Source organism: Diadema setosum, chromosome 18 (assembly GCF_964275005.1).
Source record: "Diadema setosum chromosome 18, eeDiaSeto1, whole genome shotgun sequence".
NCBI lineage: Eukaryota > Metazoa > Echinodermata > Echinoidea > Diadematoida > Diadematidae > Diadema > Diadema setosum.
The window spans coordinates 36,370,600-36,442,688 of NC_092702.1; the positions used below are offsets into that span (position 1 = coordinate 36,370,600).

Consider the following 72,089-nt stretch of genomic DNA (forward strand, 5'->3'; position numbering starts at 1 on the left):
CGCTCACACATCACAGTGGCATAGCTGAGCAGCGCCATGCCCATGCCTACTCTCGGGGTGGTACGGCGGCGCGGGGCACCCGCGCGAACGGCACAGAGGGAGCAGCCAGCCACTCCGTAAACGTCGCTACGGATACGGGCGGTGGTTGAAATTGGAGGAAAAGGCGTTATCTGCTGCACTTCCCAATTTTCTCGCGTGAGTACTAAATTCTATGCAGTAGTCAGTTGCCATTTTCCTATCCATTGTCTTGAACTTTGAGCTGAGAGCTACATAGAGGGAGCAACTTGTTTCAACTCAACTGTGTTTTTTGCTGCAACGTTGCGTGAATTGGGCTGAGCTGGTGTGCTACCGCCAGCCAATGCCAAGGTGAAAGGGCAAGGTTTCTGCTAAAGGCTGGGCATATAGGGGTTGCCTGACTCTTTTTTTTTTCTGATTTTTTTTTTGTCTTTTATTTTTGTCTTATTTTTTTTTCCAGGATGACTCAATAATATGTATTCCAACCTCATGCAGTTTGTAGTTGTCATTTTGCTGTTTTTCTGTCTATCCCCCAGCATCAACGTTATTATTATTATTAATGATTGATAATGAATAAAAAAAAAAACACACACACATAAAATAACAATTTGGATGCATGCTGTATTGTTGGCAATTATCACGTGACTCAGATGACACTATTAGCTATGTTGGGACACTGCTCCTTAATTTACGAATATGTAACATTTGTGAAATAATACGAGTTTTAATATGTGAAAATGTCACCTTTTTGTGTCTGAAATGATTTACTAGTACTATGGTGAAGTCTGTTTTCAAAGTGATATTTATTCAATGTACTATGATTGCTAACAGAAATACTGTTGTTACTGCTAATGATTGACAAATTGCCCTACACGTACATCGATATAAATGTTTATGTAAATATGATTTATAGAGATAATTATTGACATCGATGTAGGGCAATTTGTCAATCACTTGCATTAAAAAACATCTATGTAGCAACCTAACTTATCACTTTATCATTGAATTGTCATATAGATTGCACCTTGCTGCTAACAATGAATACTATTGGCCCTGAAATTAATTTTACATTAGTACATGTATGTTCTTTCTTTCTTTTACACCCAAGTACCAGGTATTACTTCTGTGGCAGGATAGACCAGTAAACTCTGTGGTATTGAATTGCATGCAGACTTGTGCAGGATGGATACTGCTAGTAGTAGTAGGGCCTGGTAGGGGAAAATATGACCAGGTAAGCTCTGAGATTGTACTCTAGTACTAGTTTTGGAACTACATTGCATTAAAGATCAAAAGTGGGATTTTTTTTTTTTTTTTTTGGTAACACCTAGAACTTTCGACAAAGCTTAACATTTGCTAATTAAATATTTCACATTTTTTCTTACCTGCGCCTAAGATTGTATTATGATGGCCTGTAGGCCCACGGTAAGACAGCAAACTTGAATTTGTTGAGCTTCTTGGCTATTTCATTCTTTTCAATCTCAGATCATTATATTTTGTTCAGTTTGTAATTGTATAGGTTCATAGGTTGACACACATTCTCATTGACCAGTATGCTGTTTCTTTTTATCGCCCTCATTCCTTTCCCATTCATGTGTTCATCCCTTTCACACCACACCTACTCTTTTCTTTTACATTGGGATGTTCGACAGTGACATAGAAAAAGAAGAAATAAGTTCTCACCTCAGCTTGTTGACACCTTCATCCAGTTTATTTTCATTTGTAGTCATAGTGAGTTGGATTTTTACATTTTAGTTGGTCTAGAGCTTCCATTCCTGTTACTCTCAATTTCAATTTCAATTTACATGTATTTTCATATTTCTCATGAAAATAGTACAGAAAAAATAAAAATGTACAGCAGTCTGTCTCAGCGTGAAGTCAAAGGTGAGTTTAGAATTGGGCTATGGTACTAGAAATATGATGGGGCCTATACATACCAGCAAGTTTGTTCAGCTGCAACTTATACATGGAGAATAAGCTCATCAGGAGTCACATTCCAGCAGGGCTCCTACTTAGAACCAGACTGTGTGACCATGGTAACCGGCAAGCTGCCACGTACAAGAATTCTGAAATCGGGTACAATAATGAAGGACTTGTGGAATGTAACAGGCAGGCTGATCAATACCTGCATTCCTGGTTAGGATCCCTCCGGAGTAGAAGAATAGACAAGGAAAAAAAGCAACAAGTTTACTACCAGGTACCCGGTATTATTTCAAGTCAAATGAGAATGTTCTGTTATTCAAGAAAAAAAAAATAGAGAGGAAATAATAAAGTAATAGATGTTAAAATGACAAAACAAAACAAAACATACTTTACATGCTCACATTAATATTATTCAACATTTGCTGTGATCTTGCAGTCTTGGAAAGAGCAGTACCGGTACATTGTAATCAAGGGCAGGCAGGGCAACAATCGAAAGGATGCAATGGCCACAAAACAACAGATTCTTTTGTGAAGGAAGATGAGAGCTTATATGCATGACCTTACCAATGCCTACCAGTGCATGTTGTAATGTTTCTTTTGTGACCCTGCATGACTGCAAATTATGTAACACTTTGAGTACCGTGCTTGAGAAGGAAGACCATTTGAGAAGCTATTCATCTTTGCTGCTTGAAAAAAAAAAAAAAAAAAATGTGCATGAATTCAACAGTATGAGTGCAGGACAAGCAAGGATTTGAGAATTTTATAATCAGCCTTGTTTTGAACAAATAAATAAAAATGTAAAGGATTAACACATATAACAGGGCTAAGGCATGGAAAAGATTAAGAAATGAAGTCCAAGTTTGGTTCAATAGATCATCACAGTATACATAACATAGCTAGAGGGAGAGAGAGATATACACTGTATATACAGTACATATATAAAAAGAAAATTACAAAAAAGAAAAAGAACTTGACGGTTGGCCATTATCGTGCAGGTACAGGTGGCAGAGGATTTTTCTCTTGAATTAGGGTAAGGATTCCCATGGCAAAAATGGCAATGTCATCGAAACAAAAACAATTCCTTTTTATTTTTGAAAGTACACACAAAAGGTAGGCCCTACAATCATAACTAAGGCCAATCTAGCTAGCACTACATTTCATTACCGGTTTCATGATATCAACCATTCAACCAAACCATCCATATCTACAGGCCAAATAACTGACCACTGGATATCAAACAATTTATTAATTTCCACGGTAATGCCCATAAACAGACTCACCCCTTTGACTTTTGCTTGCTTGTTTTTATTAAGAAAAAAGGTAACATTTATTGGACAGAAATAACTTTTGAGTAGAACGCAGATCTATACATAAAATCAGCAACAACAACAGCAACAACAAAACATTTAAGAGTTAAAATCAAATGCATATAATGACCTTCATGTAGTTCACATCGAATGATCTGCTACATAATTTGATTTCTTCTCTATTGGGGATACGGGTACGGAGTGGCCGGCTGCTCCCTCTGCCGCTCGCGCCCCACGCGCAGCGCCCCGCCGCCGCGCCTCCCCGAGTGGGCATGGCGCTGCCAGCTCAGCTCTGCCACTGTGTGTGTGAGCGAGCTGCAGTGGCGAGACCGGTGCGGTGCGGACACGGCAAAGATGAAATCATGCAAACAAATATCCATCATTTCACCAAACATGTGCAAAATTAAATTCCCTCGAAGATGAAATTAGTTGAAGGAACCCTGAATACACCTTCATACATGATAAAATTGACAGTTTTACGGAGATTTACTGACAAAACAACAGCCAAAGCTTAGCTGGGCCGAGTTAGCCCACCGCGCGAAATGAACGTGAACCTATGGGGATCGCGAACCGCGATAAAAACGTCTGAAATTTCATTTTTACGTCGTTGTATCCCCCAAAAGTTGGCAGATATTCTCTAGGCCCTACAGAAACCACTGAGCACAATTCCATAAAAATTACGGTTAGAAAATACGTCATAAAGACGAAATAAACTCAAACACAAACGAGCGCTCACGATCACTATCGATACCAACGGGTGGGACAACTCGGCCCACCCTCGACGGGTGGGACGAGATGTCCCGTGGGCCGAGTTAGCCCGACCCCGGAATTACGCATGCGCTTTGGTGTGAGCAAGGCGCGCGCGCGCTTTTGAGTTCCCCGGCAAGGTACAATCTGGGACAAAAGCATCACGAACATCATCATGCTTGGACAAGCGAAGATATCAGCCTTTTTCAGCCCAGTACAGGCGAAGAGACCACTTTCGAACATTTGTAATGTGAAGGTATGGGTTATTTCTCTTAGAAATACCTCAGTATTCGATTAACCTTGTGAATTAGACAGACCAGCTCGTCATTGCTTGTCATTGCTGTATTTAGTCCCACACATGATATATTATGTTTGTATTCTGTGGAAGTCAATTTCTATCGTGCAAATCACGATAAAGCCAAACAACCGATTCTGAGTGCAGGTCGTTATTAATATTAGAACCTCTAAAATCTCACAATAGCAAGACATGTTTCATGCAGTATAATGATAATTTACCCCCCTAAAAGTAAAACCCAGGATTGCCCCTTGCTGCATGCCGTAGAATTGTAATTGCCCTAACGTTAGGCCTACTCTCAATTTCGGAACATTTTCTAACGGTTACATGTAGGTTCTACCTACAAAGTCATAACTAACGTTACATGTATGTATGAACCATGCATTGCTGACATGAAAGGCAAGGAAATTATTTGATTGTGGAAGAATCATGGTGGATGTAGAAAAAAATGAAGTAGAAATACTTGTACAGTTATTAAGAATCTGGTTATTTATGATAATTATTTGAATCAAACAATTGTAGCATTTGTATTCCTAAATATATGGATGTCACATCCGGAGACCTGAAAAAAAAAAAATCAATATAAAGAAGCTTGAACCTCTACCCTCCAGTAGCACAGGGAATCAAAATACAGTGTAGAGAGCAGTATCTACTGCAATTTTACTAAGTTGCGAGTAGAGGCCTGACGACCTCCACCATCCAGAATAGCAGAAAGGCTTTCAGATGTAGATGATCGTTTGAATAGTAATTTTCATCAACTACCGGTAGGCCCTGCCCCATTTTTTTTTTTTTTTTTTGATGTACTTTATGAATGTTTCAAATATATATTTTCAAATATATGTATTACGTTGGCTCCTGTAACATGATGTATGTATATTATGTACCGGTATATGACTATCCCTATGCTGTGATACAATAGGTATATATAGGCCTATATATACATACACACATATATACTGGTATACCGTATAGATTCTAATTCATGTATAGGGGTCTATTATATACACACACTAGGTGAACAAAATGTATAACTTTGAAATACAGACACCATCTCCCAAGAAGATCAAAGATGACAGCAACGCCAGTCCCAGCAGTTGCAACCTAAGTCCTGAGCAGAAGGAAAGAATGCTGAAAAAACGGGAGGAAGCGATCATGAAACTGAAGGCCAAGGAAAATCTGCCTTCCATAAAGAATGCTCCAGAAGGATTCAGTCATTCTTGGGCTAAGGCGCTCTCTGCCGAGTTCTCCAAACCTTATTTTATCAAGGTAAGACAAGAACTGCATGCAATAATCATATCTTTTTATTTGTTTAATTTCAAGTCAAAGTTGATTTTAATAAAAGTGATCAAAGATAAGTTTATATTAATTCACTACCCGTGATTCACACATTTTCTCAATGTGGCTAGACCATACTTTGCTCTCAGTGACACAAAGCTATGGGATGGCAGATTTCAAAACAAAAAATCTGAAAGCTATGGTTCTTGAGGAAGTGCGGTATTATCATTGTTCTGGTTCTTTATTTCTTCTATTTGTCTTTTTTTTCCTTCTATGCTTTTAGCTACAAGAATTTGTTGCATCTGAGCGAAGGGGTCACACTATCTACCCTCCAGCTAACCAGGTCTTCACATGGACACAAATGTGTCCCATCAAAGATGTAAGTGTGTCTTAGGGGTTTGATGAAAATCAAAATTTGTGAATCAAATGAAGGCTATGATACCAATCAGCAAGCATCCACTGATGGGCTGTCCAGGGATTGTTGGTGTGTGATAATACAGTGGACTCCCATTAAAACGAAGTCCTTGGGACCACACCAGCAGTTTCCTTTTGTTATATCTAAATTTTGTTATAACCGAACAAATAAACAATAAATATACATGGAGTGGATAATGTTCCGGCCAGAATTTTTACTTCGTTGTAACTGGACTTTTGTTATAACCGTGTTTGTTATAACAGGAGTACACTGTACACTAGTCTTTTTTTTTTTTCCACTGGATGACAAGAATTTCAGTTGAATATTATTTCAATAATGATCCCACTTTAAGTTTTGTGTTATTTTTGTATTTGAGTATTTTATTATTATTATATATATATATTTTTTTTTACTTGTATATGTTTTGTCACCTTAATAAAGGGGTAATGCATAATTCATACATTGTAGATGCATAGGACAGTGTATAATATTGTCCTGTGGAATCTCCTTTTGTCTATCAATGCACAAACTTGTGAAATATTGAAGTATATTACCTCATGATTTAAATTAGGATAAATGGCTGAAACTATCTCTGACTCATGATGTTATTTTCAATTTACATGGTCAAGGAAAACTCCACTATATTTTCAAGATGACTTTGTTATAAAGAGTTGTGTTAAGTTAAGCAGGAAATAGCCTGTACACTTTGATAGAAATTGAATGAGTTATAGTGTAAAAGTTTGACATGTTTTTAGAAAACAATTAAATTGTTAATGGCCATTTCATGTATACTGTAGATTTGTATGAAGATTTTAGAATGTTTTTGTTGATACTGTAGTAATGAAGCTTTCATTGTGCTTTTTGATATCTTTAGCCTTTACATCAAAGGTGACCAAAAGTCAACATAGATACAGAGTGGAAAAAAAATCAAAGTTTGTCATATATGCCAGACATTGCCAGTATTATTTATATGTTTGTGAATTTGATGTCTACATGTCTACTCAATACTTTGTCTTTCATGCAACCAGGTGAAAGTTGTGATCCTTGGTCAAGATCCATATCATGGACCTGGCCAAGCCCATGGTAAGATTTATTTGCTTTCCTTTGTTTCATTAGTTTTCTAGTCTCATCCCCCCCCCCTTATTTTTTTGTTCTCTACTTACAGCAATTAAACACTTTTTATGAGAAGCTACAGGGAAAGGATGTGAGAATCATACACACACCAGAGTTCCACTCTCAAGCAGAGATGTATTTCACTATCAATTTAATTGGGTACAGATTGTTTTGTAAGCTTGTTTATTTTTGTACACATCTTGATTGATATTGGGAGCATATATTAGAAATGCAAACCAATGTCCCACAACTGTGAGAAGATTTTAAATGCCAAAACAGTCAACAGTTTACTTTACTGGCTGTGTTCAGCCCATACAAAGTGAAAAAAAAAAATGTGACTTGATTTCTTGATACACATTGAGAATTTCCCACCAGGTACACATCTTGTGTGCATTGTGTTCACACAAGCAAATAGGACAAATCAAAAACTGACGACACACTGGGCTAAGAGGTAACACTACCTGGTTTGCGTCAGCAACATGCCGTACTGTCTATCATGCATGGCATAACCAATCTTTGGCCATAATTGCTGTAAGTTTGCACTCACAGTGAGGGAAGATTCCATGAATGGCTTATCAGTCAGACTGTACCACTCCTAGAAGCAAGTGGGATGTACTTGTTACATGTCAGTTGGTTGATTCAATGTGGATAGAATGTATCTGTTGGTGGGGGGGGGGGGTATATATGCACCATTTATCTGACACAAAAATGTGCTAATTTTGTTTCCACTGAGGTATTGATATCAACTGTAATTGTTTCAGATGCAGTAATGTAATGTCCATCACTCAAACATGGAGATATCAGAATTTGCTTTTAGGGAGGCGTTTCATGATGCATTTTGTCAGATATTTCTTCAGACAAACTGTTAAAAGCTACTGAAATCTTTGCAGCTGATTGGCTGAGAGCACATTTGTCTGTTGTTGGACAAAATGCTGCATGAAATGCTCCAGACGATGCCATACAGTGTAGCAACTGTGTTTCCAGATTCACCTCTAAATTAGTGACATCAAAGTAATCTTATCCCAAGAAAGGGATCCAAAAAAAAAAAAAAAATCCAGATCACTTATGTTGTGTCCTCTTTGTTTTGACTCTGCAGGACTATGCTTCAGTGTGCGCACAGGAATCAGGCCTCCCCCAAGGTACCATCAACAAGTGATATTGATATTGATTCTCTGTTTCTTTGAAGTTACATATGTGTCCAGTAATCTTTTGCTGTAAAAAGTATCAATCAAGTGTGAGGAAACAAGAGCCCAAAATACAGGCTAGATACTCACCTAAGAGTCACAATGGTGACCTGATGCAACTTTCCTGTGTTGCAACTATATTGTGATAAAAAAGAAAAAAAATGTGGCTACTCCTTATCACTGGCAGATCCAGAAGGGGTGCACCGGGCGTGTGCCTCTTTATTTTTTGTGTAAAGAAAAGAGATAAAAAGAAAAAAATGGGGATGGGGAGCGGGTGCGCCCCCCTTTAATTTTGTAAAGGTGCCTCCCCTTTACAGAATTCCTGGATCTGCCCCTGCTTATGGACCTGTTAGCATCCTTTGATCTGCAAAGATATGTACACGTAAACATGAAATATACTGTATGATTGACCTGTGCTAGTGTTCAAGAAGAATGTTGAAACCAAAGGATATCAATGTGGTTTGTGTCCTAAAGAGTCCAACTGTGCTTTGTTTTCTGTGGTATCTCTGCAGTCTGGAGAACATGTTCAAGTGCCTGGAAAAGGACATACCAGGCTTTAAGCACCCAGGACATGGCAACCTCACAGGCTGGGCTAAGCAAGGTGAGGTACTGGTACCATACACTGTACAGGCATTGTTTGAAGTGAAATGTATCAAATACAGTCTGAAAGGAAAGAGCAAGAGGAACTCTTCCTTTTTTTTTACACCATGTACATACTGGTAACCATTTTGAAATAGAGTGCACAGCTTTCTGGCACATGTGTCATACATTTCTAGCAGTAGGGAGAGTGCAGCAGTATAGTTATTCATTGAATCTAGCAGGTAACAATTAGTGGCAGAGCATTGTAAAACAAATGTTTGTGTATCAGTGCACAGACATTATACAGTGCACACTTATAACAAACAGTTGAAATGAGACTCACATTACAAGGAAGTAAAAATTCAAGTCCCAACATTATTATCTATATATCTTTATATACTTTATTGTTTGGATACAATAAAATCATGATATAATGAAAGAAAACTACTGGTCCTGAAGACTTCATTATAATGGGAATTGCTTGCAATAATCTTTGCAAGTTCATGGAAGTGTACAACCACTTTTTGTAAAATTCCCCTCACATTCAAGAGTGCTGGGTACTGTACCATTGTTACTAATCATTTGCCATTTCATGATTTTGAATTCTAGCTGAGAGATCAGTGGCATGTGCTATTTTACACGTGGAACTTTTGATACATTTCTTTCTAACTGCTATAAGGGAATATGAAGTAATACACGAATGCATTTTTGCCTTCACATGGCTATGTTTAGCATTGCTGCAATCCAAAAAGAATGATCAGAATAAATCTTGCCTCAAGTTTGTAGGATTTCAGACATTGCTGTTGTACTTGCAGTAGCCTACAGATTATTTTTGCCAGCTGTGAAACAAATTGTGACTATGGACTCGTTTACATGACACACAAAGAACGAGATGTCAGTTGAGAATGAGAAGAGCGTTTAGTTGTCTAGAACACTATGGGTTTTGTGGCATCTTAACGTCCTTCTCATTCACACCCAATAAAGAGTGAAAGAGATAAATGAGAGTTTTTCTCCATCTTATTATCTTCTTCTGCAGGAGTTCTTTTACTCAATGCAGTCTTGACTGTTCGTGCCAGTAATGCCAACTCGCACAAGGACCGTGGCTGGGAGACGTTCACAACAGCAGTCATTTCTTGGCTCAATGCCAACCTCTCTGGAGTAGTCTTCCTGCTGTGGGGCTCATATGCGCAGAAGAAGTGCAGTTTCATCAACTCGGTAAGTTATGTAGGAAAGGCCCGGAGACTTAATATGTCATTTCCATACCAGGTAATCATATCTACTCAACCAGGAACACAAACTTTCTCCTTTAAAGGTGCATGGTCCCGGTGTTTTAGTCAAATGCGTACGCGGGCGCACGGCGCAAATTTCCTGTAGAGACCTACGCTATCGACTCCTCTTTAGCGCTTATGCTTTGGCCCACTTCACCGAATCTGGAGAAGTCCGATTTACTGTAGTCGGTGGTCGGATCACAGTTCGGCTCATGATTCGGCTGAGGAGATGACAGCTTTAGCAAACTTCTTTTGTGGTGTCATAATAACAAGCACATATGCACGCACCCTCGCATTACTACAGACTGTGCGTTGCGCACAGAAGACAACGAAGGCAATGTTACTTAGCAACACCTACGCACTTTACTCTTGATGACAGCTCAACTTCGGTAATCTTCGTATCAATGCTAATGGTGATCGGCAGTATCATCAACAGCGCCCTCTACACTACCGGGACTATGCACCTTTAAGAGAATGGGACTCTCTGCTAAAATTGAATTGTTACGTACTTACACTAAATGACTATGGATATCCTATGAGTAAGTACGTAACAATTCATATCAGCTTCTGTGTTTTCAGCATATAAAACAAACTTATGAAAATATATGTATTTCTTTTTTCATGGGGAGTAAATATTATGCATGTTGGGGGAAATCCACTTGAACAAACACAGACAATGCAAACTCCAGGTTTGACAAAAAACTTCCAGACAAACAAGCATGAAAAGTTGTGGCCATGTTGTCATATAAGTGATATACTCGGTGTCCTTCTGTCACTATGTCCATAATATTTATGAAGACTGCTGTTTTCTATTTCATTTTTCATGCAATGACAGTGAAATTATTGTTTGATGTGGATTCATTGAGTGTACATACATGTATGCTGGAAATTCACTAGCCTATATTCACATATCATGTGTTTGAAGTCGAAACTATTATCTAAACTTAAAGGTACTAGCCCACATTTGCAAACCCACAAAAATCAAAACTGCATAAAACAGGTCCAATATGACTTCAAGTACAAGTTATAACAGTAACATACCTCACCTGTTGCTCTTTGTCTATACCATTCGATAAAAGAGAAAAAAATCATCGTTTTAAAATCAATTTTCAAACCGGGTCAACCCGACCCAAAATCAAATTACGAACGCGGGCTAGCTACGCACATTAACTTACACATGTATCGCATGCATGTAGTACGTGCGTGGACCGGAGCTAGCGAGCGTTTTTATACGCATGCATACGGTGCATTTTCATTTATTTTTATGAAAGTAATGGACTAATTGGAACGAAATTTTGCACAGGTGTTACTGCAATCATACCCAAACTCCATGCTAACTATGAGACCAATTGCTGCAGGTTTACAAATGTGGGCTAATACCTTTAATGGACTATTATAGCATGAAATAGGCATACATTGTACAGTAGTTATGGATGTGAGTATCAATGCGCAGTTATAACTGAACATCAGTAGATGTATGTAATCTCTCATGCGCCTTATGCTGAAGAAATATGCATAAACCATGGACTAAATTCAAACCACCTTTGTGAATACAGGCTATTGTGTCTCAGGTTGGTGATATGCAGTGTACAGTCTTACTGACTTGACTTTCAAAGGTCTCTGAATATGAGGGTGTGTCTGTGTGCAGTCATGTTTGTGTGAATGTATGTGTCTGTGTGTGTGTGTTCTTCTTGTATCTGTGTGTAAGTGTGAAGAGTGGCCGTCATATTCACTGTTGGTCTTATATATACATGTACTGGCCTAGTAAGGGATCATCTTGTGTTTTGTTCCACAGAAAAAGCACCACGTTCTGAAAGCAGTCCACCCCTCTCCTCTGTCGGCTCATAGAGGTTTCTTCGACTGTCAGCACTTCTCCAAGACCAACGAACTCCTGAAGAAATCTGGGAAGAAGCCCATCGATTGGACAAGACTCAGTGACAAAGACTGAACATAAGACCAGGTCCAGTCAAGTCCTGTCTCAGCAACCAACATGAATCTCTCTCCTTAAGATGACCCAAAAGTGAAGAAGATGACAACAAACTTAGCATGATATCCTTACAACTATAACTAACTATAATTATGTTTCTTTTCAGTACTAGCTCAGACTGGGCAACATGACTCCATCAAGCCTGTTTTACAGAGAAATAGAGAGTGAGAGAGTGAGAGAGAGATGGAGAGAAGATATCCCAAGATGCTAGACCAGTTATACGTCATCTGGGCTTCATTCAGGAGAAAAATGTGTCTGTTTGTCACATTTTAATCTTAGTGCCTTACAGCTGTATTAGACTGATATCATTCAGATGTCAGTCTCCAGAAAAAGAAAAAAGTGCCAAAGTAAAATGTTAACTGCAGTAGATTATTGATGTTACTAGTTTTATACTGTCAATATGATAAAGAGTGTCATGTGAGTGTATGGGTATTACATTTAAGATTCACTATATGGCAGAAATACAAAGCAAAACTGAAAGTTTGCTCATTTTGAGAAATATTTAAGTACAATATGTACAAGCTGCAGTCTTCACAATCAAAGCAACTGTGAAGTCTTTAGTTTTCTTTGGAGAAAGCATTCTGGAATTTTCCAGTTTGAATGCTAGAGTCATGGGGGCAAAATACTCCATAACGGCAATTTAAGTGCTCTGTCATTAATCTTACACAATCTCATACAATCTGTATATATCCTGGTTATTCTGCCAATAATCCTTGCCCAAGTACACATATCACATTCTAGGTAGGAAATGAACATCAATTGTTAAGATATACAAGAAAGTGAAGTTAGGATGTGTTAAGTACTTTATTAGCTTCCAGCCCATAAAGCTACGGTAGGCTTTTTGCAGTTTGTTCATTGTGTGTTTTGTTTTTGTTTTGTTGAATAAAGGACATTGTAAGATGTAGCGATGATTCTGTTCGGTAATCATCTCCTTGCTGTAATAAAAAAGTGAGTGCAGCAAAAGAGCAACACATTGGGAGCAGGTTGCCAAGGATGTAAACCAGCAACAGTATTCTTAGAAACTCATTCCTGAAATGTGTTACAACGAACCATGTAGGCATATAGTTGTAACAACAGTATCCATCTGTCTACTGCATTAAGTTTTCTTTGTGTTGAAAAAAAAAAATGTTAGTGTTTTGAACACCTTTAGAAAGTTTTCCTGTTGTAATAGATGCCATCATTGGTCAAGTGCAAAAACTAAGTTCACATCTGTTCAGTCCCTGTGTCTTCCCTTGTGTAAATACAGTACTGTGTTTGTAAATCCTATCTGTTTATCCCATTAAGTTTTCAACAGATGTTGATGAAAGCATGTATTAGGATGAAATATAGTAGGAAGAAATGCTCTTACTGCTGGTAAATCTAAAATTACCAAGAGAAAGAGTGAATGTTGTATATATGTATGATCAATTGTCTGCTATGTTTATGTTTATGTTTAAAACAGTGCTCACTTGTTTTTACCAGCTTACAAGGAATGAAGTAGAAATGTAAATGTACAGATGGGCTATGAAGCGCTTTCATTCTTAAGAAGTAACCAAAACTTTGTACAAATAATGCTTGTATGTAAAGCATCACACAAAAATTGCACTTTGAAGTTTCTGCACCAACCTAGTAGGAAAGAGAGCTAACATAGTTAATGATAGGCAGTACATCATGTCAAAGTACAAGTACATTTTGAGTTAGCAAGCATTTGACTGTGGCTTGTAAAAAGCTTCTGTTGTGTCAGAGTCTATATGCCTGTCCAGACATTGCTTAATCTTTCAACAGAATAAACCCCAACCAAATGCAGCCTGTTCAGTTTCAATATTACATTTGAATGTAATTTGAAACATTATGTTCCTTTTATTCTTTGTAGTCATCAAACCCATAGCTCAGTTTTTCTCTGCCAATGTCTTTGGGTTTATTACCGGTAATTTTAGAGCACCTGAACAACTGCATGAGTTGAATGTATCTGGGTAAAAGAAAACTTTAGCCTACACAATATCTGCAGTCAGTGATTTGACTTTCAAGTAATACAGTTCGTATTTTGACTCAAGAATTTACTAGTATTTCAACCCTAGCAGATACTTGACATAATGTGACTTCCATTCATGCAGTGCTGTCTGCATTTTCTCGCACATGTACGAGAAAAAAGTTTCTACTTACCTATGAAGTGACTATCACTGTGTGTAGTAGCAGGAGCACAAGTTGTCTTCCATGCTTTGTGGATACATTATGGTCCATTACGTGCTTGCAAGCACATAGCAAATTGTATTACAGTACCTACACATGTAAATAGTTTCTCAAGCAGTAGTAATAATGTGTATACACTGCAAGACACATTCTCACAGTATTCAAGAATTTTGGCATCTGATACTTTTGTTGGCGGCAGTATTTCAATTCGTTTGCTTGATACTTATGTCGCCCTAATTTTTATTAGGCAGGGACCTAACTATACACACCCCTGCTGCTGTACAGAAGTCATCTGCATGACATCTAATCAGGTTAGCAGGGAGCTGACACATGAATCACACTGGTGTCTATGTGTTGTACACTTTGATACTCAGTATGTCATCATTGGACAGGGCAGTAGGATCTCATGCAAGTGCATGTCACATTTGTATCTTATGAAACAAGGGTACGTAATGTGAAAATGTTTCTGTACAGAACATGATCTTCCATTCATTTTAAGTCTGGTATATTTTCTATTGTCTGTACTTTCGCAGCTTTTTTATTAAAAGGATTTTGTACGTTTACATAATTCATGCTCGCAAATGTTCTTTCTTTCTATTGACATCACTGCATTAGATCTTGATGAGTTCAACCAATGACAAGGGGAAAGGAACTCCCTTCAAGGTCATAAATTCTATGAAGCAGAGACAACTACATTGTATTCATTGGATGTCTTGAAAGGAAATAAAGTACATAATGTACAGTCAACCTCGCCTAGGTCCAATCTACAGTGTATATGGACTGAAGAAATAGCTTTGATTTGGAGAAAATGTGACTTATCAGGGATTGAAATCAAGAGCATATAGAGAGAAAAGGCCATGAAAAGACCTTCGACTCAAGGCGATAACTCGACTTATGTGAGGTCCACTTAAGCAAGGTTGACTGTAGATTCATGATACATTGTACTGTACAAAGAAGCCTAGTTGCACAATACATTGTACCATGCTTGTCATGGCCATTATATTTTCCTTGGTATAAGCAGACCCTTATATCAGACAATACAATACACACACATATGCACAAGATGTGTCAATCATAAAGGTTTGAGACACTCATACCCCGTTTATACTGCTAGCGGGTTTCAGAGCCTCCTCGAGGAGGTTCGAAAGCCCACTCTGAAAAAGCAGCCTCTTGTCTGTTTATACTGCTCGCCAAAAGCAGACCCTAGCAGGCCCAACCTTCTCCTCCCCTCTGATTTATGACGTGGGCTTTTGAGTGACAGTGTGCAAGTTGAAAGACTTTCTGCAGCGGGGATTGGTCGAGATGGCTGGGTTGTTTATGTAAGCAGCTGATGACCTTCAGCAATTATCTCCGGGTCGGCCAAAAAGCGGGTTCTCAAACCCCCTTTGCGTTTATACTGCAGTCGAACCCCCTCGAGCCTGCTCTAGGGCCATTCTCTGATAAAGCGTGCAATTACCGTTGTAGAAATGACAAAAAATCAACATCAGAGATTTCATTTATTTTTCATCATTTCAGAAACTTCAATCCCTTAGGAATACAAAACAATCAATGGGTGATTTTTGAGAGCCCATACTTTTCCTAGAAACATTTCCAAACGTAGAGTCCTTTTTTTTGCATAATCACTATTATTAAAACCAAATATCAGATACGTTACCAGAGGTAGCATCACAAAACTGTTGATTGTCTACTTATTTCTTGCTTTAAAATGGCAATGATAATGTAAAACTACAAGCTTAAACATCTACAAGCATCGTTGAAACATTTTGGAGTCAGCTTTGATCTAATCTGTAATAAGAATGATCGTAATCTATAAAATGAAGGCTTAATAAAAATCAAGAACATGTACATATTTTGGCTTGAAATATGTTTCCCTAATCTTTGAACTTTTTACCTGCACTTGAATTACAACAATAATCTCATTGATTATGTATGCAACTTTATGAACAAGTATTATACCTCTCATAAATAGCAAATGCCAGGTAACATCTCTGTCAGATTAAATACATTTCGGATCGAAAGCAGAACGGTGTGTGGTAACGTATCTGATGCATCAGACGTTCCGTTAGTATACAATTTTAAACCCAACACCAATCATGCCAATATATTCATTTTAACTTGTAAGAACATCACAATATGATTATTTTCGTTAAAACACAGCACTTTTAAACGTAAAAAAAATGTTCTCGTCATCGATAGAAGATTAGATCATTCTTCAATAAAACTTTGAGATGTACGTAAAATACGAGTCAAGCAGGCACAATTCCACAATGCTTCTTTTCTGATATAATTCCGAAATTTTGTTATTATGATACACGGAAGACGGTTCTGAAACCTCCCCCCATAGGAGGTTTCAGAACCCGACCCGATCGGATCGCCTTTTCTGAATTCTGTCTGTTTATACTGAGCTGAAAGCCTGCTCGAAACGGCTACAGGGGGTTTCAGAACCCGCTTTTTCCTTAGTATAAACGGGGTACTAGTGTCGTACTGAAACATACAATCACTATCAAAATCCTAAATAAGACACACACACACACTGGAATTGAAAAAGAAAAAAAAACAAAGAAAAAAAAAATGCTCCAGGCTCCAAGCCATTCCCATCTGTGCTGTATGTACACACTGTCTTACTGTATAAGCTGTTATTTTTGTGTACAGATATTTTTGTGATTGAGGTGGTCACAAAAATTTTTTTTAGAGATGTTTTCATGTATCTGAAATGCACCATAACCCTGGCACATAGCAACATTTTCATGTGCTGTCAAATTTGCAGTCCAACAGTGATTCCTGAAATTTGTGAAAATTAAATCCTCATGAAATTACAGCTTATACACAGTATGTAGACACATAACACTCTCACACAACACACCACTTTATTGACAATGGCCCTTTTCTCCCATCACTGCATAATGATACAGAAATCATCACAAGAATAAGCCAGTTCGTAATTAGCTCATGTGCACGTTGGTACAAATTACCTTTCTTTTTTTCTCAGCTGGTTATGCACTTCACTCATATTCAAAGCAACATAATGCTATATCAGTAAGTTTGCCCGGCGTAACAATTTATGGAATTCATGTTAAACAAAAAATGATCTCGCATAGTGAGATCAGGTGACCAGAATGATCCGTCAAAACAACCCTGGGGGAAGCATCCATTTCTTTGTTTCGTGTTGTATGCATTAAAGCATGTTTTTATTCATATTGCCAAATACCAGGTTTGCTGTCAGGTGGATGTACTGGCAAGTATAATTTACAAGGATTGCATGAATAATCATTACATGACAGATGCTTATCTTCATGAATTTAACAACCATCATGCGTCATGGTACGAATGACCTTTTTCTGCTCATGCGCAAGGTAGAACTACGAACTGGCCTATTGAAGTCCTCTGCACTGAATGAAGTGCTTCCATGTTCAACTCTCACAAAAGTCAAAGTTATTTTGACTCACAATTTTCATTACTTTTAAAATAATGATCCATAACTAACAGGAACTATGTGTACAATTGTATATCAATGTCTGTCAAGGTATGTTTTTCTATTTCAGGTTGGTGTTTATGAGGATTTTGTCCATAAACTGTTTAAACTCTCTGTTGAGTTTGATTGATTTGACATAGCATGGAAAAGCAATGCAAGTGTACTACAAAACAACCGATGCAAATGAAGTCGCATTGTTCTGTGTGTGAATTGTGTGTCATCGAGGATTACTGCTGTCATGCCAGCCAATATCTAGTTTAAACAGCACGACCATATATATACAACTACTGTAGCACATCCTAATAACCCGATCACCACAGCCATTGAACTATGCCGCTTTTGTTGAGCCCACCGGAGGTGCGGGGAGATTAAGGGATCACCTGTGGCATCTGTCCGTCCGTCATCCGTCCATCCGTAATGCTACAAAAACTGGAATAACTCTCTGCTGAGGACTTTAATTTCAATCAAACTTGGAGGGAAGAGTAGTTACTGTAAAACGAGAAATGTTCGCGTGCACTTTAATTTCGCGAATTTCACGAGCGCCAAGATTCGCAAAATTCTTGTCTACACTATTGCATTGAACGCCAGTGGCAATTCGTGAAAATTTCATGCCCCGAAAAAGGCCGTTGGCTCCAATTCACGAAAATTTCGTGCCGCGAATATATCATGTTTTACAGTATACACAACCTACCAAATGTGGAGGTAACCTCAAGGTCAAAGGTCACAGGCAGGGGTCAATGAACTTAAGGGCCCAATGTTCAGTTTTTACGGCACATTTCTATTATGACTCGTAACTTTTGTTTATGTCCATTTGTGACCAAACTTGGATGGAAGATGTCCTTGGGGAGTTCAAGGTCACCACAAGGTCAAAGGTCACAGACAGGGGTCAACAACCTTTCAGGGCTCAATGTTAAGTTTTTACAGCGCGTTTCGATTATGGCTCATAACTTTTGATCCATATGTCCGTTTGTGACCAAACTTGGCTGGTAAATGTCCCTTGGGGAGTTGAAGGTCACCACAAGGTCAAAAGTCATAGGTGGGGTCTATGAACTTCGGGGATTTAGAAAAACATTAATTTCTTCTACGTGAATGGGCGAGACACATTTTGGCACTTGCCTTGTCTTCATACCAAATGCATGTACACCCTAGTTGTAATGTTATGTTCATTTACACAGTGGCACACAACCACACAGAAACTACCTCAGCTTTCAATCGGTACTGCTGTAACTCACTCACCACTGTCACTTCCAACACTGTCAAACATACAAACATAAGACAAATCTAAAACAGCAGCTAAATGCATGCAAAGAATAATGCAAAACACAAATAGATATGTTCAATAATTTTTGAATCTCATATATTTCATTAATTTAAAGCCTCCTCACAAGGAGCACCAAACAGCAACCACCTCCAACACGGATTCTTCTGAAGAATTCCAACAAAAAGTTTAGATGTTGGGATAAAAAGTATTTTGTCCTTTCCTCCTTTCTGTAATCATAATTCAATTTATTCCCACATGAGTTCAGTGAGCCAAACTCGTCACTGAGTATATTTTTTTAACTGAAAAGGCAAAAGTCACGGATGTGTAGCTGCAAGCACATAAAAACACACTAATACATGTACGTACTACTGCTCCACAGACACATGAGCTGTGTAAAGTTGCAGTGCAAAAGCAAAACCCTTTATCAAGTTTGAATAACATTAAGCTTTTGAACATGCAGTTTCCTGAACAATGACAGTTTTGTCCACACTCACTGTTGCAGCAAAATCAAATTCACCAAGCATGCATAAAAACCTGATTATTAAATTCTTTCCAACTTGTGTGGTCCTAAACTGAATTCATCAGTCCTGCACAATGTGGTAAATTTTTTGTTTAGACACTGAAATCAAGAAAATTGCAATGATATGCTTGTATGGAAACCATAAATGGTCCTCAAGTAGACACACAGCAAATATTTGGCAGATAAACTTGTTGGTAGACAATGCATGGTACTTTTGCATTTTGCACATTGAAATGTGATTCTTAGCGGCATTTCTTTTTGAAGCAATAGTGATCAATAGTTTTTTTAGTCCATCAGCATTTTTATACTTGCTATTTCACCAGTGAACATCTACACACTGTATTACTTTCTACGCTGATGTGAAAAGCAAAAGAGATATGGGTGACATGTTTTTTTTTTTGTGTGTGTATGTTAATTAAATCAGAAGACCTAGGTCCTGTGTATCACAAGACGGAGGTGTAAAAAGAGGGCATAAATATGATCGTTCAGCTTTCCTTCCCTTCTTCCAGGATTGAAGCTCAACAAAAGAGCTTGATAAAGCTCTGTTAAGAGAACAATGAATATTTATACATCCATATTCACCAATGTCACATATTTGAATATTACCAGCAGTAACCTCTAGGCTTCAGATCAAGCAATGACCATGTAGAATACAAGTACATTGCCTGGGTGCAAGAGACTGCAGTGAGGTTCCCACAAAATGACACTTTCAGTGCATTTTGTTACCCACATGCAGAAGCCCAGCTATATGATCACGGTCACTGCTGTTTGTTAATATTTTTTGACCCACACCCTCCTTGCCTACCGGTCAGTGAAAGTGGAGCCCCCCAAGCCCAGCAGCCGATGCATGCGATGATAGAACAGAGGCAGCCTGGCTGGTTTCCAATAGCAACCGAGCTTCTCTCAGCCAGTCTTCTGCCACACTGCGTGGCATCCCGGTGAGCTGGTTGGCGTACCTCAGCGCCTGCTCCAGATTGCTGTTCTCCAAGTGGTAGGAGGTGTAGGCCACTAGCTTGAATGTGTCCAGCGTTGCCGGGTCAACCGTCTCCTCGGGGTTGGGTGGCAGGGGGTCGTTGAGGACCAGCATGGACTGGAAGTAAGATAGAAAGTAAGAGAACATGTTCCCTCCGACGGCATCCATCATGGCAACACGGCGGCAGACACGTTGGGTGTGGTCCCATCTTTGTCGAAGTGAGTCTTCTGTGAACACTCCCCTGTATAATCAAAGAAATGAGCAGTGTGCATTTAGTGTGATGCAACCATAAAGTTGTAGATCTCCTACTGTCTTGGACATCACTAGTTTGTCATGCAGTTCTTGGAGAGCTAACAGAACAACAGGAAAGCAAGTTAAACCTCTCCTGAAATGGTGGCGAGAAATGAACCTAGATTTTACTTCCAAATACATGGATTATACTTCATGCATGCACCATTTCCCAGAGACATTTCTCAAAAGATGGAGATTCTTGAAATGCAAAATAACAAAAATTACCAGTCACTTATCAGTCATGTAAGCCTCTTTTTGGCAATTTCTGTAGATACAATGTCCATTTTAATCTCCTTTTGTTTGGACTGAAGGTATTACATATCCAGAACAATGTATTTATTATGCCACTTCTAATGAAATACAATAAAGGAATTCTACATCTACTGTTAAAGTGGATATTTTCGCACTCGGCCGCGTAAGATGAATTTCGCATGTTCTTAACCCGTTAAGGACAGGCTGATTTTGGAACAATATACATTTCCCACAGACACTTGCCCGAGTATACTCTGGACTCATCTTCAATGGGTTAATTGTGCAGAATCAAGACATTACATAGTAATTAGGGGTACATATTATAGCAAGCGTACATATTCACATGTGAAATATATGAAATATGTGAAAATTTCCACACTGAAAATTTCCAGTTTTACAGCAAAATTCCAGACTAGTATCATGCTTTCACTTCAAAAACAGAGGTGTTGGACAAATGTAAGTGTGAAAAGAAAATTTTTCACAAAATATCAGTTGTGAACCACATCACCTCCTCCTGTAAACAGGTCTACATAAAAACTGCAAACATGAGTGATGGTTGATTTCAAACGAAGAGCATCATCAAGTTGGTGACTGAGCACAGACTGCTCGCCACCTATTTCAGAGAATGACTACGTTGAACAATATACTTTGCTCTGTGAAGACTTGCTTATCATTTCTTTCACCTCTAAATACATGACAAACTTTTGTTTTACACTTGGATAAAAGAGCAAACTCTTGGATAGAAGTTTCACCACACATGCCCTTACCTACAGCCCAGCCTATATTGCCCTAGATAGGGTAATAGCAGTCAGATATTGCCCAGAAGGTATCTGTACACACGTCACAATTACCCTGCTCCAGTACTCACCTTGTGAGGGCCTCCTCCGGTATTGTCTGGATGACAGAGTTAACAAATTTGTTGTTAGGTGAGGCTTCTTCGATTGCACCGATCTCACTAGCCAGAGGTTTCAGCCTTCCCTCCCAAGATTCTCCTTCAGTATCACCTGTATCAAATATCAAAATAATGCTTCATTACCATCCTTAACACCTTGTATCCTTGTGATATTGGAGCTTTTAAAGAAAACAAAAATGACAACATATGAGATCATTCTATTTAAAAATTAAATAAACATTTGTTCAAAATGTACGGTCTCATATCATAACAACCTTCTGTTTGAATTTCACAAGCTGGGCACATTTGAAACTTAACTTTGTGGTTTCATGAAGTATTTTACTATGGTGTTTTGAAATGACCTACTGTGTCTAAATGCCTAATCTCTTGCACACTTCATGGCATCTCAACTTCAACTCCATTTTTTTTTTCTCCAAAACTGTGTTGATCTGGTGGGTGGCTGTGCGAACCCTTCTGTAGTAGGTTATGGTATGATATGGCACAAATTTTATTTACGTGCACACCTTAGAATGGGGAGAAACTAGTCATGATGAAAACAGAAAGTCCATGATCAGCATTTCTATGACATGACTTTGTGGCTGCGGCCCCATTGGAGGAGCATAGACAACATAGTAGGTAATGTCAATCTTGCAAGGTACAGTTATACAATGTAGGTGGACACTCTGTTTGGCCTGTGCTGATATAAACTGAGTGACCACTCCTTATTAGATTGCAATGCTATTGACATCCTCTTGAGTTTGAACTCTTCTAATAGTATGAGGAAATACATACAAAGGTTACCATTCGGAATGATTTGAATATGATATTGTCTTTATAAATCACAATGAATATAATGTTATCAAAGTCAGTAACACTTTAAAGAGATGCCACCTCCTCTTGTTCCCCAAAAGCAGGTTGCTCCCCGTATAACTCAGAATGTATGCTCAAAGGTAAGGCTACCTGTTACAAGAGTGCGCTTGAGGGTTTCACAAGCCAACCAGAGCTCCTGGGCCTTGCGGTTCTGCATCTCAAGTCCTGCTCTTCCTGTGTAGAGAATGGAAGGAAAAAGATGAATGTAGACCGTAACTCTATTTCTTCCAATGACAAGTATACTTCAATAATGACAAGAATCCTGCTTCCTGATTGACTGTTGCTGCACAAAGTTGCCATTCTAGCAAGTATTTCTATCATAACATCTTTTATGAAAGGATACCCTGAATGTTCACATTCAGATTTCAGATACAATACTGTAAAACAAAGAATGTTTGCATGCATTTTAATTTTAGCGAATTTCGCGAGCACCGACATTCGCGAAATTAAAATGCATGCGAAAGTTCTTGCCTATATAATATGCATTGGATGCCAGTTGCAATTCCCAAAAATTTCATGCTGTGAGAAAGGCCATCAACTCCAATTCGCGAAATTTTAATGCCATGAATATATAGTGTTTTAGAGTATTTAGTGTCCTAGCTGAAGTAGTGAACGACATGCAGCTAACAACCTGCGAATGTGATTAACTGTTATGTGATGGATACTCCTATGACCCGATACATTTTAATCAATGTTATCAATGATAAAACTAGAAACGCACTCTGAGAGCGCAGACCTCCGCCAAGCAGCTACTTTCCACCGTGATCTTGCTCTTCCATAGAGATCAGTGATTTCCACCCACTGAAAAATCGCCCGATTTCCCAATTTAGAAGCCTTTGTTACGTCATAAACCCTCAGCTGTCACCCCAGCAGAAACTAGAGCACGCACTTTAGTGCGCACATGCAAACCTCAAATACGCGCAGCCTGAACTCCCACGTTCATTGACCCTACCTCTCAAAATATCAAAAATCCTTCATAAATTCACCAAAAATTCTCGGATCACTACCAAAATTTAATCATCTGTTACTTGTATCATTCTAAACCTTTCCTGTAAGTTTCATCTAAATCCGTTCAACTACTTTTTGATTATTTTGCACACGGACAAACTACCTAACTAACAAACAAACAAACAAACAAACAAACCAAAGGTAACGGAAATATAACCTCCTCCCTTGGCGGAGGTAAAAATGTAGCAATCACATTTGGGTATACAATACTATGAGATTGCAATACACAATGGCCACCTTTAGTCTAGACATTACTGTCTAACTAGTGAAATCGTAACTCAGCGAAAACTTTAAGTAGATTAATTCACACTGCCACAGCAACAGCCTACTGAGAAGTAGTTGTTACATTAAACATTCCACATGACAACTCATAATGCAGGTTATGCTGTAAATTTGATAGCATTTGAGAATGTCTGCAAAAGATGTCAAGGATCTAAATAAGGAAGTAATGATGGCTGGATGATGCAAGGAATGTACAAGGTGAAAACTCACCATCAATGGCAGCCTCCACCCCTCTCAGCTTGGCCATGGCTCCAGTCAGCTGCTGGTGGTAGTTATCTCGCTCTTGGTCTCTCACTGCGGACTCCTGAACCTGAAGCAGCTTGTCAAAATCCACCTGTTGCTGCTGCAACACGTCTGAGAGATGATCGCTGTGGGCTGCTGCCTGCCGCCTTAGCTGGAGCCGCAGTTCCTGCTCTGCCTGACTCAAAAGGTCCTCCTCCTGTAAGAATGGCACCGAGGACAGATGATAGGGGAAGGATTGTGAGGGAATGAGGGTGAAGGAATAAGGGTGGAGGAAGGAGATACGGGATAAAAAGATGGGGGATGGGGAAAGGAAGGTGAGGTAAGAAGGATGGGGTACAAGGGTGGGAAGAATGATTGATCAAGTAAAAGAGGGGTGGGGAAGAGAGAATGGGGAAAGGGCAATTTCATATCATATTGCCATCCATTTGAAATGACACATTTACACATTGTTTCAAAGTAAAATGTGTCTACCAAACTCAAACCCCATCACCATCTATAGCTTTTTCACTACACATATCAAATCTGTACATTGAGTGCTCTGAAGGTCAAGTGATATATTTGAGTGGTGCAAGTGGACCTCCCATACCACACAATGCACAAAATAAGCCAGTGCATTGAAGAAGAGTTCCTTCTGGAAAGGATAAAAGCAATTACACACGAGTCAGAAATTGTGTTTTCACGTATGACCCAGCTTCTCTTTGCTTTCAGGCTGGAGGCAAGTAATCTAAAAGAACTGCATATATCTATCTTATCAATATCAACCTTACCCCCTTTCAACGTACAGACACCATATGTACCTTCTTCCTGTAGAGCACAGCTAGGTCAGCAGCCTGTCTCTCCAGCTCCACTTGGATTTTGGATTTGACTACCTCCTGGTCAGCCTCATGGGCCTTGGCCACAGCCTCGGCCAGCCGCTGCTGCTCCATGGTCTGCTGCTCAGCCAGCGCCCTCTGGAGCTGGTAGACACGGCGGTGGGCGTGGGCGATGAGAGAATTCAGCTCCTCCTCTGTAAGCTTTTTGCCTTTGAGTGACATCCAAAACAATTCATTCACAGTCACAATCTCAACAAAGTATCTCTTACTAATATCATGAACAGGATTTCAAAGCATCTCCTAGGTGATACTCTACAGAATAGTAACATTTGCATAGGTAGTACAGTAATAGTTCATAGAACAAGGCCATTTATGTCTCTGTCGTATATCAAAAGCATACCACAGAATTTATCCCTCACATTAAATGACAAACTGTATGCCCTGTAGATATGGTAGAATTTGTATTTCCAGCCTGCTACAGTTAGTATTGACCATACAAGACTGTCATACCAAAAAACATCGCTTTCTCTACTGTTAGATAAACATTCATTCATGGACTCCATGACTTCTTATTTGCCTTATGCATAGAATGCCGGTAATACTACCATCAAATTTTTGAAGAATGCACATTCAATGCATCACTCTCTTCAAGATATGTTAAGGACATCATGTTACTTCCCAAGATATGAAGGATACTATCTCACACATCCTCTGAAAGACAAAAGCTGACTACTTTGAGGAATTGAAAACCCTTTTTCTCTGCATGTACATCACTGAAAAATAAATCCATATAGTCACAACAAAGTCAAAAGGAAGATATTTTGATATCTCAGTTGTATTCCACCAATGAAGACTATTAAAAAGAAACAGAAGATTCATAAAAACTAGTCTGGTTTTCTTCAAACTTCAACTTTTTTCTTGTTTTGATCCATCTATTTCCTTCAAACAACTTTCCCTTGGGGGAAGATTTAATTTTTATTCATTGATATGTAAAAGACGACGGCCATGACAGCAAATCTCACCTTTCTGGCCAATCTGCACCTCTGGCATCAAACTCTGCAGCTCCTTCTTGAAGTCCTCACGTCCCTTCTCAATCAGCTCATGGAACTTCTTGAGTATGAGGGCCTCACTCTGTGCCTTCACCACCTTTATGAATAGAATGCCCAGTCATTACAGACTTCTGAATCCTATTGGTAACATTTGAAAAGCTCAACATAGACCATCTCCCGACTATCTAAACCCACTTGGACACCAGATGATGCAATTCATCCTATTCATGCAATGGAAAGCTAGAGACACTATGCCACCCTCTTGAGGTTAGTACCAGGTGGCAACATGTTAGCCAGTTACTTCAACCAGGCACTGGTGCGCAAAAAAAAAAAAAAAATAAATAAATAAATAAGACAAAATAAATAAAAATCCATACTAATTCAGATGTCTCACATGACTGATATTATACGACAGGTACAATTCTATCACTGAGTAATCTGTGTGCCACGGTATAGGCCCCCAGTGTGCCACATTATTCCCAAGCCACGTCACAAGCTTTTTTTTTTTTTTTTTGGAAACATTCTGTCTTTCAAAGCCATATAACTCTTATAGAAATGTTTCTGCTACACATGCAATGAGCAATGCTTTGATGCAATGTAAGTTTTATGACGAAGCTATGATTATTTTTTATGCAAATGGCCAGGAGCTACGTTCTTGTCAACGTCTGGAAGGCATGACTTTTGCAGACACAAGTGTGACAGAAAATTAGAATTTACTCAAAAAACCCCTGTGGAACACCACTACCGATTCAAAACAAGGTAAGGCAAACTACATGTTTGAGGAATGAAACTGCGTTCAAGCTTTCATTGTACTGTGGCATTTGGCGATTTATCGATTGGTTTAGGTGGTTTGGGGGGTTTGTGCATTTGAGCAAAATATGCGAACTTAGCACATCGTTGACTACGTTGGGCGTGTGAACATGGCACATACAGAGTTAAGAGCTCAGAATGTCATAGCTAGGGTACTAGAAGAGACTCTATATTTAGTGCATTTGACTAGCATGTAATTCATTTTCTGCTTTATACAATACAGCAAGATTCACATAATCATGCCATGTTGTAAGAAGATATCTCCAACTGATGGTAGTCTGCAATCTACTGTAAAGTGGATAATATCGCACTCCTGCGAGTAAAATGAATTTCACGTTTTTAATTCCGCAGAATCAAAACATTACATAGTGGTACATATAACAGGCAAACTGTTCATTATGCTTTTATTTTTTAACTAGTTTCAAGTTGCACGAAGTGCACGAAAATTTCCACACCACAAAAATTTCAATTTATACAGTATTCAGAAAAGAATCCTAATAATGCCTTCCCAAGAAGATTTCCTGAATTTTTTATGGAACTTGAGTTCTTTTTACACAGTCAAATACTCTATCGTACCTCAGCAATGGCGGAGTCAAGGTCATAGGTCATCTGGTTGAGGCTTTCCTGGGCTCCTATGAGACGTGGGCTGGGACCAAACTTGGATTTAGTCTGCTTAGCCTCCTCCAAGACTGTCTTGAGTTTGGCCAGAGTCTCCCTGGTTGAGATACACAGACACAATATGGACAACAGTTGTTCACCATCTGGATGACATGTGACCAACATGTGACTGCCATACAAGGACAGGCATGCGAAGCTCCCTACCAAGTGATTATCGACATTCAAACGCTTTCTCTAGCGAAGCCATGCCTCCACATGCCTCTGTTTTAATTTTGCTGTCAGGCAAAATGTGAAGCCCTGTGTGAAAGTCTGGGGTGCTTCAGGGAAACCTTGCATCCCTGTACAAAGCTGTCTTCCTTCCCTCACTTGCCATTTTTAATAAAAAAAAAAAATCAAAATCATCTAAACAAGGACCACTAAAGAAGATTTTTTCTCTCTATCTCAACACAAAATTTTTTGGTGTGTTTTTAGATTCAGAGATCTTTTACTTGCAAATATCTTCCCATTTCAAATGCTGCCACAAGGCAGAATAATGTTGTTTTTTAGGCACATCAAGTTACTGCAAAGATTCCCCCATCCCTTCTTCCAAGGAGAGCAGTGGATGATCTAACCTTGCTGTTGCTCCATCTTTACTTGCTTGTGTCACGGCCCGGAGCTTGACTTCAGCAGCCGCAACAACTTCATCCCACTGCTTCTTCTTTACTTCGGCATTATCCTCCTGAAAAAAAGATGGACGACACAACTGGGTTGGACACTCACCTCTTGCTCAGACTCAGAGACTTTACAGTCTGTATCTCTACTCATCACTTCACCCAAGCCATGTGTTGTTTCTTTTATACCTTATAACACTTTATAACTAAAGGTGGGACCCACCTTTATTTGGACAACTTTGTTTTGCATTGGTTATGGATATCTCATGGATATCTATGGATATCTCAGCCAGTTCAAAACTGATTTTCATGAAGTAAACTTTTAATTACTCTTACATTGTATGCTCTTTAATATTTCATATAAGTGGTTCATACTTATTTTGCAAAAATGTAAAACCTGAATCCCCATCTCAACCAAAACTATACCATCCCTTTAAGTTGGAAGACACTACACTTGTGAGTAGACATAGTATGGTTCCATGAGGTGGAGACTTAGTTTGAATGCAAACTTGACTGTGTCCATCTGGTAAAGATTAGGAAGTCACCTGAGAGTCTCCCATTGCAATCTTGAGTTTCTCAGTGTGCATGTCTGTAGCTTCCACGGCCTGCTTCTGGGTTTCTAATGCAATACGCGTTGCTTCTACGCTGTCGCTAACACAGGTTGACACGATGGTTTCATATGCTGTCAGATACAGTGAGAAAATGATTTGTCAATGACTGTGCCATGATAAAGACTTCAGAAATAATAAAAGGAACATTGAAATTATGGAGGAAAAAATGCAGATGATGCATACAAATAAATGAATAAAACAAATATGAAAATACATAAATCTTAGGTGAATAAATACACAGAATCAAATATCAACAAAGAAAATCAACTGAAATACTCTATGAATATACATACAATTGTATCTACATAATCAGTGGCTTGTGATTGAATCACTGAGAATAAAAGTAAGCAAAGAACTGGAGACAAGATGTTTTAACTAAGAAAATTCACAAAATTGGATTAAGGTCCAGCAAAAACATTAATCCCAGCTAATGCAGGATAGTATTGGCTAAAAACCTCTGCAACTTTTGTTCCTGACCTGCAATATTGGCCGCCTCGTCAATCTCCTGCTCGATGAGTTTCTCTTCCAGCTCCTTGCTCCGTCTGTCTTCCTCCTCCTTCTTGAGCTGGGCCTCCATCTCCTGCGAAGCTCTTGGGACTGGCGCAGACGAAACTGACGTTGACTTCTTGCCAGAGTCTGCCCCAGACTTGGCTGGTGCAGACTTGGCTGGGCTCGGCTTGGCTGGGGATGGTGGTGGAGCTTTAGTCGTCTGAGGTACCATCTGATAATTTCAATTAAAATTACAAAAATATGTACCGGTATATCTTTCACACAACAAAAATGTGAAACTGATATGAAAACACTAAAACCTGTGTAGATAAATAATCATGACGATAGTCAATATATTTATGTATGTATGCATTTAGAAAGGTATGCAAGCCTAACCCCATGAACTAGCAGTAAGGTTCACTTCCATGGATGGAACCAGACCTACTGTATTACCAGATAAGTGAAAAGGCATCTTAAATCTCCTCTGGTAGAGAATTTAATAATTGGTGATCCAACAGAAAACTGTTGCTTCTTCAATAGCTGCTCTTGCAGCAGCATAATATCCTAGAGATTTCTTTGAGTGCTACACATTAAATGAGACACCGGGTATGTATTCCCGCAGAATAATGGCGGCAGAGCTGGGCAGGCAGGTCAGGAAAGACAGCACCATCAGGTCTCAAACTGTCCCTGCCATCCCCATGTCCAAACTCCTAGAGAATCTTCCTGGTGCAGATCAGCCTGATCAGTTGTCTGCGCACACACAGACCTAGATAACCTCATCCCCAGGATGACTAGATGGTCCTTGTCGCCTTGACAGACAAACACTTCATGTATTCAAGCTACATTCCTAATACTGCGACCATTTAATTTACCAGACATGATTAATTACTAGCTAAATAATGATAATACAAACGACAGCATTCACTTACGGTAACTTCAGCACAATGTGCGGAGATTTCTGGTCATTGATGACTTACCTCAACTTGAATCCCTGCTGTTGGGTCTGCCTGTGGCACAGGAGATGGTGCACTGCATGAAAAAAAAAAAAAAAAAAGAAGGGAAAAGTAAGAAAGAAGGATGTTAAGATGTCAAGCTTCTTATCAATATCACAAACACACACACACACACACACACACACACACACACACAATGCATACAGGAAATATCAATAGTACACAATACAATTGTATGAAAACTGCAACTTCAAAGACATACAGATGATATCACTCATCTCTAAAGGAAAGTAATGCATCTACCGTCTGCAGCTCTTAAAGTGAGAGTTTATGAGAAAACCTGGCTGTATATCAAAACAGTCTTAACACCACCTCTTCCCATTCTTGCATACACACATTCTGAGGGAGAAAACACTCTTTCACCTGACCCTTTGGGTAATGCTACGAACATAGCATGACAAGTGAAACGATGAGAATTTGACAAAACATGTAGGAAGTCTTGACTTTCAACAAATCATCAAACATGGAGTCCTGAAGGCATCTCACTTGTTGGTCTTGGTGGAGTGTTTTTGTTTGGGGTCATGTGGCTCTGGCATCCCTTTGGCACATACAGAAATTACTTGAGTCACATTTTATTCTGAAATATGGATAATTTTTTTCCTCCCCTTGGTAGTCATCATTGTCATAATATATATTTCATCACTTTATTGATATACAAATCGAACAAAGGAATATATAAATACAAAACATAAAAGCCCAGGACATAACTGGATGAACAGAATAAGCAGGGCATATACATAAATATCACACAATGTTACAGAAGATTTACGGACATAAATACACATAACTTTGACAGAATCCTACTCATATTCAAAGTGTGAAAAAATATTGTATAAGCAGGCAAAAGGATAAGAAATGAGACCAGAAAGATTAGGAGTAGAGAAAATGGAGACATAGAAAGAAAAAAAGGAGAAAAGTAAAATAGCATGAAGAAGAAGACGAAGAAGAAGAAGAAAACTCGGCCAAGTGTAGTACATACATGATACACTTTTCTCTTGACGGCATTTAACATACCTATTGAATTTTAACAAACATTTGCATTATTTTGTATTCCAGTGAGTCCAATATAATAAAGTGGGGCGATTCCGCATACATAAATTATTCACAATGAGACACGGTCAATCATTCCGCGCACATTAACATAACAATAACAATAAATTACATAAATTATTAATATCACATGAGACAACTCAGCCCCGGAGAACCGGAAAAACCCTGGAAAGGCCCAGACCCGGATGGGGACGCACCATTATTATAAACCTTTAATTTATATTCATATACATTAAAATATATATAGGGTGCTTAAAGGGTGCTTACTTTGGTCTCTTTGGTTAGAAAACAACACAATGCTTTAACCCTTTCACAAGCCCAGGTACTTAGCTTCATTTGCCAAGCCCTCTCATCAGTATTCTGTAATATGGCAAAACTTGACCTGGTTGTTGGCAAGCTAGCAAGCCCACATGGGTGCATCAATGTACCTCAGTCCAACAGGAAGACCATGACGACACAATGGGGATTTAGGGGATTAGGTAATCTCTATTCACTGACAATTAGTTTCCTGACAACTTTGAAAATGGGCAAAGAAAACACTCCATGATGCATGCCGCTCATTAACAAAACCAGAGTATAGGTTAAAGCAAGAAACCTCAGTCGAATTTTAAGCAGAAGGAATTTTTGAGGTGCCAAGATAGTGGCATGTTTCAGATTGTCTTATATCATTAAAGACTGATATCCCTTTCTGTATATGCCCAATATCAATTAATTTTCACTAATTTCAAAAACTTATTTATTGACTTGATACTTTTACATTACTGCTTTTCAAAAAACTCCGAGAACGCCTTTCAGGTTGCTGTGGGTTAGAGTCTTTCTAAACTAAATTACAGGCTACATCTACCAATAGAAAAATAAATAATCAATCTTACCCAATTGCTTTAGGGGATTTCTTTGATCCACCAAGGATCATGGCATCCCCTGCAGAGATAGAAGCCTTCTGTTTCCCCGAACCGTTGTCCTCAAAGAAATACGGGAAGACATCGAGAAGAATAGGCCAGTTGCTCTCGACTTGCTTCCTGAAGTCTGGGTTTGCCTTGGCGTAGGCCAAAGTGCCGGCTGTGGCCCCTCCGGCAATCAAGAGGCCACCCATAATCACCTTCATGGCCCCACCAGACCTGAACATAAAAGATGGATCATACAGTATAAGACACTCATGCATTTTGCGCCAATATTCTTTTCCCTTCTTTAGTCCGAAAGCGGGGTGTAAGCCACATGGATCAAGGGTTGCAAGCACATCAAGACATACATATGTACTAATAATGTTATCCAATTGAATATTGTATATAAACCCACTACTGTAGTCAATATTTGGTTACGGGAAAATACCATAATTCTTTTTTCATATTACTTTGTGTGTGCATATATATACCATGACAAAGCACAGAAAGCCAACATACAGAAACAGATAAATCAACATTAATACAAACAAATATTGGGGGTCACTTCATGGCTTGAGACACTACTATTCAGACTAGAGACAAAAGTTTATTTAAAAAAAAAAAAAAAATCACCCTTTCCCAAAGAGCGACAAAAACACGAACATTCTTTGAAAAATTAGATAGAATACAGTACATATAAGAAATACAAACATAATAACCAGTTTTAAGTCAGAAGGACTACCGGTACTAACCTAGTGTTAAACAAGGAAAGTAGAAATTACGCGGTGCGTAATATATGTCCCCGCCGGAAGTAGCATTCAGTAGAAAAATGTACAATATAGGTAAAAAGATGAAGGTCAAAGGTCAAAGAGGTCAAAGGTCAAAATTCTATGTAGAAGTTTTGAAGCCCTCACCTAGTGCCATCACATAAAGCAAACGGAATCGAAATCGGGTTAGAAATGGCGAAGGAGTAGCATTTTGTAGCCAATGTACAATATAGGTAAAAAAATCAAGGTCAAAGGTCAAAGAAGTCAAAGGTCAAAATTCTGTGTAGAAGTTTTGAAGCCCTCACCTAGTGCCATCACATAAAGCAAACGGAATCGAAATCGGGTTAGAAATGGCGAGGGAGTAGCATTTGGTAGGAAAATGTACAATACAGGTCAAAAATCAAGGTCAAAGGTCAAAGAAGTCAAAGGTCAAAATTCTGTGTAGAAGTTTTGAAGCCCTCACCTAGTGCCATCACATAAAGCAAACGGAATCAAAATCGGGTTACAAATGGCGAAGGAGTAGCATTTTGTAGGCAATGTACAATATAGGTCAAAAATCAAGGTCAAAGGTCAAAGAAGTCAAAGGTCAAAATTCTGTGTAGAAGTTTTGAAGCCCTCACCTAGTGCCATCATATAAGGCAAACGGAATCAAAATCGGGTTAGAAATGGCGAAGGAGTAGCATTTTGAAGCAAAATGTACAATATAGGTCAAAGGTCAAGGTCAAAGGTCACAACTGAAATTCTGTATAGAAGTTTCAAAGCTCCCATGTAGTGCTATCATATAAAGCAAACAGAATCAAAATCGGGTTAGAAATGGCGAAGGAGTAGCATTTTGAACATTTTGATCACACACGGACGCACACACGGACACACGGACGGACGGACGGACGGACGGACGGACACACGGACACACACACGTACGGAGCCCGTTTCATAGTCCCCTGCTCGAACTCGTTCGGCGGGGACAACAAGCATCTCAGAATGGCCACAATGGTTATTTGACACGATTGTTGCAATGCTTGTGTAACATTTGAAATGTTTTGTTTACAAGATATCATTAATTTCACTTCTCTCGAAGGAAAAACACTAACCCTTCATTGAGTTTGGGATATGTTAAAGATGTTATGCTCTTTTTGTCTTTTTGTATACTTTCCAGAGAAGAAACCTTGAATTCTTATTCTGTTCATTGAAAATGGCTCCTCTTGACAAACTTTACATTCAGTTAAACTTTATCTTGCATCAAGTACACACAAACACACAAATGAATTAATTTCTCTGCACATAATGAAACCTATACATGTATTTCAACCATATTTGTACTGTATACAAAGTGCATAGTGTATTGGTCCATAGACAATCACTATTCTTGACTGCACTTACTTTCTGGGAGGCGGAGTGGGTGCTGGTGGTGTGGGTGGAGCTCCTGGTGAAGCCTTTGGAGGAGCTCCTCCTGGTGGAACCGCTGACCCAGGTTTGGAGCAAAATCTGCAGCTTGCCCCATGCTGCTGACTGACTGGACTACGGACTGCACAGCAGCATCCCTACACAGAGACATGAGATGAACATGCACAAGAGAGAAGGAGATATACCATCAGAAATCTACAATGAAGCTCCTCCCCACAGTGTACTTAGTGAAATTTAAGTTTATGCTTCACTGTGAGGTCTACCAGAAAATCAGTCTCATCTCAGGGCTTTCTTTCAAGGAAGAACAAACAACAGAAAGATATTCCAACAAACTTGTAAGTCAGTTTTCATTACTTTTAGCTTTATTAAGTCAAAGAAGGCTTGTAATTTAATGACAATGTCATGAAGCTGAAATATATCCCCCCAAAAAATTCTGTATTAGTGGAAACAAAAATATTGAAGAAAAAACATGTTATCTCAATTCTACAGTCATAATTCAAATTATACATGGCCCCCAAGACAAGCCCCAGCTGGCAGCCAAGGGTATACAGTGTGCTACTAGTCTATTAATGTTAGATCTTTACCACCCCCCCCCCCCCCCCCATGGTCAGGTGCTCATGTGCACCACATGCACATTCCCCCCTTTTTTTCTTTTGAAAAGGGGTAGAGGTCTAGATCCATATTCACTTGTATGTGCTCAATTCAGAGAGAAAAAAAAACCCAAATCATTGAAATAGTGGGGTGTTGTAGTATTTTTCTACAAAACATCTATTAGGGGTAGGAGCTGCTTTCCCATCCTCGGAGCAATGCAGCCTCCTGTTGGATCTGACACTATGTAGGAGGAATGACGCTGTTTGTACTCGCACTGAGCACTCATACTCACATTTTATTGTATGATAGTGAGTCACTTGTACATACACTGAATGACACCCCCTCATGACACACAGCTCAAATTCATCCCAGTATAGCTTCATGTACAAGCTGCTTCAAGGGATTACTGCATCAAGAGGTATCAAGATGTCTAGTTTCTAAATATTTCCTAAACAAGTCCGAGTTGAGAGAAATAGGGTCCCGCTTAGGGTTAGTTTCAATCTATGAAAAATTCTGAAATAGTGAACGTTGTGCGGCATCTTGGTGGCTACTGATGTACTGCAAATCTTTTGCGCTGATTCCCCAAATGTGCTTTATATGCATGCATGCTTTGCTGCAAGGCATGCTGGTCTGGCCCTGGCATGGCGCAGCTAGCTGGCCTTCTCCTTGCAAGGCATTGATTTTGCCGCATGCTGCACGTATACCTCATAGAATTCATGCTGCTTCACAGTGCTTGTATTTAATACATTCACTAGCACTAGCAGTAGCAGGCAGGCTTCCCTTCCAACCAAAAGCCTGATACTGCCTAGGACAGGCCATGGGGTATGGCATACGGGGGCTCGAGGTTCCCTTCAACAAATCCTTAAGGCTAAGCCATTTCTATTCTATCCGTAGCGTAAAGGTGTTTGTTAAGCCTATCTCTAAGATTTAGAATTTGGAATGAGCATGTGTGCATATGGTTGGTTGACCGCCTGTTTTTTTTTTTTTTTTTGATCTTCTGCAGCATTTATATTTACACTTAGTATTACACAGCTCGCGGCAATTGTGCACTTTACGGCCCTATATTATCGGTGCGAGATTTCACCCTAATCGAGCAGTGCGTGCAAATTCGAGTACCGGTACCCATACAGTAAGGCACCGTGGGTTCGACAGCATGTCTTCCAGCACTGTACTGTGTGCATGTGTGTGAGATTCCATGTTTGGATGCAGTGTGAGTGAATATGTCAACGCGTGTGTGACGTGCATTATGAAAGCACTTACGGTACGCCACATGGTTGCTCTATCGCCCTTCCCTGCGCAGCGCGGTGTGATCGAGCGGGAGGCACAGAGCAGACCCTAGACAAACAGGGTGCTGTGCATTGGTACACAATGGAACACAACGAGTGGTAAACTTCCATCCTTCAATCATCAGTTTAAATAAATGAATTCTGCATTATATATTAAACAGGGGATCACTATTTAACCTATTGCAGAGAACATAATATGTCCACTCGCGGCCTTGGCGAAATTATTCTGTGAAATGATCAAAAACAAACAAAATCTTCTCCCGATTCGTCAGTTTGTTAGTGTCTATTTGTCTACACAGATACCGCTTAACGAGGCCGACCAGATGCCGTGCTAAAGTGTGTATACAGCTGTAGCTACTGTTTTACGGGCAGCCACTCCATGGACAGACACACACATACATGCACAAGTCTTTCCCGCGTGGTTTGTTTGCGCGATTTGAGGTGGGGTCCGATCTGGATGGATGAAGGAGGCATAAAAATATTCATGTTACTGTTGTGGCGAGGTGGCGCAAGCTAGGAGGTTCAAAAGTGGAATCTATTGTATCGCAGACTACTGCCAACTTTCTCACACTTTGCACCATGCTCATGGAATTTTCTGCGATGCAACATTGATATGTAAAGCTCGATAATCCTGCAGCAGAGAGCAAAGGCAAGCGAAATCGCGATCGCACAGTGTTTGATGTGTCAGCTCAGCTCCATAGAAGTGCAGTGAGTGAGGCGGGCTTTTATTTAGTGACCTTATCACTTGTCAAACGACGTTCCACACAGCATGAGAAGCTCGCCAGCTGCTCGAGGGTCAGTGCGTGATGGTTCATGGGATATCATCTTGTCATACGGCGAATGAGGTACCGATAATAATAGGGCCGTAAAGTGCACAGTTGCCCAGCTTTGCCCCCGCATGGTGTCTGGTTGGGCTAAATTATGGCAATGGAATGCACTGCAGGGAGTTTGATTTTTACTAGCTAGCCCGGCACCCGGCCCACCAGACACTGTGCGAGGCAAGGCATCTTCTGTACAGCAACAGGGCTATGTATAGGTAAAACTTTGTAAGTCCAGAATCCAAAAGTATTTCAAAGCGATTCTGGAGCTTCATCAATAGCAAATGTTGCGAACGTACTGGAGTAGCTCCTTTAAAATCTCCTGAAGGGATAACATACACAGATGGACATACCAAAGCTGAGATCCTGAATGACCAGTTCATTTCAGTGTTCAATAAGAATGAAAACCTACACAACATCAAGGACAAAGGCATCAGCCCTCATACTGCCATGGAAAATATCACTATCTCAGCAGCTGGTGTCCTTAAGCTCCTCTCTGGTCTACAGACTCACAAAGCCACAGGACCAGATGGACTACCAGCTAGACTGCTGAAAGAGCTTGCCTTGGAGCTGACTCCCATCTTCACAATCTTCTTCCAAGCATCACTGAACCAAGGTGAAATCCCAGAGGACTGGAGGAAAGCAAATGTGGCTCCTGTCTTTAAAAAAGGAGAAAGGAACAAGGCTGAGAACTATCGGCCGATCTCTCTGACCTCCATCTCATGCAAAGTGTTGGAACACATTGTCAGCAGTAGCATAATGAATCACCTTGAAGAGAAAAACATCTTATCAAATGCACAACATGGCTTCCGGAAAAAAATGCTCCTGTGAGTCACAACTCATCTTGGCTATTCAAGATCTTGCTAAAGGGATTGATGACAAACAGCAACATGATGTATTACTGCTGGATTTCTCCAAGGCATTTGATGTGGTCCCACACTCAAGACTTCTGTACAAACTGCACTTCCATGGCATTCAGGATAAAACCCATGACTGGATCTCTGCCTTCCTCCGCAATCGCACCCATCAAGTCACCCTGGAAGGAGTTTCATCAACCACAGGCCATGTAACTTCAGGCGTTCCACAAGGTAGTGTCCTCGGACCCTTGCTATTTCTTCTATATGTCAATGACCTACCAGATTGCATATCTCCAGATACCACTGTACGCTTATTTGCAGATGACTGCATGTTGTACCGTAACATCAAGTATGAGGCAGACACAGTCAAGTTACAACAGGATCTTGACTCATTACAGCAATGGGAGGAAGACTGGCTCATGCAATTCAACCCCAAGAAATGCCAAACTCTTCATGTAACCAAAAAGAGACGTCCGATAATCAAGTCCTATAACATTCATGGTCAGATCCTCGATCAAGCTGATACTGCAAAGTATCTTGGTGTCCATCTCACTTCTTACAACGCAACATCAGGTCATGTCCAAGAAACACAAAGGAGTTGTGCTACAAAGCACTGGTACGCCCCATAATGGAATATGCATGCACCGTTTGGGACCCGTTCACTCAAGACAATATACACAAGCTCGAGATGGTGCAACGTCGCTATGCTCGCTTCCTCTGCAATGACTACAGACGAACAAGCAGTGTTGCAGCCATGCTCCACCAGTTACATTGGCCTACACTTCAAGAGCGCAGGGCTCAATTCAAGGTAACTATACACAGCCCAGTCGCCGCTGTACATACGTAGCGCGACAGGGCTGTACCAACGAAGCTCCAAACACGAAGAGGGTCCAACGATCGCATGCGATCGGATTGAATTTTGATACTTTAGATCATTTTTTTGTCACTTCAAACTCATCTGACGAACAAAATGATAATGAGACTTCATATCTATGCTATGAATATTGAAATTTAGATTTAATAACTTACCTAAAATGATGGTTATATATGCAGCATGTGTGAACGGTTCACGAACGGTACATCGTCTTTCACGCCAGGCCATTTCCAATACTAGTATCTGGGAGGTCACATGATCTGAATGCCCTTTCAAAAGGTCGCGCTGTCGACCGTGCTGCTACACCAACACACAAGCAGCGCATCGCACGCACGCAAAAGATTTCCGCAGAGATCAAGGCGCCATTTTGAATTCTGCAACGATGAACCCTGACGGTGTCAGGGAATCCGCCAGAAAGTATCATTTTTTGGTTCCACGGACTTATCACGAGGGCTCTCAATGGACTTACGAACCTTCTGTAATACAAGCATGCACTTAAGGTAACGTTTGGTAACGTGTACATTGTTTATAAAGAACGTATAAATTTTCATAAGTTTTGTAGTTGTGTTGTGGTTCCCCACTTTGTAGGTGCCCGCTCGTTGGTCAGACGCTGTATTCGCGTAGCATATTAACAGCGTCTGGTCGGGTTAAATTCAAGGTAGTAATGCTGTACCGCATCAAGTACTCACTCATTGACATACCCCCAGATATCATACACCCTTCTTCATCTACATCACTCCGCGGACACTCTCACAAGTCTTTATTCCATATGCACGAACTGTTAGCTACCAAAGGACATTCTTCCCAGACACAACCAGACTATGGAATGCTCTGCCCCAGGATACCTTCAACTGCACCACTTTAGCTCAGTTTAAGCAAGTGGTGCAGGATATTCAACTCCGCTAGAAGGGAATGGGATGTTTTTAGCTGCACTCTAGAAAATGTAGTCATTTAAACCTGCACTGTACATAAACACCTCCACACCATGCCTGCCAACAGTACGACAATACACCAAAGGTGGACTGTACTGAACAGGAAGAAGAAGAACCTAGTCTAGTTAGATTGGCATTATCGCGAAAATAGGCCCCCACTCCCCATTCCATTCACTGCCATTCATTCCGTCATAGCAGGGGAATTCTTTCAAGCTCCATAGACTTTGCACAGTGCGTCTCGAGTGGATGGAGACGCACACGCAGAACGAGGGGAGAGGGGACCGATATCACGATTATTTTTGGCCATTAGATTTTTACTTACAGGTCTAGATTATCTAGTAGGCTACAAAAAGTAGGTTTAGTAGAGCCCACTTTACATTGTCATTGCATTGTATGTAACTCTAACACAGTTAGTCGCAGAGCTTACGAGTCCTAGACTCCTAACGTTCGTTAGATAATGACACTACACCATGCTACACAGCCAGCATAAGATAACATACATGGGACTACAGTATCTACATGTGAATGAAACATCCCAGTGAGAAGCCATTTCCACACATTTATCGGTAATCATTAAGCTTTTAAACAGAATCTAAATCATGAAAATATACCTGTATTTTCCTACTTATGCTGCCTGATACCCTCCACATTTTCTCGACTATATGGCCACGGTTCAGACACTTCGGCGCATACTCTCACTCTCGGAGAAAGACGGGTGCGCGCAAGACGCAAGATGGAGGTTTATGGCAGGTGCTGGTGCGGTGCGCGGTGCGCGCTGATCGGATCCAGTTGGAAAGTACGTAGACCACGGGTCCGTTTCATGAAAGTCTTAAGAGAGACTTTCTCTCTCCTAAGTCACACTTAGGAGAGACTTTGCTAAAAACCGTTTCATGAAAAAGCTATCGCATAAAGCTATCACATAAACTCAGACTAATGGAACACGTTTTAGCCAGCAAAATTATGAAGCACGGGGACGAAAATAACATCATTTTTCCCCTACAATATGGCTTCCGTAAGAACATGTCATGTGAACAATTAACAATTACTTGGTTTCACAAGCGATTTACAAAGGAACTTGGATGCAGGTCGTCAAACGGATGTTATAGTCATGGATTTTTCAAAAGCTTTTGACAAGGTTGGACATGAGCGGCTTTTACGTAAACTGGACTATACTACGGTATCAGGGGGAAAAATCTGAAATGGATTCAAAGTTTTCTCAATGGAAGAAGTCAGAGGGTTGTTTTGGATGGTATTAAATCTTCTTCAGTAGCGGTAGGATCTGGAGTGCCTCAGGGATCGGTTCTAGGGCCTTGCCTCTTTCTGCTTTACATCAATGACTTACCTGATGGTCTCGCGTCAAAGGTTCGCCTTTTTGCCGATGATGCAATTTCTTACATGACCATCGACAATCAAAATCATACGCAAAATCTTCAAGAGGACCTAAACAAAATTGGTGACTGGGCGAAAAAATGGATGATGGATTTGAACACAGATAAGTGCAAGGTTTTGACAATATCCAGGAAAAGAAGTAAGGTGCAACACGTGTATCATCTAAATAACGCCCCTCTTGAATCTGTTGAATCCGTGAAGTACTTAGGTGTAACCATTACTTCTGATTTGAAGTGGACCCAACACATCAATAATACTGTCAATAAAGCCAATAACGTGCTTGCATTTCTAAAACGCAATCTTCGCTTAAAATCTTCTGATGTTAAAGCCACAGCTTACAAAACGTTGGTTCGACCAATTGTTGAGTATGCTTCTACAGTTTGGGACCCATTCACCAAGAACCTAATCCACCAAGTGGAAATGGTCCAGAGAAGAGCTGCGCGATTCACTTTAAATCGCTACCATAACACCTCAAGTGTCACCAAAATGCTACAAGAGCTTGATTGGACCACTCTGGAACAGCGCAGAGAAAATGACAGGCTAATTATGATGTACAAAATACACAATAATCTTACTCCTCTTTCAGCACAGGACTATATTATCAAACAGGCTACTCAGTTAACGAGAGCCTCGCAACCACACTCCTATCAGGTACCATATTCGAGAACTGAATCGCATCGCCATTCGTTCTTCCCAAGAACTGTAAGGAACTGGAATTCCCTGTCGTCAGACATTGTTTCTGCGCCATCTGTGGGATCATTTCGAAACCGTCTAACGGTTGATCACAGTGGCTAGTTGTTTTCGTCAAATTTTCTATGTGCTTGTAAATATCTGTAAATAAATTGTATTATAATGTAAATAGTACCAGTCTGCAAGAATCTTCAGGCTATTGAAGGAGGCAGACTTAACCAGAAGAAGAAGAAGAAGAAGAAGAAGACTTAGGAGAGACTTTTTCTACAAACCATTTCATGAACGAAGCTAGCACATAAAGTCTCTCCTAATTTGGCAAAGCTATCACATAAATCTAGGAGTGGTCAGGAGCACTCCTAAGTTTATGTGATAGCTTTTTGAGAGTCATCGTATCAAACTTTTTTTCTCATTTTTGGAGTAATTGACCCCAAATTTGGCATGTGTGACCACTGTCAAAGGTAGATGTGCAAGACATCTTTTTCGTTAATATCGCGTAATGCTTTGTCATGGCAACGACATATTTTCATATATATATACATAATTCAGTATTATACGCCTAAATCCCGACACGGGCAAATATACAATTTACAAGATGAGATTACCAAAAATTCAAAAGAAACATCAAAACAAACGTCCATTTTTTCATCTTGACTGTTGTTGGTGACGCTTTTCTCTTCTCAACTTGTTAACCTCCTTCCTCTGATGATCAATTTTCATGCTGACATCATGAGTGAATTTCCGCCATTCATGTCTGTCATCAACATGGTCTCTCCAGTTGTGAAGGACATCGGCTCTCCTCAGCATGTCTTTGGGCGTCCTATACTGCGAGAGCCATCATCAAGCTCTCCAAAAAAGAGCTCCTTGACAGGTCTGGCAGCTTCCATTCGCACAACATGACCAACCCATCGTAGTCGATTTTTAACGAGGGTGGTTTCAATGTCAAGTGTTTTTGCCTGTTCCAATACTTCATCATTTGTGACAAAGTGGTCCCACTTGATGTGGAGAATAGACCTAAGGTGTCGTTGTTGAATGGTCCTGAGCTGCTTTATAAGGCGCCGATAGAGTGTCCATGTTTCACTCCCATATAGCAGTAAAGGGGTCACACATTGGTTATACACTTTGAGTTTTGTTTCAGTAGTCAAATCCCGGCACTGAAATACTCATTGCCTCAATCTTCCCATTGCACATGATGCGGCTTGAATGCGTGCCTTGAGTTCTTCATCTGCTTTGCAGTCTTTTGTAATGTAACTGCCAAGATATTTGAAACGGTCAACTCTACAAAGTTTATTTCCATCAATGTAGAAATCAACTTGCTCTCACACACTCATTGTCTCTGTCTTCTTAATGTTGATACGTAGACCCATCTTTAGGGATAATGTGTTGTATGCAGATAAAAGAGTCTGTAGTGCAGAAGACTCATTACAGAAAATGGCAATATCATCAGCATATTGAGCTTCTCTTATATCATCTGTGAGTATCTTAGTTTTGGCTTTTAGGCGACGCAATCAAAAATATCTCCATCATATCTGAAACGCACTTTGATACTGCAGAAAGGATCAACATCTTTAAAGGCTAGATGGAGGAGTATAGCGGCATAAATTCCAAAAAGTGTAGGAGCTAATTTACAACCTTGTTTTACTCCACTATTGTAGTTTATTGAGTCCGAAAGTTCACCATTGATGAGAAGTCTGGCATGTACATTAGAATACAGTTTCTTGATAATGCATACAAATTTCTCTGGACATCCCAGCTCTCGATTAACACAGTCAAAAGCTTTGGTAAAATCTATAAAAGCAATGTGTAGATTACAACGCTGCTCCTTACATTTTTCCATTATTTGCCGTAGTGTAAAGATGCCATCAATCGTGCTTCTGCTACTCCTATAGCCAGATTGTGACTCGGGATAAATCTTCTCTGCTAGGTGTTGAAGTCTCTGAAGTATAACATCCGAAAAAATCTTCCCTACCACACTGAGCAGAGATATGCCACGATAGCTCTCACACAAGCTGCGATCACCTTTCTTAAAAAGGATAGAAATATTTGCATCTGTCAGATCAGAAGGTAGTCTCTCGGTAAACCAGAACAGATTGAATAGAGTCAGCAGGAAAGTCCACAAAACTCTACCACCATGGACTATGACCTCTGGAATAATTCCATCTGGGCCCGGACTCTTTCTCAGTCTTGTGTTCTTGAGTGCTGTTTCAAGTTCATCCATTGAAATAGGATCACTAAACTCATCAATGGTTGGAAGTTGATCGACTTCATTGAGAATCTCCCAGTCGACATTTGTCGGTTGATTAAGAAGCTCGTCAAAGTGTTCAACCCATCTGTCTTTGATGTCTTCAGGTGCAGACAGGAGCTCACCCTGCTTTGACTTGACCGGATGAACATTCTTCGATTTGGGACCATACACAGCATTAAGAGTTGCGTAAAACTCTCTGTGATTCTTTTCCTGAACATATCTCTCAGCCTCCTCTGCTTTCTGTTGAAACCACTTATTTTTCATTCTCCGAATTTCTTCTCTTAGCCCTTTTATATCACCAGTTTTCCGTTTTTCCTTCAAGAGCTTCTGAATCTCTTGCTCTTGATCATCAAACCAGTCTTCGCTCTTCCTCTTTTTCTTTTCAAAGATGTGATCTGCAGCATTCTGAAGTAGTTCTTTCAAGTCATCCCAGGATGATTCACAGTCAGGGATTTTTTCCTCTAAGAAACTTTCTAACATAAGTTTCTTTTTGTTAGTTAGATGGGTATCAAGTTTGCAGGGAGGTCTTGCACGTTTCTTCCTTGACTTGATCACTGTACTGCATTTACACAGCAATAGCCTGTGATCCGTAAAGCAGTCTGCAGAAGGATTGACCTTGGTGACCCTGATGAACTGTCTTGCTTGTGAATTGGCGAGAACATGGTCCAACTGATGCCAATGTTTCGAGCGTGGGTGTTGCCAAGTGTTATTGAGCCGATTTTTCAGCTGGAACATAGTACCCATTATTGAAAGCTTCATCCGGGTGCAGAACTCTAATAGCAAAAGGCCATTAGAGTTCATGTGACCTACTCCATGCCTGCCTATGACTGATGGCCAGGACTCCCAGTCTTTACCAACACGAGCATTGAAGTCACCAAGCACAATAATGCCATCTCCTTTGGCACTGGTGATACACTCGCCGAGCTGCTCATAAAATTGTTTTTTCTCGAGTTCAGGTCGTTGCATTGTAGGTCCATAGACGCTGATTAATGAGAGATGGACATTGTTCTTCAGCTTGACATGAGCTGTCATGATCCTATCGGAGATGGGTACTGGGTTGATGTGACTAAATTTGTTAGAAACAGCAAATCCCACTCCTGCAGTTTTGTCTTTTCCTCCACTCCAATATATTGTGTGACTTCTTTCCTTAACGTTTCCAGTACCTGGACGACGCACCTTACTAAGTGCACAAATGTCAACATCTGCTTCCTCCAGAGCCCGGCAGATAATAGCTGTAGCTCTTTCCGGTCGTAGGGAATTAACACTGTCATTGGTTGTACGAACGTTCCAAGCTGCTAGATTAAACACTTGCTTTGTTCCTTTGGAACCACTATGGACTCTACCATTTCTCAAGTCTCCATCGGTTAACCCGAATGCGGTAGTGTTGCTACAGTGGACTCCCGTTATAACGAAGTCCTCGGGACCGGCAGTTTTCTTTCGTTATAACGAAATTTCGTTATAACCGAATGAATAAACAATAAAAATACATAGAGTTGATAATGTTGCGGCCCTAAAGTTTATTTCGTTGTAACCGGAATTTCGTTATAACCGTGTTCGTTATAACGGGAGTGCACTGTATATGGACTTTGCTCATTTTCCACCACTACCTATATAACGTGGGGCGTCGGTTACCTCGTACGCAGTAGCTGTAGGTGAATAATCAGTTGTACTCATCTCATAAAAAGTAGGCTGCGCTAACGATGTCGATGCTGCCCAGCGCACTGTGCAATCCAGCATCCCTTGGCAAGGTGCCCTGTGGGTCGACGGCACAGCAAGGCTGAGACGGTCGCAGGAACAACTTGTTGCATTTGTGAGTTGCTAGATGTTACAGAGCAACAGGGCAGAAGTTACTATTCAGTGACACTGGTGACAGTTTTATCACGTTCACTAGATCTGCATGGCTAAGCTATGGCTACCCCTACCAGAACATATGGAGCTTGATCTCATCGCCCTGTTCTCCGGCAGTTTAAGGAGTTTACCCAAGGGTATATCCGGCCGGCTCATTATTCACAAGGAGCACTAATAAGGCCAAGCCTAGTCTAGCTTATCAGTACCATGACAGTCATCTGACACCTCTTGTCCTGTAGAGCATTTGCACTACAGAATAGTACTTCTGCGGGCACGTCGCTGGCTGTACACGTCTACGGCATTACGGTAGCAGTCTGCATTAAGATCTTAGGAATACAGACTGGCCAGACATTTTCATAAAAATCATACAAATTATTGTGGATTACACTACTACACTCAGTTTTAAAGCAATGCAGTTGAAATTCAGCATAGAATCAGATCAATGTAATGTGTAGTTGTGCAAGACGCTTTTTTTCCGTGTGTGGATGTGAAGAAATCTGTTGCCATGGCAACAACAGTTTTTTCTATACCAATCATACAAAGAAATATGTGGATTGATCTAACTTCGTATAGTTTTTTAGCATTTGACCTAAATTTTTGCACATGTGACCGCTACAGTATGTAGATGTGCAAAACTAATCTTTTGTTGATGATGAACAATGCGTTGCCATGGTAACAGCATTCTTTTTTTTTCACTTAAAAGCATCTAAAAATATTGTGAATTCAGATAAATTTGTCAGTCTTTGAGCAATGGCTTGAAATTTGGCACATGTGACCGGTATAGTACGTAGATGTGCAAACTTCATTTTTCGTCATTGTTGAACAATGCGTTGCCATGGTAACAACAGACTTTGAATAAAAAGCATGCAAAACTATTGTGGATTCAGCCATCTCCCTCAGCTTTTGAGCATTTGGCTTGAAATTTGGCACATGTGACCACTATGATATGCAGTTGTGCAAACTTCAATCTTTCATAGATATGGAACATTGTGTTGCCATGGTAACAGCATTTTTCAATGAATATAATAAAAAAAATTTGTGGATTCACTTTACTCCTTCAGTATTTGAGCATTTTACTTGAAATTTGGCACACGAGACTGCTGAAGTACATTGACTGATGTGCGAATTTCTTCTTTGATCGTTGTCAATGTGTTGCCATGGTAACAGAGTATTTTGAATGAAAATCATATAAAAATACTGTGGATTCAGCTAACTTCCTCAGCTTTTGAGCATTTGACTTGATATTTGACACATGTGACAGTCATAATATGTATTTGTGCAAACCTTTCTTTCAAATTTTCTTCCATTAATATTGGACAGTGTGTTGCCATGGTAACATCATTTTTTAATGAAAATCATAGGACTTACCAGTTTATTCATCCAACTTCCTCAGTTTTTGAGCACTTGATTTGCGATACGTAATTATGACACATATGACGAACAGAATTCTTTAATAAACAAAACACAACTTTATTCAATGTTGAACAATGCGTTCCCATGGTAACACCTTTTTATAAAAAATAAAACCGTATAAAGTTAGTGCTAGTTGAACGAACTCCCTCAGTTGGAGGTGGGGGTAAAAATCACAATGAGTGATAGTTCAAGTTTCTGCAGGTATTCATGGTTTCATACTTGGATTTGATTTTACTCATCAATTGCCACAATTGAAACACATTTCATTCAAAGATGCAGAATGACAAGCGCCGATAATGATTCAATTATTTAATTCATTCACCACTATCAATTTCATACTCATTAACCCTATTAAGCCCAAGCTATTTTGACCCTTCCCAGGCCCAAGGGGGGGGGGGGGGGCACATTGTGCCCTCTATATAACTTTGTTATTGTTTGATGTCTCATCATCATATTTGGCACATGGGTAGAGCAACTCATACTCTACATGGGAGATCAGTGACATGACCGCATACTTGAGTTTTTTCAAGGTCACCCATAGAGGGCGCTATTTATCAAAATATAAAGAAATACATAGGAAATATGCTAAAAACATGATTTTTCTGTATAATTTCTTTATCCCCAGTATATATGTCTTATCATAGACCAATATTTTTCATATTTGCCACAAATGATGTGCAAGTCAAAGCTGATTATTTGTTATGGTTGAAATTTCTCAAGGTCACCACATGGGGGCGCTATTCATAACAAAATAAAGAAATACATTATGAGACCTATGATGTATTGTTTGGGATAGGTACATGCATAGTAATCATATTTCATATTCCCATAATATTGGAATTTTAAGTTTGCAGATTGATAATGTGATAAACAAATGATATTAGAGGTATAACTTGGGTGAAGGAATCAAAATGACACAAAATAGAACGTCAATCTTTGGAAAATACTGTTATTTTCAAGCATCTCTATTATATCTATTGTTTTATGCTGTTGGCACAGAAAAACAAAGGAAATAATAGGAAAAACATTTCAAGGCCATAATTACTTCACATTCTGCTTCTTCAGCAAATTTCAGCCAAGAAACGCCCATTTCATACATTATAATATTGTAAATTTGAATTGGAACAGAAAAATATGCAAAAATCTGACTGACATGGTTGTCAGTTTATGGTTGCCATGGCAACCAGTAATATCAAATATAGCCAAATTATATATCAAAACGTTGAGAATAAGATTTTAGGAAAAGTCACCAAATTTGGTTAAAATTGGATAAAGGGCGAAGGAGTGGCGAATGAAAATCTGGTAGGGGGGCACAATGTGCCCCCCCCCCTTGGGCTTTATAGGGTTAATATTAGTTCTACACAATTTAACTACATGTCATGTGACAGATTATGTAACTGCAGAAACTATTGAAACAGTTGTTGCTGTCAAATTTTCATATTCTGGTTGCCAGATTCATTGGAAAATCTGATCTTGAAAACATGTATTTCATTATTCAATATCGTCATAATCACAGCACAATTATCATAACCACAATGATGATACTGGTAAGAGTCTTTGTGAAATTATTATCACTCACAGTATTTTCTGGTATTACACTCTACTTCATTTCTACATAATAAGCTATTTTTAATTATATCTTTCTGATCAAATTATAATTGCCCGCATAGATATAATTTTCTAACTTGGTTACATAAAGTTTGCCGCCACACGCCTGGAAACAATAACAAAAATAATGCACTGCAACGTTCAGTGATGTATTTATGTTTGGATCACTTATACCTCAACACATCTTTCATAATCATTTGAAATATTTTCATGGTTTATTAATCAAATTGTGAAAGCAGCTGAACTTCAAGCAATTCTATCATTGCAAATATTTGGTAAGCATACAATGATATGTGTTGCAATCCACTCTTTTTGCACTCTGAGGTTCCCTACATCAGAATACTAATTATGATAATAGTACTAATAATAATGACCTTGTCTACTACACAATAGCTTTTATTCATCAAAGCAATCAGAAATCAGACTGTTATGTGCTGACAGAGATTTGCATTTGTCCATTTTAAAATGGTTTCTTCCACTTTACTATAAATCTTCTTTTCGGTTTTTTTAAATCTTTTTTTTATTTTATTTTATTTTTTTCAGTGTGCTTCGATTCACCCGTTTGCTTTTCACCGACTTTTTTGCATGCTTAGCTGTTCTGTTTTGTTTTGCAATGCATTTGTTTCTCTTTTCTTCTAAGGGGGATTTGTCTCATTTCTGGTTTTGGTTAATGCCTGGCAAAGCACTTATGCCATCACCTATGGACTCATCTATGACAAAACTCTGAGTGAAGTTCAGCAGTCAAACTGCAATAATCTGATTGTAGCTTCATATGCATAAAACCCCCAAAAAGTCACAAAAAGTCACCAAACATGGATTTCTGGTTAAAGGGATGGTGTAGTTTTGGTTGAGACCTGGTTTCAGATTTTTTTTTGTGTGTGTGATATAATGAGAAACCTCTTCTGAAATATGAAAGGGCACATAATTCCAAGAAGAATTCAATGTTTACTTGATGAAATTGGTTTTGAAATGGCTGAAATATGCAAAATAAAGCGATTCCTAATAAAAGGTGGAACCAACCTTTCATTAGAATCGCTTTTACTTTGTTTTACTTTGCTTTTGGATGTCTCAGCCATTTCAAAATCGATTTTCATCAAATGAACTTTGAATTCCTCTGAGAATGGTATGCTCTGTAGCACTTCATTAGTGGTTTCTTAGTATCTTCCAAAAAGTTAAAAGCTCAATCCTCTTTCTGAAAGAGCAGACTCTATGATTTAAAATGATGTACAACTCAATTCAGATGGACTCTCCTAAACTATTTGTATATTAGAAAAGCACAACCTCTGCAAAATCATAATCCTTTCCATGTTAGTTCCGACTTCCAGTTGTTTTGCTGGTTGTGAAACATTGATGTGTATACTACGTAAAAGATTACAGCCGAAATAATTAATGAAATCATCGTGATGTTCATATCATTTCACACTGTATTTTACAAATGAATAATTTCATCCTTTCAGAATGGTCCGTTATAATGAGGAAGAGATAGTCGTAAAAAGGATCATGAATTCAACCATGTCGTGTACCTTTCAAGGACACATGTACAAAATGCGAAGAGATTTTGGGGAGAAAAATACAAAATGCATTTTCAACCCCTGCTGGTGCAAACATCATGGAATACAGCCTAAATAATTAATAATGTAATCATCGCGATCCGCTGGGCGCACAATAAGTTTAATAATGCATGTTACTCTGCTTGCACCCATGTTCAGAAAAAAAGTAACAAATGTTTTTAATACAATGTGATTTTGTTTATTAAAATTTCATACTGTGTTTCACAAATGATATTTTCATTCTTTCAGAATGGTTCAATACACGAGGAAGAGATAGGTGTAGAAAGGATTACGAATTCAACCCTGCCGTGCACTTTTCGAGAAGGCATGCACAACACACGCAAAGAGATTTTCAGAAGAAAAACAAAGAACGCGTTTTCAACCCCTTCTTTTTTTTTATTCTTTTGGTATCAACTCACAAATGATTCCTTTTTATTCTTTCTCAATAATAATGATCCATTTACTTGTGTAATAACAACACAAAGACTGCTCATAAGTTTGATTGCTTGGTATATGTGACTCCATGCTTATGTTTTCTTTGTTTTTAGTGCATACGGTTATAATGAGGAACCGGTTATAACGAGGCAATATTGGCGGTCCCACGGACCTCGTTATAACGGGGTTTCACTATATATACATTGATTTTGAAAGATTAAATTCATATATATATATTTACAGCGGTAAAAACTATCATATGTTGCATTCAACCTGTCTGCATCACCCTCGGCAAGCTCCATGCCTTGAGAATCTATATGAAAGAAAAAAGAAATACAAATATGGAAAAACAAATATTGGTTACATACTGAAATTTTATGACACGCCATTCATCCCCTCTGCCTGACATTATACAGAGTGTTAAAATATGTGGGCTTACAGTTGAATGAATACACACACGACTGGCACACATATCATTACACAGAACTACTTTTCAGCAATTTCTTATACAGTATATTAGAAACAGTTTAACAGCATCTACGAAAAAAAAAAACTAAGAAAATCGTCTGGGATGTCATACACAAGAATTAGTGTAGCAGATTCTTCCTGATAACAAAAAAGGTGTGACACAGACTCAAAATGAGAATGTGATTGTGACTTTAAACACTCGTCAGAACGACAGAACTCGACAGAACGTTATACATTCATGACTTTTTAAAAAGGATTGTAACTTATGTCAGGCAAGCTGGGGGTTCCAAAATAAACAGAAAGATGATTCAATGGGTTATGCAATAAATCAGCTGCATTGCTATGTCAGTGCGTTAATCAACTAATGTAAGCCGTACTGAATTCCCAATTGTGGCTGATATAGACATAAACATCAAATCAACTCCCAACTGGGGTGTATAAATGTACTAATTTCTTCATTTCTCGTATGGAACAGTTCACATATAGAGGTGACATTGTTTGTCCACCGAGTCTACAATAATTGCTAAAATAAGAAAGACCGAATTACCTGTAACTGATATGTCATCAACAGAGGTTGCCCTTTTTCAACTGTTATTCAAGTTGTGTATTTTGTAAAATCTTTATACTTTCAAGTTTAATTTGAGAAAAGCATACTTGTGTTCTGTCGTAGATAAGATGCTGCTATACAGTTCGTAGTCCAATTGTAGTCTGACTCTGACCTGGGTGAAGTTCAGCTGCAGTTGTCTGTCCCACGGCTTGGTGAGGTTCAGCTCTCTTCAGGCCTTTGGGTGTGCAAATATAAGAACAGTTAAATACCATACAAACAGAAACATCGGATGCACAAATTGGATAGTTGGAAAATATTTGAGATGAGTGTACATCTTTATTAAAACAAGCAATAATAACAAAATGTTCATCAATGATTATCAATTTTGTAAGATATATTATGTGAACAACAAATTGTAATTGCCAGTTTTCAAAGTTTGAATCACTATGTAATGAGCCCCTGTTAGCAAATTGTAAGAGTATGAGGTAATTTTAGTAATGAATGAGAGGGGAAATTAATAACAGGCATTCACTTTATTCAGTTGGCAGCAGAATTATTCACCCCCCTTGCATTATGGACACTATAGCAAAATAAATAACGTTACAATTACTCAATCATATACAAGTGGTGAACAGATAGTTTATGACAAATGCCTACCTGATCAATAGTCTTTGATTTGCATATAGTTAGAAACTCTTGATCATTCATGCATGAAGAGATAAGGTCCAGTGAGCACATTATGGTCATTTCAGACCTTTCTGTGATCACTGAAGCATGACGTGTTATGGTCTGATGATAACGATTAATTTCTTTTGTTTTTATGGAATTTTAAATAGTATCTTGCCATTCTTTACACAACTCTTAGCATTTCATTGGGTTATATTCATTTTGACATGACTTAAACTTTGAATTATTAATATCACGGCTAAACCTCTGTACAAACTCTATGGTGGCAACTTTCACTAGAAATGAGTTCATCTAAATATTTTTGTACAATGAAAAATGCCAATTGAAATATTAAGAATCCTACATCAAATTCCATCATATTGTGTCACCTATCAAAACATTGAGTGAACAAACCATATTCAACGAAGCATTTCAGTGATCACCGAAAGGACTGAAAATGACCATAAATGTGCTCACTGGACCATATCTCTTTATACATGAATGATCAAAGTTTGTAACTATATTATGCAAATCAAAGGCTACTGATCTGTTATTTACTTGTAGCAAACTATCTTATCACCACTTGTATGATTTAGAAATGATCTCAGTTATAATGTAATTCATTATGCCAGAGTGTCCAACATGCAAGAGAGGGGCTGAATAATTTTGCTGCCAACTGTAGATGATCAAGATAACATGATTTCTCAACTTGCTTAAATAGCTAAAAATAATCATTTAACACACCAAATGAAGATGGTGGAATATCCATGACACTGTCACTTGACTTTTCCATTTGCATCTTGCCCCCAGTCATTAACTCTGAAGTGGATGAAGTTCACATGTTGTCTGGTCCTTGGCTGTTTGGAGTTTATTCAATATACAAGAACAGTTAATATCTTACAAACAAAACAATAGTGCAGGACATGGGACATTAGAAAGTATGTTAGAGATGGGTGCTTTGCCTTTGCTATAACAAGCTATAGCAATCAAATTGAAAAGCCCTACCATTGATTTTGAAAGAATGAATTCACTAGTATCTACTGATCCATAAGCTATAAATAGGACTTTTCACAGTTTAAAATGATTAGCTATGTCGAATATTCTTGTTTCAAACATTGTAAGAGCATAAGGTGGTTTTGATACTAGAAAAGGGAGAGGGTAAATAAACAATCATAGTAGGGCCTACATTATTAAGATAATGTGACTGCTAAAGTTTGTTTCAGGAGCTTGATACATGTAGACATGCAGGTACCCCCCCTTCCATGAATTATCTCTTTTCAATTGGATCAGTATGTAATATTCTACAGATAGTGAAATAAAAAATGCAAAAAACAGTTGTTTCTAGAAGGGTCACTATTCACTGGAGAAGAATGTTTGTTTTCAATTTCCAAGATGGACATTACAGCAAACATTGTTTTCAATATTTCCTGTCTAACACTATTCAACTAAAAATCCAGAGACAATTTGATGTCCAAATGTAAATAATGTTGCAATTGTAGTATTTGAAAATATACAGATATGTTGTCTGCTAAAATAGTATTATAAGTTAAAATACTAGCATTGTGTTGAAGGTGACCATGCTGGTAGATACATCGTAAGTCTCGACGAAGTTCAGTAGCAGTCTAGCTGTGGAGAAGATGGAAGTTCAGCAGTTTGGTTCTGTGTTCAGTGAAGTTCAGCAACTGACTCTGGGCTTTATTAGATGAAGAAGTCTGATTGTAGCCGTCTGACTGATGTTCCATACCTAACATTATAATTAAAAATGTGAATACAAAATAGAAAACGTGTTTTCAAACTGTTGTTTGATTATACAAGATTTTACACACAAAATCTAGAATCTGCATGAAATTTGAAATCAGTTCACATGTTTTTGCAGTTTAAATATATAAAGGACCTTATATCATTATTTTTTTGGGGGGGATGATTAAAAGACATACTACTAGTATTTGAGTTGTCTCAATTAAACATGTGTAAGCCTATAGTTTAGGGTATTATGACTTCTTGAGGTTCTAGATCTTGTCGATAGGCATCCATGTTGCAAGGTCTACATCTACCTAAGATCTGGTAGGACCAGCTGTACTGTGATTTCACATTCGGGTTGATCACAGTTACAGCCTGAGATGCAGCCACAGTCTGACTCTGATCATCAACTGTTGTCATGTCATCATCATCAATTAAATTGCTAAAAGAAGTTGTGTAAGCGGTACTAGCATCGGAGTATGGACCTATAGAATCTACTAACTGCCTAGATAGATAGCACTATTTAGAAGACCTATTAACTTCCTTACTGATGAGTGATAGGCCTACTTATGTTAATGATAATATGTTTAAGAATACCAAGGCAAAGGGTCTAGTCTGGTTATACTTTTGGTATACACTGGTTAAGTAGTATCTAGGTCAGTAGGTGCTACTCAGGATCACTATACCACTGGATTCTAGATCTATAGACATCTGGTAGTATAGTAGTAGAATTCTAGAGGTTCCGTGCCAATGACTTTAGGTAAACATCATTCTCTATCTTATTGTGACACATGCATTGCGATTACAGTGCTGTATGCACTTAGAATTGTTGAAGATAGCTTTCAAGTCTGAACCAAGATCTGAACCATGGTTTCCAATTCATATTCTGTGTAGACCTGGATCTACGTACTACTACTAGGCCCTACTATTACTAATTGATCTAGTTAGTCTAACCACTGTCGGACTCTCCAGATAGTACTACCGGCCCTAACCCCAGGGCACTCCCTGTTAGTTGTACACAGTGCTTCGCGTTCGGGCTGGTTGCAGTTATAACCCCTAACCCCTAGTATTTTACAAGTTTTTGTTGTAGACCTATATTAGTAACGTTAGATAGTAACATTAGGACTTGTAAACGTAACAATGACACAGGTAACGTACAGCTGGTTCTCTGTAGTGTAAATGCTAACGCTATAAGTTCACGTTAGGGCCTAAAAAACATTAGGCTTAGGCTAGGCCCATAATTCTGTTAGACAAAATAATCTGAGATTTTCTAGACTGAAAAAAAAACCAGATCTTTCCTGTCGATTTGACACAAACAGAAAATTTGTATCACTTCTGAATACTATCCACACAGCTAGTGACAGTGTAATTATTCAATGTTAGACACGTCTTCAAAAATATAATACTAATAATAAAATGCAGACCAATTCTTCACTTATGAAATTTCCGGTTTCTTCTTCGATCCCTTCACTATTCACGCCTTAAGTTACCTGCAATTCACCCATACATGAACAAATCGGGCAATTGCTCTCATGAAATATCTGCACGCTAAAAATCAACCCACAAACATTTCACTATTACTTGTAGAAGTTGTAGTAGCCCTAGACCTAACCCCGGGACGCTCCGTGTACACAGTTACACACTGTACTGCGTGTTGGGGCTGGTCGCAGTTACCCTAGACCTAGCCCCGGAGACCCGCCGCCTGCGGCGGGGTCCTGGCGGCTACCCCGCAGTTTCGTTCAAGTGAGAATCACGAACAACTCCCTATTGCCACATATACGGCAACTTCACAAATAAACCATGCCTAAATGTCCATCATAAACACAGTGACAATATAAAATGAAATATACACTACCCCATTGCCTTGGTCCTTCTCACCAATTTATCTGGAAACTGCATAATTTTCCACATTTTTTAGGAGTAGGCGGTCTGCCCTAGTGGAGAGCTTTGCTGCTATTTTGAACGTGTATATCCATCAGTACGCATCTACGCATGCGTAAATAATGACGTCAACGTTACGGACGCAAAAGGATATGAATAATGTATTATCGCACGGTGAATATGCATCATGCAGCGAGTACTACAGCTGTTTATACAACGTCCAAGTAGATCCTTGTAATTTGATTGGAGGATTGTTGGTGACGTGATATTAAATAAGTACTCCATTCAACGCGCCGTGCAATTTTGGTTCTATTTTTGCGTGCAACTTGGTTCGATTTTTTCGTTCTATTCCACGGTTCGAGAAATTGTACGGTACTGCGTGTACTGTGTGTTGCATATTGGGGATCGCATGCAGCTAGCGCAGGTACGTGTGCGGTACATGCATGCGCGTACGTATGCCTACGTAGTGCTAGTGTACGTGTATTAGCGCTAGTATAGCTGTGACCTGTATACTACACTGATTGCACAAGCCAGAAAGAGAATCGCAGTGGATCCACATGCAAGTATGGCTATATTTTTCATACATATATAGACTTCTTGGCATAGGCGCCGGAAGTGGGGGGGCAGGGGGGGCGGCCGCCCCCCCAATCCAAAAAGTGGGGGGGCAAAACGCATTTTTGCCCCCCCAAAAAGCCCCCTCAAAAAAAAATAATGATAATAACAATGATAATAAAAATAAATGAATAAACAAAGAAAATAAAATAAATATGTATAATATGAATTAAAGAAAAAATATGGCTTCAAACGGCAGCTTTTGGACTGTAAAATGTCAAAATTTTCAAGCTCGCTCGCTTCGCTCGCTCGCATTCAGCAGTTGAGCCCGGTGCGACGGCAGTTGTTGGACTCTAGAATGTCAAAATTTTCACGCTCGCTCGCATTGAATTGTTATGCCATTCTCCTAATGTTGCTGACAGTAATTGCCAGTAGTTGCGCCCGATGCCCCCACCCCTTAATTTCCAAAGCGAAAGATAAATATAGCTACAAATGGGAGTTTTGGGACTGTAAATTGTCAAAATTGTCAAGCTCGCTCGCATTGAATTGTTATGCCACTCTCCTAATGTTGCTGCCAGTAATTGCCAGCAGTTGCGTCCGATGCCCCCCCCCCCTTTAATTTCCAAAGCGAAAGATATAGCTACAAACAGGAGTTTTTGGACTGTAAAATGTTAAAATTCTCAAGCTCGCTCGCTTTGCTCGCTCGCATTGAATCGTTATGCCAGTCTCCTAATGTTGCTGCCAGTAATTGCCAGCAGTTGCGCCCGATGCGCCGCCCCCTTAATTTCCAAAGCGAAAAATAAAGCTACAAACGGCAGTTTGGGGACTGTAGAATGTCAAAATCCCAAGCTCGCTCTCTTCACTCGCTCGCATTTAATCATTATTCCATTCTCCTGATGTTGCTGCCAGTAATTGCCAGCAGTTTTCGCCCGGTGCGCCCCCCTTAATTTCCAAAGCGAAAAATATAGCTACAAACGGCAGTTTTGGGACTGTAAAAAGTTCAAGCTCGCTCGCTTTGCTCGCTCGCATTGAATCGTTATGCCATTCTCCTGATGTTGCTGCTTCAGTAACTGCCAGCAGTTGCGCCCGATGCGCCGCCCCATTAATTTCCAAAGTGAAAGATAAAGCTACAAACCCCAGTTTTGGGACTGTAGAATGTCAAAATTTTCAAGCTTGCTCGCTTCGCTCGCTCGCATTGAATCGTTATACCATTCTCCTAATGTTGCTGCCAATAATTGCCAGCAGTTGCGCCCGATGCGCCCCCATTTATTTCAAAGCGAAATATGTAGCTACAATTAAAACTCCAGTTTTGGAACTGTAGAATATCAAAATTTTCAGGCTCGCTCGCTTCGCTCGCTCGCATTTTATTGTTATGCCATTCACCTTATGATGCTGACAGTATATAATTTGTCGATCATTTCACACCGTCATTCCATAATCCATGTAAGGAAAACTTACAATGTTCCTCAATGACTGCGTTGTTGAATGTATCACACATTCCGTAATGTATTGTAGTCCCATAGATTGCTCACGCACACACGCACAAGCATACAGACCGTCAAAATTACTTTATGGTTACCCCCATGTTTCGACCCACCGTACGCCACTTTACATATATATATATATATATATATATACATATATATATAATAGATGTGTGTGCGTGTGTGTGTGTGTGTGTGTGTGTGTGTATGTGTATATTGTGTAACATATGCATGGTCTAATCTTGAGCCCCCTCCAATGTTTGCCCCCCCAATCCAAAACTGCTTCCGGCGCGCCTGCTTCTTGGCCTACTTAGACCAAAAAGATCTACTTGGACGTTGTATAAATCAAATAGTGTATGGTCTTTACTCGTGCAATGGAACGAGATTTCGCACTCGGTGAAAGATGAGGCGCACTATTCAACTCGGCTTCGCCTCGTTGAATAGAGCGCCTATATCTTTCACCTCGTGCGAAATCTCGTACCATTGCACTCGTGACCATTCACTATTTGTATACTATGCACTGCACTGAATGCATTGTGTGCGCATGTGCAAGTGATTGCGAGTTTTAGTGAGCATCGGTGAGCTGAAGATATTTGCCTTATAAGACAGCATTTTCTGCATCATAAGCAATGAAATGCATCAAACAGTCGCCGATGTGAATCATTTAGGTTTATTCCACCCATGTAAGTATTCCCAGTAGTTTTTGTTGAAAAATTAAGGAAATACAGCGCCGGAACGGCACCCGTTTGGTACAACATTAAGATATCGAGGCCAAAACGGCGCAGCCCCAACACTGTACGTTGTACGTTGGGGCTGCTGGTCGCAGTTACCCTAGACCCTACCATGCTAACAAACTACCTAACTCAGCTGGCCATTTGGTCATTCAAACAAACGGCGATGTGCCTACGTGGGACTATTGTGATAACGCTACTACCGGTAAGATTAGATCTACATCTAGATAGCCCTTGGAGAATTGTAGAAGATTCGAACAAAAATATATCCAAATAATATCACATTATGAATCCACATGCATTACTTTTCAATTGCAGACAGCTTTAAATATACTCACTAATAGAAATATGTACTAGTAACGGTGTAGAATGCAACTTAGCCTTCAGGATCTTGCCTCCGTCGTAGATCTGTTGCCTCTGCGCTGTATACACTGTGTGTATACGTGCTATGTCTATGTAGCGAGTGCTCACCGCATGTAGAACAATAGGGAGAATACGTTAATGATATGCTAATGATATGTTAATTAGTATTACCCTCGAACATGACGATTGAAAAAATTAAAGTCTCTCATAGCTTAGGAGAGACTTCGTGAAATGGTTTTTACTTGTCTGTGAAAGTCTCTCCTAGCTTAAGAGCGGCTTGGCCATTCTAAGATTTATGTGATAGCTTTTATGTGATAGCTTCATGAAACGGACCCGTGTATCTATCGCACAGATTTCTGTCTGCACGCCTGTAAGTTGCCGACTTGAAAAAGCTACAACCAGCAGACATTGGTGTAAAAAAACCGCTCATGGTCAGGGTGGGTATTGTCACTGATATCTTAGTTTAGGTACCTACTAGTACATGTACATGGATTCAGTGAGGTACAAATGTATTAATTTTATGCTTCGTCTGCGGTACGCTGCATTTTTGATATTACAGATAATTTATTCTAAATTTAGTACTCTATACAGTAAGGGATGATCTTCATGACACTGACAGGGTGCTTCAGCTAAGGAGCATTTCTTCGTGAGACAATGAAAAACTTACCCCCCCCCCCCCAAGAAAAGAAACAATAGGTAATAATCACTGGAGACAAATATAAGAATGTTACTGGAATAAGTTATTTAAGAACCCGATGCTTTAGTGCCATTAGACTGTTATCACACCGTGTCAAAGCATTGGTGACCATTTCTCTCCCTAAATGGCTGGCTATTTCATGCTATAACTTTTGTACACTTTGGTATCGAACACGTTTGATCATTCTTTTTTTTTTGGTCAATTATTATCTTGTCAACCATTGAACTGCTACAATACCTAGTTCTAGTCAACTACACCTGCCTTAGCGGCCACCGGGTCTACAGCAGCCACCTGCCGTACATACGGCCACTGACAAATCCCCCGGGTAGGAAAAGTCATGTTAAAAGACCCTGTCAATAGTGGCCACGTATATTATTCAGCACCCTCGAAATGGGGAAAAACCACAAATTCTTTTCATGTTTTCACGATTCAGATGGAAATACAACGTACACAGGAGATTCCGGCTTCCGCGGCCATTTTAGCGGCCATCTTGAATATCTCAAAACCCTCAAGGGTACAAGAGATTCAGCGCCCTCGAAATAGGGTAAAACCATAAAAAAACACTGGGCAGACGGCAAAACAAGGGTAATCCTAAAATCTGGCTTTGGCACCCAGACTATGTCTAACGCGATCAGCAGCCACCAAGTTTATAAATCCCACGGAACAAACCAATATAATGCAGCAAATGATTACTCGGGGCTTACAGCCAAACAGTTGCAGGTGTAGTGCAGCTTTTTCTTTGTACACAACCCAAACTGAGTTTTCGACCAATGATATTATCGTTATAACTACTTATACTGAATATACCATGTATGCATCGCATATTGTTTTTGTTTGTTTTGTATATTATTGTATATTATTGACAAGGTACAAGAACTTGTGCTATTACTTTTGATTTAATATTGATATATACGAGAAGTATGAAATAAAATTGAATAAAATTGAATTGAATTGAATTGAATTTGTTCCTAATCATTAAGAATTTGAACGAAAGTGCCAATTTGTTTCCTTTGTTGTTGTTGTTTTCTTTTCAAATTAGGTCGTATCTGGTCTGTATTGTGGTAAGAGGTAACAAGGTGGGGTTTTCAGCTTTTTCTTGCTGTTCTTTTTTCTGTTGAAAAATTTAGGCATTAAACATTTAAATTAAAAAAAAATGACGTCTTATTATACAGTTTGATCCTTCTTTTTTTTTTCGTTTGGGGGAGATTACTTACGTTGCGATTGGGGGTTTAATTTACTTCTTTTTTTTTTAAATGTCAGAAAGTATGATTGCATATTGGAGGTCGTCTCACATAATAATATGCGGATATTACATGCGAATGATTATGGACGGTATGAATAATATCCAGCGGAATTTTTCCCTGTATACAGATCTATCATGATTTTGATGAGTTTTCGTACTTTTCTTACTTCGGATTTCATGATTTATTGAACCAGCTCATTCCTAATTCAAAGATTTGCTGTGTGACACTATTCGGGATTACCTTTTAACCGCACTTCAAAATAGTGTAAAACTATACTTATGTGATTCATTTTCTTTATACACTCTTTCTTCCTGATGTATTATTTTTTAGGTTTTGGTGTAGGCCTTTACTCCACTTCCCGCATTTCGAATGTTTCTAGTTCGGATAGAATGTCAATCGTATGCAGTTGTTGCTGTTGTTGTTGTTGTTGTTGTTGTTGTTGTTGTTGTTGTTGTTGTTGTTGTTGTTGTTTTAAAGAAAAGAAGAGAGGCAGAAAAATGGCACCCTATCAAATAATTTGACCACTGGCATGAAATCAGACCATTATTATAGATCTTAAAAATGAATTATTATAATGTCTCCACGAGGGAGCTCATATATTGGATGTCTCCGCGAGGGAGCTCATCATGAATAGTCTGCACAAAGGAACTTTAGAAATTCTAATAATTCACGGTAATATTCAGTAATTGAAATAACAATCATATTTAATTTATTTTTTCATTTAGTTTTTAATCTCCAACAGAACTTGTAAATACATTTTTATTTCCACATAAAATATAAGTACATACATATGTCAATATTACAAAACATGGATATGAAATTTATGGATATACAATGATAGGGTGAAAAAGAAAAAGCACAAAGAACATTCTGAAGTTTAACAAAAACGCAGGAGATAGGGAGGAATGCTGAAGAAGCAATGCTTGTAAGATGCATTCCCCCAACAGTGGCGTATCTAGGGGGGACAAGGGGGGCACGTGCCCCGGGCGCCACTCCTTGAGGGCGCCAAAAACGAAAAAACGAAAAAAAAAAAAACAACAACCGAAGAGGAAGAAGGAAAAAGAAAAGAAGAAGAAGAAGAAGAAGAAGAAGAAGAAGAAGAAGAAGAGAAAAAAAAAAAACTCGCCCGGACAGGAGGAGAATGGGGGGGGGGGGCAGAAAACCAAAACAAACAGGATAAAAACAAAACGTGATGATGACGCGGACAAAATGACAATTTTATTGTCTATTGTGTTCACACAAAAATTACATGTTTTGTAAGCTGAAATACAAAAATGTTCAGCTCGCTCGCTGCGCTCGCTCGCCAAAATTTACATTAAAAAAAGAAGATAAGAACAAAACGTGACGATGACGCGGACAAAATGACAATGTCTCTTGTGTTCACACATGTCATTATATATTTAGCAGGCAAAACGAAGCAGCGGCTGCAATTTCAATCGTTCTGAAGCGATCGCCGATTGGATCAAACGAGGACGCCAACGGTTTCGAACATACGGGGGGGGGGGGGTGCGCAAAAAAACAAACAAATTAAACAAGATAAGAACAAAACGTAATGATGACGCAGAAATAAACAAATTTCGGCTCACTCGCTCGTACTACTTTAGAGTATTTTTTCAAGTCCTCAGTTTGTTGGTATAAATCGTTATCTATAAGGCCGTCACTATATATTGATTAGAATTGTAAGACTTAATAAGCAAAAAAAAAAATGACAAGAATTCCATGTTTTGTAAGCTGAAATACAAAAATTTTCTGCTCGCTCGCTGCGCTCGCTCGCTAAAATTTATCCCCCCCCCCCAAAAAATATGAACAAAATGTGATGATGACGCGGAAATATACAAATTTCGGCTCACTCGCGCTCGCTCGCCAAAACAAAATTTATCAAAATTTATTACATTTAAATCACCCTCAAAAGATCCCTTTTAAGTGCTTGAAAAAGCATAATTATCATGTGGACCTTTTTTTAAAAGTCCCTACCGGGATGGGGTTGGGGTTGAACACTTTTTTAGAAATTAGGGGCGCAATTTTCGCGCTTGCCCCGGGCGCCGTTTTCCCTAGATACGCCACTGCCCCCAAACATGGTAAAACAAATTATATATATTATATCATTGATCTTCATACTTTGTGCATTGAACTAAATTTACAAAATGAATTACACGAACTACAAATAAAAACCCATGACTAGCCCTAGACAAACACCAAAATAAATCCAAACACCAAGTCGCTGTCATGCAGAAAATAGAACGGGAAAGAAAAGGCAGAGATAATAATGAAGAAGAACTGATAACATGGTTGGAAAACAGAAAAAAAAAACCCAATGTCGATCGTGAAGACAAGTCGTGATGAGTGAACGGAGCCGCTAAGCCATACGTATAAGATAAAAGAAAAAATATCTCAAGAAAGAGCTCATAAGAAATGAGTACTATTAAGAGACAGATCTACGCTGATGAATTACCGCACTTCTATCACGAAAACACGAAAAGCTGACACACGGGCGCGTGTACATCATACTCTCTCTCACTCACTCACACACGCACACACACACACACACACACACACACACACACACACACACACACACACACACACCCAACCACACACACCAACATACGTTATGGAACAACCAAGAGTGAAATATTGAGAGTAAGGCATGAAGATTAAATTTTACCGAAAAAGGGAGGGACACCACAGAGGTTTATGCATCGTAACATTGATGCGAGGAAAAACCAAAGTCGTTTATACAGCGAAGTAGTCTATACAACGTAACATTGAAAAAGCAATGTAAAAATATTGGGGTGGTTTCAAAAGTTTTTGAGTTACCTGCGGGCTTCAAGCCGAACATGAGAAAGTGGAAATTAGGTGCCAGAAAATGGGAGTTAATTGACAATCTTCAAAGTCAATTTTAAACAACAAATTCCAAATATTAGATATGTGCAGGTGACTCATACGCTTTTTAGGAGTCGCCTCATAAGCATTTGTTTGTTTGTTGTTTGACTGCTGTGCTCTAAATCCACGTGCCCAGGTTTTAACTTCTGCCGTGTTTACCGACCGCCATCGGCCGGAAACGTCATGTTGAGTGGGGAAAAAAAAGAAACCAGAAAATAAAAACGTAAGCTGCATGAATCTCCAAGTCTTCTATTCCACTTTATCACTCTCCTGTACCTTAGATAGGCTCACATGCACAGAGGGAAGAAGAAAATGAATATGCATGATGATAGATCAAACGGATAAGGAACCTTTCTTATTCGGAGATAAGAGCAAAATCTGCAAAGCGAGGCGGAAAATTCCGGAGTCCACCGTACCCGTTTTGTATTTCCCCATGCTCCTCTCTTCGTTTGTTGATTTGTTTTTCATCAGCGTGTCGAAGAATGCACTCGGCATCTTGAGGCCTCAAATCGTTTGGTACGTCTCATTCGATGGAAGAGAGAGCTACCTAATCCTACTTGGACAGCCTCACGTCCTGAGATGAACCAACATCAGCTTCTATCGAGCAACCTTTGATGTTTTACTGCCAGTCGAAATCCGAAAATGAGAAAGGGTAGGCTTGTGTAAACAACTTAAAGGTTCGACTCTAGGTATAATGTTTTTCTTTTAATCATAACAGAGCAATGTTTGCTTTGTAATTAGGAAAGGAATTAGAAAAGAAAACAACAAAAGCAAACTTCATTGGAGTTGGCGTTAAAGGACAAGTCCACCTTCATATACATAAGGATTGAGAGAGTGCAACAATATTAGCAGAACACATTGGTGGAAGTTTGAGGAAAATCGGACAATCGCTCAAAAGTTATGAATTTCTAAAGTGTCTGCGCAATCACTGCTGGATGAGAAGACTACTACGGTGTATGATGTCACATGCGTACAACGATATAAGGAAAATAAAAAGAGAATTTCACAAATCTTTACTTTTTGAATAAAGTGCACATTTCTTCGACTTGTTACTTAGGTATGTTAGGGGTAATATCATTCCCCCTGCCTCCCGAAAGAGAGAAGTTGAGTGTTCTTTTGTTATGCGAGAAAAATGGAAATATGTTGAATTTTCTTTATTCTTTCTTTATAGAGTTGTACACATGTGACATCACAAGCTATAGTAGTCTTTTCATCCAGTCGTGACTGAGCAGAAATTTCAAAAATTCATAACTTTTGAACGGATTGTCCAATTTTCCTCAAACTCTCACTGATGTGTTCTACTGATATTGCTGCATTCTCGCAACCCACATGTCTATGATACACCAATACTGAACAGGAAGAAGAAGAAAGGTTTACAGTGTGACAGTGTTTAGATTACATTTCAGCATCGTGAGTTTTCTAGGTTTTCGAAACAGAAAGGAGAATGCTATATTCCCTCTCTTTATGTTGCACAATCCTTCCAGTAGGGTTGGGAACCGTAAAACTCTATTTGCAATTTCATGAAATATTCATGTTTATTATCTCTGAATGGGCAGTTTAAAGTTTCAATGCAGGATGCACTCACAGATGAGAAGACTAATTCAGTTAGTGATGAATTACAATAGAAAACAAGTGAATTCAAAGAAATTTCAATTTTATGAAGAGTACAAATTCCCTCGACTTGTTTATATAATGTAACTGACGTGTGTTTGGCAGGTGCACATCATGAGCTTGAAACCCACAATTAAAGGTTCGCTTATCCAAAAATGGAAAAAAGTGCGTACTAACTAAACCTTATCATTAGTTTTCGGATTAACAAATCTTCGGAGTAACAAATCTTATTTCACTTTCAGATTAACGAACATTGAGAATAATGAATCTGTCAAATGACGAGCTATAACCTCCGTTTACAACAATCTCGGTCGGCCAGAAACGCACTATTCTATAACCTGTTAAAGACTTGTCCCTATATATACTCGATAAGGTGTCTATGCATAGGAGGTGCTCGTCCCAACTGGCAAGGATGTCTTCTTATTGATTACACCGGCATAACGAGAGAGTCAAACTTTTCGTCGCAAGATGAGCTGGTTTCATACAGATGTGCCTACTCAAACACCACAACTGTATAAGTTTTCTATATAACGGCTGAAAGCAATATCGGTTTTTTGACCAAGAAGCGATGACAGACATAAGGATCAAAGGTTGGAAAGAAATTTCAGACCAAACGAACTGAATACACATTGAGAGAATAAATAGACCAAGTAGTGTCAGGTCAAATTGTGGGTTTAAAAGAAATATTTTCCGAATCTGCTACAGGTGGAAATCGGATAAGACGGAATTAGACGAACTCTGCATTGGGAGAGTGAGATGGGATTTGGACATTTTATTATGGCAGAAAACCGGCCATCAAATCTTCGTATAATTATGTCATGCACATTAACGCGGTTTCTACCATCACAGGTACCGTCATTCAATTCAAGTCGCTTTGGTAGCCGCAAGCACTTGCAGCCCACCTCCCTGATACGATCTGGTCGCTCATGGCGGTCCACCACAATGGCGCGGTGGCGCCCACACTGTAAGACCGCTTCCACCAACTGGAAATCCGGTACCTCTAAGATACGGCAATTTCTCAAGACTTTATACAGGCCACATAGAATGCCCGTAAAATGTTGGATTGAAGTTAGTTCATCCAAACACCAATCGTCGAATCCCAAAGCCCCTTCCAATGCATTCATGTTTCTATCTTCTATTGCTTTATCTCATAATGAGATCAGACTCGAAACTCGTGCCTTAGAAGTTGAATATTTGTTCCAGAAATCCATCGGTTTTCTAATGCTGCGTGTACACCATGTTCCCCGCGGCCACGGCAGTCCCGCTTGCCCGAAACGTATAGTGCGCCGTGATATGGGTAGATGAGACATTTTGCTGCCCCCCCTCCGTATTCTAGTCTTGTTCGTTTCAGTCCTCGCCCCGGTGATTATGTATAGCTATCAGACGCTGTTCTCACGGCGTCTGGTCAGGCTAGACTATCAATATTTTCCTTCGCGTCCAGCTACGGACCGCCTCCAAGTTTTGTTACGTGTTGTCGGGTTTTGTTGCGTTCATTCGTTTTTGGTTTGTTTTTGTTTTTTTTTTAATACTGCATACAATTTAGGTTTCTCATTAGCACCGAGACTGCATTGACAAACATTTTTACAGTCAGACAGTTTAAAATCTGACATCGCATACACGTTTGCCTATCCCATCTCACCGCGTTGTCTCACGTCCATCCCGTTTTGTCCACGGTGGCCTGAAACGTGACCGCCGTGGCCGCCGGGAACGTGGTGCAAAACGCAGCATAAGCGAGGTGTTCGACATCGCTTGACACAGGGTGGCGCTCTGCTAATGTAATGTAAATAATTTGTCAGAATATAATGAAGGAACATCCCTTATCAAAATGTTGAGTGATCGTTTTGATAGCATTGAACGCAACCATTCCCCCAAATTTCTTTAAAAAAGAGTAAACAGAAAATCAGACAACACTGCCCACTGATAATTCGTTAACGTTGTGTCGCTGAACCCTTTAGTGTTCAGTATATTTGCCATCATTCACAGGTTAAAACCTATACTCATCAACTCGTAATAATCTTGCCCCATCTTATCTTAAAGATCTAATTTCCTTCCGCTCCTCCACTTCAACCCGTTCTCTTCGTTCTTCCTCCGCTCTCCAATTATCACGTGGTCCCCGCACCTGTACACGTTATGGTGATAGGGCCTTTTCAGTTATTTCCCCACTTCTTTGGAATGAACTCCCTTTTTATATTCGTAACGCTGAAAATGTTGATAGGTTTAAGTCATTGTTGAAAACTCATCTATTTACACAACTTTAATCTTGCTGTTGTTGTTGTTGCTGTCGTTATCATAATATGTACATAATGCTGTATTTTGTTTTTACGTTATATATATTATTTTTCCCCGATTTGATGCGCTTAGAAACATCAGTATTAAGCGCTATATAAATGTTATTCATTATCATTATCATTATCGTAATCTGCATTAAAAAATATGGTTGATCTCGAGATCTTTTTCTGTTTTTTTTTTTTAATAGGAACCGATTTTATCTCTAAGTGTTGAGTATTGGATATTACATATCATCTCATGCATTAAGACATTGTTAGGATTTAAATTTCACCAGTCAATGAGTTGTAAAACATTGATGTTGTCAAGTTTATTTTGTTTTCTCTGTATCACGTGATTTCGACCTATTGAATAAAATACCTCTTTTAGGTCATGTGCGAGTATGTGTCCAAAGTAACATCAGTTCATCGTAGTACATCAACTCTGAAATCAATATAAATCCTTTTCCATTATATCTGTGTTTGATAAATGCTATTTGCTGTTCGAGTGGTATAATTTGCAAAAAACATGAGATGTGCATTTTGCGTAACGCTTTAAGACCATGAGTGCTTACTATAGATCATTGCGACAGGTCAATATTTTCAATAGTTTGACATCTTCATGAGATTAAGGCCCTGACACACCTCTCTGGGTAAGCTACGCGGGCTCGTTGCGAGTAGGGAGTTTCCAGCACACCCCCGCGACAGCACCTCGCAGGCAACTCCCACGCAGGTACTTCGCAGCTGTAACGCAGGTACTTCGCAGTCCCCGTATGCGCCAAATGACATTTTGTGGGACTTCTGCCATTCCTTCAGAGGGACTCCTTCACTGAGTTGTCAGCCCTCACTCGCCACCCATGCGCCTGACATGCAGGTCACACAGAAGTAGAACGTAAGTAGCACGGGTCCAGCATGTAAGACGCATGCGAAACTTGCCCAAATCCTTGTCCGCCTGCAAAAATTGTCCGGCGTGCTGGAAAATCCCCACACGCAACAAGCCCGCCTAGCTTGCCCGGAAAGGTATGACAGGGCCTAAACTTGGCTGCGGGTGAATAGGACTTGCGTGAGCATTTCCGGGTAATTACGGGTGAGATACGTGCTAGGTACTGTCATGTGCGGGTCATCTGCGGGGACCTCCGGGTGGTAAAAATTGTTCTTGACAAGTCGCACTCAAGCAAGGCTTCCCCGGAAAGGTGTGACACGGTCTGTAAAAATGAATGCCTCACCATAGGTACGGGTAAGCTTCTTTTCATTAGGGAGGTTTTGCGCAATAAGCCAGTACGTAGTTCCACTACACGAATGAGCGAGAAAAAAGGTAATTTGTACCACCAGACATGCTGATTTTGAACTCACTGAAGCCCCCTTTTTAACAGACTTTACAGCGGACAATAAAACAGCAGGAAATTACAAAAGCAAAAAAGCAAGAGTTACCGCGACAACGTCCGAGCAACATTTTGCGGAGACGGTTACTTTTTAACAGGGAGGGTAAAAAAGATTACCCGGACGCTACCCGGACGGCGTCACGGTTAGTCCAAGTTCGAATGGCTCTGTTAAAGTAGGGCTTGAGGTGAGCATCTGCGCTGTGATAATCATTCATGCAATCCTTAAAATATGTACTTGCCAGCTCATCCACCTGTCAGTAATAACGCTTTTACTGAACATGCTGAAGCCTGATTTTGCAAAATATAAGGAAAAGGTATATTAATCAATTGCAGGAATCTTTGCAATGTGTATGAATGCTGTGCCAATAAGCGAATTAGTAGGCCTAATATTACCTCTTGCGCACATTGGTACAAACTTGGCCCTACTACACACGGACGTTTATCGCTCGTTCATTGTTCACCTGTTTCTGTCAAAAGAATCACAATAACACTTTAAACATGCTTTCCTGCTTTGATCTCATCATCACCGCCTACAGCCAGCCCGGATAACAAACATGACGGCACTTAGAGAACTCCCTTAAATCAAGAAAAATGCATACAATGTGCAGTTGTAGTGTATAGGGAAATCATCGCTCAAGCAATTTCATTTGCGAAATGCACATACTTTAGAGAAAGCAAAATTTTTGCCAGGTTGATTGTGATTTGTAATCTAATTTTCTCCCTTTCGCGCAATGTTTCAGAGTAAAGGCTGACAATAACGGCAGGCGACATGACTGTATGTTTTACCATTAAGCAAATTAAATGCGTGTCCACAAGTGTCCACTTCATTTATCATCAATTTTGTTTAAAAAAAAATCATGCCGTATAAGGTTTGCCGCTCCCCATCATTGGTGTATAAAAAGGCACCTCAGCCAAATAAGACCGAAATGAGGAAACGGTTCTTTTGTCAGTGACAATGCACATATACACAATCGTCATTGCAGAAACTTCTGAATCTAGGCAGGTAGGCCCCGCTCGAACAAGATGTAGGTAATCAGATGGTGGCGGTGATGATGTGATCAGTGCATGTGTGCAGTAGGCCCATGGTTAAGCATTTCACTTGTTTTCAAAGCGACATAATGTATGAGCTTGCACGACGTAATGAATCAAGGCATTCATGTTCACACAATGAATTAACTAGCGTGGGCCAGGTGACCAGAATGGTCCATCAATTAAAATTTTGGAGAAGCATTCATTTCATTGTTTGCGTGGAATGCATGGGGGAGGGATGTGGTATTAAAGGTCTCATGTGATACGATAGCATCACTACACGTATCTGTCTTCCGTTACGAAATCATTAAACTCGTTTATAGTATATTTGATGACGTACTTTTCTTATTATAGTTTATAGTTTATTTGAATAATTGGTTTCACAACCATAACTGATTTACCTTCTCGGTACATCAAAAAATAAGCACTATACTGACTGACACCAGTGTAATGGAACAAGCTATTATTTCATTGTATTGTAATGTACTCCTTAGTACTTAGTTTTCTTTGTCGTGCTTGTCTTGTTCTGTTGTGGCGCCTTTTGGCGAAATACCCCTTGTTTCGTTACCTCGACTCCTTGGTAAAAAGCTCATCCGCGATTGATTGACTGATCGGAGTTGCGCGTTATCCAACCGTTAACTATAATACGGTATTATTTTTGCATTCCATTTTCTTTACTGGGTGTGGTTTTATTCCTCTAAGAGGGAATACAGACAAATCAAATTAAAACCAGGACAAAGAGTGCAAATTAATGGAAATGTAAAAAGTTTGTGCCCTCCACCATAGCTTCGCTCAGCTCAGTAAAGTGGTCAAATGTGGAGGAAACAACTTAAAAACATCAACATTCATGAACATTTCCCTGAGCCTTTGTTCTCCAATGAGCACGCACGCTATATGGGGTGCCTCATTCATCCAGTGGCACATATTTCTGGAACGTATTGTCAATAAATAGAGATTCTAATCCCCTGTTAATCCCTATACCGCTTTTCATAACATGCATTAAGATTGGACTGAGGCACATTGGTTATACACCCGAGTGGACTTGCTACAATCAACAATAGACCTTGTCTGCAATGTATTTTGTTTCTTTTCCAACAGCCTAATAACGAAACATTTCATTCACCTGTTCCCTCCAAAGAAGTTCCATAGGCTTGAATGCGATCATTTGTTGCCAGGTAGGGCAAGCCTCCAGCAAGTTTTGTTGTTGTTAGGGGCAACTTTTGTCAGGAAATCATACGTAAAACCTGAATACAGTACAGAACTGGTCTATTACGTTAAGTTCGCATGGATTGCTGAGAGCTGATTTTAAAAAAAAAAAGCTAGTGGAGAGGGAGGAAGAAATTAGAAATTGGGTATATTGTGCTTTTTGTGTGTATTTTTCTTTGTCGCGAGGCTGGGAACATCTCACACACTACAGAAAATCGTGTTTTTTTTTTTCGTGTTTTTTATTCGGGGGGGGGGGGGGGGTGGAGGGGCCGACATCCCTTAACTGTATTACATTACGGAAATTTCTCATTGTACA

General features: G+C 39.4%; 2 protein-coding genes across 2 annotated transcripts; one reads left to right on the forward strand and one right to left on the reverse strand.

Moving 5' to 3' along the window:
* The first annotated feature begins 4,107 nt into the window (after nt 1–4,107).
* LOC140241498 (uracil-DNA glycosylase-like) lies at nt 4,108–14,842 on the forward strand. Its single transcript, XM_072321226.1, has 8 exons — nt 4,108–4,245; nt 5,329–5,550; nt 5,843–5,938; nt 7,003–7,057; nt 8,184–8,226; nt 8,784–8,872; nt 9,887–10,065; nt 11,914–14,842. The coding sequence occupies exons 1-8, from the start codon at nt 4,165–4,167 to the stop codon at nt 12,064–12,066; spliced, it is 918 nt and encodes a 305-aa protein (XP_072177327.1). The 5' UTR covers nt 4,108–4,164; the 3' UTR covers nt 12,067–14,842.
* Nucleotides 14,843–19,077: 4,235 nt separating this feature from the next.
* Nucleotides 19,078–40,587, reverse strand: LOC140242172 (MICOS complex subunit MIC60-like). The gene is made up of 14 exons (XM_072321937.1): nt 40,462–40,587; nt 34,469–34,629; nt 32,313–32,558; nt 30,355–30,406; nt 29,366–29,609; nt 28,823–28,959; nt 28,239–28,345; nt 27,586–27,724; nt 26,173–26,296; nt 25,136–25,359; nt 24,306–24,534; nt 22,896–22,979; nt 21,912–22,047; nt 19,078–20,741 (listed from the first exon to the last, which is right to left on the reverse strand). Exons 1-14 carry the CDS (start codon nt 40,498–40,500, stop codon nt 20,336–20,338), a joined length of 2,328 nt encoding a protein of 775 aa, XP_072178038.1. The 5' UTR covers nt 40,501–40,587; the 3' UTR covers nt 19,078–20,335.
* Nucleotides 40,588–72,089: the final 31,502 nt, after the last annotated feature.

Excerpts from the sequence above, each read along its gene's own strand:
- LOC140241498 (XM_072321226.1), top strand. The coding sequence starts at position 4,165 with ATGCTTGGACAAGCGAAGATATCAGCCTTTTTCAGCCCAGTACAGGCG. Across the intron at positions 4,246-5,328 it reads CGAACATTTGTAATGTGAAG|ACACCATCTCCCAAGAAGAT; the intron begins GTATGGGTTATT and ends TTTGAAATACAG. Across the intron at positions 8,873-9,886 it reads CACAGGCTGGGCTAAGCAAG|GAGTTCTTTTACTCAATGCA; the intron begins GTGAGGTACTGG and ends CTTCTTCTGCAG.
- LOC140242172 (XM_072321937.1), bottom strand. The coding sequence starts at position 40,500 with ATGTGGAGGGTATCAGGCAGCATAAGTAGGAAAATACAG. Across the intron at positions 28,346-28,822 it reads TTGCAATGGGAGACTCTCAG|GAGGATAATGCCGAAGTAAA; the intron begins GTGACTTCCTAA and ends TCTTTTTTTCAG. Across the intron at positions 25,360-26,172 it reads GGTGCAGATTGGCCAGAAAG|GCAAAAAGCTTACAGAGGAG; the intron begins GTGAGATTTGCT and ends TGTCACTCAAAG.